The sequence below is a fragment of the Varanus komodoensis genome, unplaced genomic scaffold (assembly GCF_004798865.1).
Source record: "Varanus komodoensis strain SLA01 unplaced genomic scaffold, ASM479886v1 scaffold12, whole genome shotgun sequence".
Taxonomy (NCBI): Eukaryota; Metazoa; Chordata; class Lepidosauria; order Squamata; family Varanidae; genus Varanus; species Varanus komodoensis.
Window position 1 is genome coordinate 965,345 of NW_025335349.1, and position 72,089 is coordinate 1,037,433.

Here is a 72,089-nt window from a genome sequence, read left to right on the forward strand (position 1 = left end):
CGTCATCCCTGCAGGCGCCCGTCATCCCGGCACGCTGAGGGGTGGGGGGGAGAGACGGGCATGATCGCAGGCGCACTGGGAGAGGAAGAGACGGGTGCAAACAGCGCACTGGGGGAGGGAGAAATGGGTGTGATTTCAGCTATCTCCCCCCCTCCCCCAGCACAATTGCAGCCATCTCCCCACTCGGGTGGGGTGGGGAGATGGCCGCAATCGTGCTGGTTGTGGGGGGAGATGGCCATGATCGCAGTTCCGTTCGTACAGGGAAGGCGTGCCTGATCAGAGGTGTGCTCCTGCAGGAAATCTTGGCCATCTCCCCTGCGGCTCTGCTTTGCTGCTCCCGTCTTTCCTGCAGCAGCGCACCTCTGATCACGCACGCCTTCCCTGCACAAAAGCAACTGGGATTGTGGCCATCTCCCCCCTTGGGGGCGAGGGATGGCTGCGATCTTGGTTGCCTCCCAAAGGGGTGTTCGTGACTCAAGTCAAAATTTTTCAGAAATTTTTGTTTGTGACCTGATTTGTTTGTGAACCAAGGCGTTCGTGAGCTGAGGTACCACTGTATATGTTTATATAATTGTCATGTAATTATTCTCAGATGTCAGTATTAACCCATTTAAAGTACAGTTTAACACTTTTCTCTTTCGAAATCAATGGGTTCATTGGGATTCAGTTGATTAGATATAGGATTGAAGCCTTGATCTTGCATAGAATAGAATCAAGTGATGCGGTTCTGGTGATAGAACTGATTTGGTTAATGAAAGTAGGAAGGTGTGCTCCTTCAAATTTTTTTTGGAGCAGATTTTGGGACAGCACTAATATCTATAGAGAGGGAAGATAGTCCTGTCATGGTACTAGACTTCTAGCATAATTCTGGATTTAAGTTATACCATTAACATGCATGCATGGGAAGGTCAGATACAAAATAAAGTAGGCATTCTTTTTTTAAAAAAAGTCTTATTAATGGTGGGCAACTATCAGTTTGCACAGAATTATTAGGTTCAAATATGCTAATAGAAGAAATTCAGTAAAAGAAGCAAGTTGAGCTTTTCTCTTGGATCTATTTTATGTCATTCCTGTGGAGCAATAGCTCTTTATAGATCAAACAGAAGTGCTATACATTTGTTGTAAATTAGCAAGATTTTGTGGAAGGTTTTGTGGAATGTTGGAATACACAGTACTTTATTTTTTTATGGATTTTTTCCATTTCCATGAATTCATAAATACTGAAAATACAGTATTAGTCAAGCTCAGTAGTTTCCAAATTGTAATTTTTTTCCAGGTAACTATGCTTAGTAAATATGTGAGGGACTGCACACAAGCCATTGAAATACCTCCATGTTTCAGAGAAACCATCAACTTACAATGACAGCAAAATTGAAGGTGGCAGCTCAACAACCCTAGTAGAAGTGAGTTGAACTCTGTTGAAATGGATGTGCAATTCTTAACACATCATACACATTTCCCTGGATTGCAAAAATTAATGTGTCAACAGTTTACAAGACTTTTTAAAAGAATGTAAGGAAAGTATATGCTGTTGTCTTTAAATTTGCATTGGAAAATTTTCCAATTTCAACCTAGGACTAGTAGTATAGGCATATTTAAGTTCATGTGTGAGAGTTAAAAAGTCTCAGCCTCTGCAAGAGTCACATTATTTTCAATTCATATAGGAGGATATTATTTGCTGAGAATCTCTGAAGATCTGGAATGAGGCGCCGTCAAATGACAATATAACTCTATCTCTTCATCTGACTCTAGTCTTGTGGTTTCTTCTTTATTATTGTTTTCAAACAGTTCCTGGCTGCGGTCAGACATTTGCTATAGGTGAACAAATTGAAACTGAACCTAGCTAAATTAAGGTTATAATGACTGACACCACAGCATGTTAGGCTGTTATGATGGCCAGAAATGTGGCTATTTTTGTTGCACTGAACAACTGGATGTGAGGATGGAGAACTTTTCTCTAGAGTTGACAACAGGCAGAATAGATCTCAGAGAAAAACTAGACTCTTGAATAAAATATTTACAGAGGAAATGGTTGAAAAGCCATGAATTCACAGTAGAATTCTGTTTGGGTCCTATAAAAATGAAATAGGAAAACATTGAAATAACTACTAATTAAAGAGACTTTCTGAGCCTTCCATAGCTAGAGGCTCTCCATGCAATTAAAAACACTGGAAAATCAGGGTGTTCAACCACATGAAGTACCTTCACCAGTGCAGGAGCCTTGCCTTTAAAAAGCCACCCTTCATCAAATATAGGATGCCTGAAATGCCCAAGGGGGGAGGCAGCGCTCACATTCTCCCCCTCCACACATGTCTGTTGTAGAATCTGTCAAGCATTCACCATCCAGTCATATTTTTTTTTCACCATCATTACGTGAATTATAGCTACTGAGGAAACTGTTTGTAAATGGAGAGATGTGCCGGTCTATTTTATATCACTGTTCCTGTCTGCTGTAGACAAGGACATATCGACCATTTCATTTAATTACGGTACTTTAGTAGAATTTTCAGAGGCAGTGAAATTGTTTCAGAATGATGTGCTAAGCTAGTGAATAAATGCTTGTACCAGGAAAACTTGATTTAACTCTTACTTCATCTATAGAGTCAGTGGACTCCATCCAGCAAGGAAAAATGCACTAGCAATTTTTTTCCAGTGCACAGACCATCTCTACCACCTGTACAAAAGCATGTTGCAGGGGCACAGAATCGCGGATCCAGCAACTCGGTTTGTTCATGTGCAGTCCAGCAGAGAACCACACTATAAACGCCAAACTGACCACAACCTTCTCCTTTGTCAGGAAGAGAAAGAACAGTATCCTGCTGATGGAGAGGGAGAGATTGGCTGAATCTGTAGGGCAGGGTGCTTTTCTGAGAACAACTTGGCAAGTTCTTCATGGACTCTATTCCCCACCAATAAAAATACTACTCTTCGTTTAGGACTGTTGGAGGACTGTATAGTACTTCATAAACTTAAGTGCTATATATTTAGTAACTAATGTGGCTTTATATTTAACCCTAGTTGATTATTTATTACATTTCTATAGTTCCTGGTAGCTGAATTTTACAATAACTGTTCTGCCATTCTTTTCATGATTCGTTTCTTTTATAGTGTCTTATTTTATTTAAGCCTTCAATTAACCTCAAAAACCTTTCTTAAGCAACAAGCTGTGACTGAAAATGCTACAGACAAAAGTAGCTGCTTTTGAGAAGAAGTAGGGTGTATACCTATCATCACCTTGCTGATTCAGTGTGTGATCTGAACTGTGGGAGAGAAACAATTCTTAACAGTCAGTTTTTTAATTAGTCATGGAAGTGAAGTAGGTTGATTGTGAATGCAAGCAGAAAATTGATTAGATCAGCATGGGAAAAACTGATAAAGAGAATGACACAGTAAACGGAGAGGCATAATCCACATAGCTGAAGATGAGTAGTGTATCTTTCCTGTAACCTGTGAGTGTAAAGACATGAGAAAGAAAAAGAGTTGAAGTGAGAGGCGGGGATGATGTGTGAAAGCACAATTCTATGAATATCTAGTCAGAACTTACTCAAGTGAGATTTAATTCTTAGATAAGCGTATGTGTGCAATCTTAGGTGGATTTCCTACCTGCGTTAAAGTGATACTCTAATAACAAAACAGGCTTTAAAAAAAAAAAACCCTCTAACCCCTTCTCACCTGCCCACAAGCAATTATTTAGGTCAGGTATCAACTCTGACATTCGAATATATTAAAGAAAACCCAATCATAAACAATTTTAGTTGTCTCCGTCCTAATACAAAGTAGTGAAATGACCACTGTTACCCTGGTCAAGGTGTGTGTAGAGGGAGACCCTATATTGTTCACTGACCCCACTCCACTGCACCCCATACCAGTTGAACCTAAACCACCTATAGGCAGGGGAGGGAGGCAGCTATGCATCTATACAGTCAGAACGAAACTGACGCTGCTGCAGTCTTCTGTGCCTGTCCTTGGAGTCTCCGTGTCACAGGTGAGGAGCCCCTCTCAGCTACACTCTAAATTGCAGCCCGTGGACTTTTTCAATAAAACTCAGTAGGGATTAGTGGGAGGTGAGCTGGCACCTACATGTCTTCGCCCTTGTTTATATTGTTTGGTCATGCAGAGTGTAATAGGAATTTGTGAACTGTTTTCTTCCATGGAGAATGTTACGTGACTAGTGATGAAGATACAGATTTTGAAGCACAGTGTTTCTAACAAGCCGCACCCATTAAGAAAAAGGCCTCAGCTTTCTACTTTAGCGGAAAGTAATGGCAGTTCATATAGAGTGTCGTATTGTTGCCTTGGATGGGGAAAGGTCTGAATCACCGAGTCTGCAGGGGAGGTGGCGAAGAGCACTCCCGTGCATTTAGGTGCTCGGGTGCATCCAGGCACATTCCGGGCATGGAAGCCTGGTCCCTGAAAAGCTCCGTAGCGGAAGTCCTTCTGTCTCCCTGATTACTTCTGGCCAAACCGCTTGTATAAATCACTGTTATTTCTGGATGGGCAGGGGAGGAATATGGAACTATATAAATAAACCTAAGAGACACCACAGGGAAGAAGCTTCTGGTTATTATTCTCTGAAATCTCTCTGCTGGGAATTATTAACGACTACTCAGAAGCAGTTTCTTAAATACTTAGGAAAGCCCCAAAGCTGGCCAATCAGCATCCCAAGGTCAACAGTTTCTGTGCTGATCTTGGGTCTAAAGGTCACAGTTATCCCCCCTGATCAATTTTTAGGCACATAAGAAGTTACTGGTACCAAGTCAGGCAGCAGTCCATCTAGCCCAGTACTGTCGACACTGACTGGCAGCGGCTCTTTCTGGCAGGAGTTTTTCCTGCCAAACCCGGAATCGCCGGGGATTGAACTTGGCACTTCTGCGTGCCAAGAGTGTGCCATGGAGCTGAAGTCCTGGGCCACTGTAAGCAAAAGGTGGAGATTGTTAGCCAAGGGCACAAGCACAGCCTCAGCCCACACCACACCTCAACACAGACTGGCAGAGGTCTGGAAAGCTGATGGTGCCTAGAGGCCAATCAGGCTTCCTGGGGGAATCATAGCTTTTTTTCTTCTTTTTGCTCCTAACTCTTCTTCTACCTTTTCCTTTCAATAAATGATCTCGGTCCATATTTTCTTTTATTTATTTATTTGCTTTTTCTATATTAAAAAAGGAATAGTAACAGGAAAAAGAAAGAAAAAGATACCAAAGGACCTTACACAAAACTTGAATGTAGCACTAACTGCGGGAAATTGCAGAAAAAGTCAATAATTATTATTACTTGTATCCATTTTGTAACTACAATTTTGACTTAATATTTGGTTATTACAGTAAAGACGTTAACATGGATATCAAGTAAATAATAATTTCCCTTATAACAAATCCACCAGCAATTAATATTGATGGTTTTTCCTTTCCCCCCAGATAAAACAGTATCATAACAAAAAGTTAAATTCATAAAACAATTATACTAATTTGATTTGTATACATAATACTTAATAGTATTATATCAATTGCTAATCAATTAGCAACCTATCAATTGCTAATTAAAAGATATACTACAGGCTTTCCATTAACATATTCTATTCATATTTTCATAAAGCCTTGCAGGTTTTCCCTTGTACATTTTTGCCCTTGGGAAGGACATTGCGAAACCCACCGAGTAGATGGCATTACTCATTACCAGTGCTTCAGGTGCCTTGGCAGTCAGAAAATAAGCTTGTAACAACCATCAGAAATTCTATTACTCTCTTCGATTGTATGTTTGGGAAGCACAAGGGCTGAGCAGAGGATTCCTGTACTGACACAAGTCAAAGGCCAGGTTCAGCTCGCATACTTCACGTTTGCCTGTAGCAGTTCCTGGGCTTCTGCGCCTATTTCAGTTTGGCTTATTGGCATCGCAGTGCTTTCCACAGAGGATTTTCATCCAGTTGGAGTGTTCTGCTACTAGCTATCTAGCGCCGTCAAATGAATGCCGTCTCCTGTTACTTGCAGCCATTGCCAATTATTTGTATGGCCACAGGTTAATCTTCTGATAGACTTGTACAGAACTGGCGGATTTCCACAACGTGGCAAACTGCACCACTGAACAAGCCACACAGTGTGGCTTGGGGACATTGGAGCTCCGGGTCCATCTCACCCTCACTCCTCCAGCTGGTATCTCGAGGGACACTGTGAAAGCACCAAAATTATTCCTGTTTCCTTTGAAAAGTACCGTGCCTACTTCTGCATAGACTGGGATTCCCCTAAGTTTTGGCTGAGATGTTAGGAACTTGCACTCAATGGCAAAGTAGAGCAGACACTTGGAACTTGTTATTCCCCCAGAAAATCTGGAGGATCTTGCTTGCAATGAGGATAAATTGAGGGGGTGTCCCCCAAACACTCTTCTTTAGTCTCTCTAAGGCATACCTTGCAGCTGTGGGTTATCCATTTTTGGAAAAGTGAAGAGTGCTTCCTACTGCCCTACCATCAAATTGGGCTTTGCAATGCAATATAGTGCTTTCTGGGATGAGCATACTGTATCTTCTAATAAGAGCACATTCCAAAACAATTGCTTTCTGCAAAGTGCAGTCTGACTTTGCAAGAAGCTTTGCAAAGGGGAGAATATTACCTACAGCCTGAGCTGGCGCTGTAGAAGCTTGGAAAATGATAGATTTGGCCAGCAGGCACCCCCCCACACCAATTCCTTCTTAAGTGACCCTCCCCCCCTTAAATCCCAGATACTGCATTTGCACAAATATGAAATTTTGGGGATAATATGTTATGAATGTATATATATGACTACATAATTGGTGTAAGCATTGTTTTAAAAGGCTGACCAAGGGCTGACCATTCTAATTACTGCTGGGAGTGTTTGGAGGGGAATCCCCACTGGAATCTCAGGAGAGGGATCAACAGCTGTGGTGAGCCCAAAACATAAGATGATGCCTGTGCCAGGTGTCCCAAGTGCCCTTTTGGCACTTTGGGTTGGATGGCAATGGCAGGTACCAGCTAGCCACTTGGCTAGAGGAGCAAGTTATCCCAGTTCCATCGGAAGAGGCATCCAGTACAACTCATCCATCTTACTGGGTGGGTTTCAGCTATTGTGGCTCAAGGATGTGGACAAGGTGCTTTGTCAGGTTGGTCTCATGCTCTGTTTGCGTGACCCTTGCCCATCTTGGCTAAATGAGGGGGAGAGAGAGAACAAAGGAGGGGACCCATCCCTGTATCCAGGAGGTTGTGAATGCCTCCCTGAGAAAGGGAGTGGTGTCCACCCCTCTAAAGTCAGCGGTGGTTACACCACTTCTAAAAAGCCACACCTGGATCCAGAGGATGTAAAAACTATCAACCTATAGCCGAGGTTCCCTTCCTTCGCAAGGTGCTTGCAAGAGTTGTGGCTGGGCAGCTCCAAGCATTTTTGGAGGAAGTGGATTATATGGATCCATTTCATCAGGCTTCAAGCCTGGTTTTGGAGCAGAAACTGTCTTGGTCATCTTTGGGATGATCTTTGCCAGGAGAGAGACAATGGGAGTGAGACCACGGTATCCTTCTGGAGAGGTTGACCTGGTTGGGAGTTGGTGGCACTGCTCTGTGTTTTGCTCAGCTTCTACCTGGCTGACTGTCCCTAGTTGGAGGAGCTGGGGAACTGTTGCTCTGCACCACGGCCCTTGTGGCATGGAGTTCTTCAGGGCTCCATTCTGTCTCCCATGCTTTCTACATGAAACCACTGGAAGAGGTCACCGATATGTTGCTGATACGAGTACTTCCTCTTCCTTTTGCTGTCATCCAGTCCAGGTGAGGCAGTGCCTGTTCTAAACTGGTACCTTGGGTTGGTAATGGAGTGAAGAAGGCCAATAAGCTGAAACTAGTCTAGGCAAGGCAGAGGCGCTGCTGGTGGGCAGTCCATCTGTCCAACTGGGAATGTTCAACCCGTCTTGGACAGGGTTGCACTTTCTGTAAAGGACAAGGTCCGTAGCTTGGGGGTGCTCCTTGGCCCAAATTGTCGCTTGTCTCGCATGTGACCTTGGTAGCCAGGAGCACCTTCTATCTGCTTAGGCTGATTTTTGAGCTATGTTCCTACTTGGACGAAGGGAGCCTAGCCTCACTTATCCACACACTGGTAACCTCTCGCCTGGATCGCTGCGTTTCACTCTACTTGAGGCTGCCTAGGAAAACAGTCCAGGCACTCCAGCTAATTCATAACAGGGCAGAGTGGCTGTTAATGAGGACTGCTCCTAGGGGGGCACAGCATGCTGGCCTTCCGCCAGCTGCATTGGCCGCCTGTTGTGGCCTGGGTCCAGTTCAGGGTGCTCATGCTAGCATACAAAGCCTCAGTGGTTCGGGACCTGAAGAAAAGCCTTTCGCTGTATATCCTACCAGACCACTAAGATGGAGGGCCTCCAAACGAAGCAAGGGTCTTTTCTGCTATTGTACCTCACCTTTGGAATGCGCTTTCTAAAGGGGTGCAACTGGCACCCTAACTGCTCAGTTTTTGGCAACAGGTAAAGATGTTTTTATTTAGTAATTGTTTTTAGCAAAATTTCTGGTTTTATTATGCCATTTTTGCTGCTTGCTTTTATTGTTTTATCGTTCTATGTAATTGCTCTCCTGTGTTGTGTTTATATTAATTGGATTTCATGCTGCATTGCAGTGATTCTCAAAGTGTCCGGTACCCCACCCCTCAGGAGTTTTGGAAAGATTTGGGTAGTCCTCTGGTTACAAACAACCTGTAATTACAAATGCATGGACTGTCATACATCCTCTTTGAATATCTCTAGGGAACTATGTGGCACGTTTGGTGACACATCATCAGTGGCTGCATAGTTCCTAGAAATATTCCCACTTTTGTTAGAGATTCTCTAGAGATTGCCAAGGCTGTGACATATCTCTAGGGAACTACGTGACATGTTTAGAGATGTCAGTGGCAGCCCAGAGATAGAGTATTCATCTATAATCTATTCCCTAGAGATAGAGTATTCATGAATTTTCATTCTGCAGTGTTGGCTTGAGCATACTCAAGCCAGTGTGTTTTGGTGCCTGCGTAGGGCATGTAGTTTTCCTTTGGCTTGTCATTAGAATTTGCCCCTGTAACCAGGCCCTCAAACGCTACAAGGCCATTTGTGATGAGAAAAAGAAAATGGCTGTGCAAACAACCTTTGAGGGCTGCTTCATTCCAGTGATATTCCCCCACCTCCAGCAGCACAATCAAACTTGACTCTCCAGCACCAGGCCCATCTCCATCATCATCGGTTAATGTTAGGCTTAGTGTTACTCAGGAATGTTCTAAACTGTTTTCAGAAATATTTCTTTTATTTCTTTTTTTTACGATACTTTATACCTACATACATGCATACAGATGCTCTCTCTTTCTTCAGTTATTATTACTGTATTATCATTATTACAATACTGTATTGTGTTTAGGATGTTTTAGTGGCTATGGAAGTGTTTCTTAAGTGTTTTATATGCACAGAAAGGTTTTATATATGTGTGTGCACAAGTCTGTGTGTGTACTAAGACAAGCATTTGGCTTACTCATCTGATCTGACTTTCAAATTCGTCTTAAGGACATTCTCAGGAATAGAACTCATCCATAACCTGGGGACCACCTGTATAGATTACTAGTACAAAAGAAACAAAGAGAGGAAAAAGGCAAAAGCTGTAAAATAGGACTGCTGGGGAGCCTACCTGTGAGCAAGCTGCTGCCCCCCACAGTGCCACCTCCCCCCCCCATGCCCTGGTGAGGGAGAGGGAGAGGGAGGGGGAGAGAGAGGCTGGGCAAGCTGTGAACCACCCAACTTCTATCTGCTATAGCTTCCCTGTATGTACACTGCTTATTTAGCAGAGAGGTTCCAAAGGGTAGGTCTTCTTATATGTTAAACAGATAGCAATAAAGAGGACTCTTGTTTTGCTTTGTCTTTATGCGATTCCTGACTAGTACTGAAAATAACTGGATTGTTGCACAAATTCTGACCATAGTACTTTCCTCTTTGTTTTAGGTACGTTCCAGAGCACCTGGATGGAAGTTTAAGAGATCTTGCCACTAATAACTATGCAAATGGAAACCTCATCTCTGCTGTCATCTTTGCATGATGAATGCAGATCAGACAACTACCTTGAGCCACACTACAAAGAATGTTACAGGCTCGCCATTGATGCACTAATTGAAGGTGGTGCAGAGGCTTACCAAGAATTCCTTGCCAAGGAGAGATGTCCAGAATTTCTAGCGGATGCTGAGATTAGTTACATCTTGAACACGATTCAGAAAATCCCCCAAAACACAGCGTATGGTTCTGACAGCCCTGTGGATGATGCCTCCTCCTCAGGAACATATTGGCCCATGGAGTCAGATGTGGAGGCGCCTAATCTGGACTTGGGTTGGCCTTACATAATGCATGGAATTTCTGGCAGTACAAATATTGAGCTGCTCTTCCATCCTCCACGAATACAACCTTATACAATAAAGGAAACTATTAGGAAAATGGTGAAAGAAGCACGGAAGGTAAATATTTGCTATACATTTTAGAAAAGGCATCCAATTTATTGCTCATGGTTAAGTGACACTGATTTCATTGGGAGACCAGATCAATATCTATCATGTAACCAAGACTGATCACATTCATGAATTTTCCAGGTTTCTTGAAACATCTTCACACAGCTTGTGAATGCTTGTGGCGGAGTCATGGGAATGTAGCCATCTTGAATGTATGTGACAGTAAAAGTAACCAGGTTACAGTAAAAGTAACTAGGAAATATAGAGGAAAACAAGCAGAAACTCAGACCATATGTTACATGAATACTTGCCCCTCCCTGGCCGTTTTTCTTTTTCTGCTCTTGGTTTGGTTTGGCTTTTTGGTAAAAGCAGCTGTGGGTGAGATAGTCTAATTGAGATGATAAGTCCATGTTTTAAGTCCTCACACTTCTGCTCTGTGGATAATACTCCAGGGTCTTTAAATATAGGGTCCATAGTATAGGGAGGAAATGGTTAGAATAGAGTTTGCCGCACACCATAGCCCCAACCCCGATCAGGGAGGTGCCTGGCTGCTTTTAGAAAAAAAAAAAATTAAGCAGGAATCGCCAATGCAAAGTAGTTACTTGCTTAATTCTCATTAAGGATTCTTTTACCAGCATCAGCACCTAACATGTTTATGAAGTGTGCAAAATCGGTTCTCTTTCTCTTGGTATATCTTGAGTTTGATACTGGCTTCCCCTTTTCTTCCACAGTATTTGAAAACTTAGGGACATAACCCTTGTCTAATTTTTTTATATATATATACATAATATTCCTTCACTTGCCAGGAAATTGTCATTGAAAGAAACAAGTACACAAGCATTTTGTTCAGATGGAGATTAGAGCCTTCTAACTAGGCCTCTGGACTGAGTCATTTTATTTAGGTCATTTCTGCCATAATTTAAGAAAACAGTTTGGTCAATGCATCATTGCTAGCAAATACGTGGCTAGCATAAGACAGTCCAAAAGCTTGTTTGGGCACTCTGACGCACTTCTGTAACAGCAGTCCTGTGTGGTAAAATAGTCTTAAGTAGTGGCGTTAAAATAATTGATCATGTTGATTATGTATGGATAGACTGGCTAACATGGAAATTTCCATCTTGAAAAAAGAATAACAGTTGGAGTCTTATAAAAACGCCCCATTCAGCCATCAGTTGCTCACATCTATATATCTGATTTCATATCAGTGTTGTTGTACACTATACAAATATAGCTTCTTTTTTCCTAAACTTCTCCAAAGGTCTTGTTAGAAGCTCTTCAAATCAGTAAAATTTCTTTCTGTAACTGAGTCAGTAGAGTATGTACATTCTCCTAAAGGAAGGATGAGGAAAACACTGTACATTAACAAGCCCCCTCCACTGATTGAGGTCCGTGTACTACATTCTTGCTTTCTTCAGGAATTTAGGGAATCTGTAGCTTGGGGCCACGATGTTAACTGTGAATGTGCATGTTATTTGGCCTTTAAATAGCAACCTGGGGGAAGTTTGAGCTGCCCCTGGTCTGTAGGGAGAAGGGAGAGGCACTTCCACTCTTTTTTGAGGGACTGGAATGGACTGGAATGTTTATGCTTTTGCTGTGAATTGCAAATTTGATAAAAAGTCAGTGTTCCATAAATGAATCTATACCATTTGAGAAAGCAGGGAAGCTCAATGGTTTCAGTCAGTTACTTTTCCCATTATAAAGGTTGGGCAAAGAGATGACATCCATGGTGAAAGTGTGTGTGAGGGTGATGAGAATTATGCAAGTTCCTCAGCATAAATTATAATAACAAAGGCATTGGCAATGGAGTAAGTGTATAAGTTTGGGGCTACCTCCCTTGAAAAACTTGAGTAAGGTATATATTTTTATACTTTCATGTTTCAGCCTTAAGTAATACTAAAAAAGCTGAGAAATTTATCTGGAAGGAAACTGAGTGCCAATAACAATTTTATAATTGGAAAATCTGCAAACAATTATATTGGCAGGGTCCTGAAAGTGTCCGTATTGATGGTTTCCAAGTGGTAATCCTTTATTCAAACAATGGTGTTCTATTTTGCCTGCTATAACATTCATACCTGATGAAGGAATATTATGATTTATGCCACTGCTGACATTTAATTACCATTGTGGTGGAAAGTCGTGAAAATAGCAACTACTGAAATAATCTCGCAAGAGTTGCTCCGAGATGTAGAATTTTAGTACCATGATGAATCATTTCAAATGTCTTGGTTGTATCAGAAAAGGTACAGCGCTGAAAGAGAGTTTGGAGCAAGTACAGGATTGTAACAGTTCCTGACTTATTCTGTTGAAAGATATTTGACTTCAGAAGAGAGAAATGTATTGAAACATACATTCAACAAGGCAACATCAAAGGAGGTGACAGTTGACCGGTAGGCCACCAAACACTGCCCAACAATTTTTTTCACGGCAAGAAAAGTTTAGAACTACAAGACTTTGACTTCAATGTATCAACACTGTAAGCATCTTCTAAAGACACAATGAATAGGATTATGGTTTTCTTTACATCTTTGCAATTTCACAGCAATTATTTGATGTAGATTGTATTTTCCAAACATGAACAAGCTTGCAGAAATGCTTCCTGCAGATGGACTACATGTCATGACGCAATCACATAGATATTGGGCTGAGTTGACTTCCCATCAAGTTATAAAACAAACAAAAAAAATTAATGAGACGTTTGGAAAGAGTAGGAGATTGAAGAATGGGGTGTGGTATGACAAATGCAGTGTTCTTTATAGGTGGTGTTTTAGCCAACATTCCTGACATTAATATTTCAGTGAAAGGGTATCATAAAGTCAGAAAAAGTGAATGACACAAAGCATTACTACAAAAAACTGTTAATTACTACCAGGATGGATCTCCATTTTTAGGTAATTGTTAATTAAGGAATATATGATATGGTGGCTTCTACTGTCTCTGTTACTCAAACGAAAAAGTGAAACAAAATATTAGGAACTATGATTGCAAAGTCTTTAAGAATTTTCATTGAAGATAAATTTTCAGGCTGTGCCAATGGCAGGTACATGTCAACACAACTTGGTTTGTGTATTCTATTATGAAGGTTCAGAACTAGACTAGGAAGCGCAGATTCTGAATGCTTCCAACATGAACAGAATAATTTCATGAGATTGTGACATTCCAAGTTCCAAACAACTAGAATTCTCTTAGTGGCTTTGTCCATGAAATGCAGTATTGATAAGTTTAGTGAAACGATGAAGGCAGTCTTCTGCATGGAATTCCATGGAGAAAAGAGGATGAGTGTGGAGTATGAATGGGATACTTTTGATCATTATGTAACTCATGTCAAAAATATAGAAAAGTTTTTGCTTGGTTAAAGATATTAGAGACATACAATGCAATCAAAAGATGGGATGCAAAACGTGTATTTTTCAGCAAAAAACAGTTGAAGGACAGAGAACTATTTCTTGTAAGGAAAACAAAAGATTTCTGAACACACTGGCTGCATTACTTTCTGAAGGAGAATGTATGGTCATATGAGTTCCCAATATTAGTGATGTCAAAGGAGCTGTGACTGAATTTATCAAAGCGCTCTAATGCTTTGATAAAGCAATAGATAACATGGATCTGAGAGGGCAGTATCCAAAGACTGTTCTGTTATCACATCAAGAATCCAAGTCATGTGACAACAGAAAAATTCAGTAATAGATCTGTTCACAACAATCAGACAGTAAGTGCTCAACAGCATTGCATTATGAAGCTACTGTTATGGGCAGGAAATGAGCAGGTCAGATTTAGGATGGAATATTCAATAATGTATCTATAGTGTGAACCAGCTTTCTAGGCTCCAGATGGTGGGGAAAGGCTTAATTTAGGAATTACCAAAATCCTGGAAATGCCACCCTGGTGAAAAGCAGGCTGCCGAGGCCTTTGGAGACATGTTGTCCCTCCTCTGTGAAGGAGGTGAGAATTCTCCACATTGGTCTCGAAGGCACAAGAGGTAACAGGCAATGACCGGTTGGATGGGCACCTGAGTTAATGGCTGGACCCTGAGGACTGGAATTGAACCATCGCCTCACAATCAGCTGATCTGGGCTGGTGGAGGAATAAAGACCAAAGAGTTGAGCAGCTTTTGTTCCTCTCTGGGGAGAGGTTGTGACCTGCTGCTGTTCTCTGTAGTGAAGGCTGCTGTGGCATCCCTCATCGTGCTGTTAGAAGGTTCCTGTGTCTCGGCTAGGCTAGACGTTGTTTGTTGTTTTCTTGTCTGAGTGGGCCAACAAGGCCCTGGGTGTGGGGTTCTTGCTTGATGGAGACTTTTCTTGTTGCTGCTGTCCAATTCCCTTTCCCCCGACTTTCCCCTGCTTCCTTGTTTTTATCCTTTTAGATCATATGATCCTGTTTCCCTATTTTTAGATCCTGCTTTCCTATTTCTAACCTTTTAATAAAGTTGTTTTTTCCCAGGCTTGGGTTTTTCAGGTGCTGAATCCAGTGGCTGGTCTTGGGTTCTGGGATCAGGAAATGACTGCACAGGATTTGGCCCAGTTGGCTGGCTTTCCGTTACAGCTAAATGTTGGCTGTACATGCAGGGCCGTCTTAACAGCATTACGGGCCCTGGGCAAAGCAGTGTACTGGGGCCGCTACGACAACTACAACTACTCTTAATTTTGGAAGTTTTCCAATTTTCCAAGGGTTAACATACACAGATTAGTATGGGGCCCACAGGCAAGTGCCCATCAGGCCCATGCATTAAGACGGCCCTGTATACATGCCTGAAAAGAGAACTGTAAAAACTGCAGCTGCAGGAAAATGGATTTTTATGCAGTTCTTCCTATAGAACTTCCATGGCATTAAGGACTGTATATCTCTCAATGTAGAAGTTTTGGTCAGATTTCTCAGCAAGTCTAGTGCTGAGAACTGGAAACTTAGATGCTCAAGCTGTTTTCATTCAGTCCTTGATTTTCAATGAACACAAAATCACTATTTTTGATTTTTTAAAAATCTATCATTTGTGCCCTGAGCAAATCAATTTTGCTTTAATTCCTCAGCTTTTTATCTCAGTAAAAATATGAAAAAGGCAATCTGAATAACTTACTTTGCAAGCTGTCCGTAGTTAGTCTATATATTGACTGTACTGCAAAGATTTCCTTTAAGTTAAGCAGAATATTTACATCAATGTTTTGGAGTATAATATTGCCAAGGAAGATAACCTCAAGAATGGCCGAGCATGCCAAGCTATTGAAAGCCTGTCCAAACTTGAGTTTACTCATCTCTGAATCAACATCTTCATTAATGCCCTTCAGACATTTTAGCGGTAGTAAGCACCAGCTGCATTCAGTGAAAAAATTTAGGACAGGAAGCAAGGGGTACTTGACAGTTAGCACATTGCAGTGCTCTGGAATGTGACCTGGAATGTGCCAATGTGCATCTGCTCTACTTATCCATGTAATTTGGAACCCTGCAAAGGCTCTCGCAGATGTGTGATGGAGTGCGCAGAGGCAGGACCTCATGCCAGATAGATGGAAAGGCCTGTTCTCTGCTATGAGCCTTCAGAGAGCCCATGGTCAAGCTGAGACTAGAACAGAGGTTGTGCCACTTGGGATGCAGTGCTCTCTAAATACCTGGGCCATGCTGGGCCCTGCACAGTGCTATAGGGAAAGCGTTTTAAGCTAGGGAGGGGAAGGAAAAATAGGTAGGTCCAACTTCTCAGCATGGATTTCAGCCAACCTCCAAGGAAGACATTGTTATAAGCAGGCATATAATAAGACATTCTTATTACTCAGCATGCCTTGCTTTCTTCCTCAAGGAGGAGCAGTCACAACATTAAATTATTTTATTCTTAAGAAATATTAAATTGATTATATTTTCCAAGTGGATCTTCTTTGCTACAAGTTCATGTCCTACATATTGTCTTGTTCTCATTATGTTATGTGAAAAATATATCTGACTTCCATAGATGGGTGCTACTGCTCAAGGTTAGGGTATTATTGTGTGGTTTAATGAGATTAATATTTCTTTGTACAAGAAAAAGACTACTTTTCTCATTTTTAATTTTTATTATAAGAAAACACAATAAAAATCTTTTTTTCCAACAGGGAAAAGGTTCTGCTGCATTGCCAACTCACAATTAATCTCTTTCATTATAAGAAGAAGGCAGTGACAGAGTGGGCAAAATAAATGCTCTATACTTTATTATAGTACATAGCATATTGCTGAGGATAAAATAATAAATTACATGGGACAGAAGTGTCCGATAAGAGAGAGAGAGAAAGTTGCCAGGCTATAAGAGAGTTGCAACAGGACAAAATAAAAATAAAAATCCTCAGTGTCCACTGCTTCATCTTGAGATGCAGTAGGAATAGAGCTGATTTGCAGTCGTTTTTGTTTCTGCTGCTCTGAATATTAAAGAAATATGAATAGTTCCTAGTAGAAGTATAATCTCCCTTTTGACCCTGTTATTATCAAGGTATTACGTGCTGCTTGATATGTTTCACTATCATTTGTTAGAGAGGCAGAACTTGTTTCAACTTGCTTTTGGTTTTATTATATACATGAAAGTTGGACTGTGTTTACTATATGTTATGCATTTTGGGTTTTGGGTTTTCAGTTATTAAAGAAAGATGGGTATAATTTCTTAATTAAGTGTGTCCTTTTATTTACTAATAAATGGTACAGCAACCTATTATTTATAAATATCTTTGTTGTTCCTCCTTTGGCAATCTCTAAGCACATTGTGGGCCTGAGATGGGAGTCAATGTTTTATACTGTGAGCTACCACTGCTATATTTGCCATATGGCCAGATAGTGGTTTCTGTAGGGCAAAGGAGTCTTTCCCAATATTCGTGGCAGTAGCCTTGATTCAGCAGGGCCAGACTGGTAATGGTAATAAAGTAGAAAGGAAGGCACTCACAGAGGCAGGAAAAAGCATTTGCTTCATCTTGCTAATGCTGAAGTAAATTGCTGGCGCTTTGTCCAGAGTTATGTAAATGTTTGGAACTGATGAGATTGACTGTATTTGAGTCAAGCAAATTCTAGTTGAGACAAATTCATTTCTAGGAGAAAACTTGCACTTTAAAAAGTTATGTAGTTATGTGCACATAATTTCACAAACTAAAACATTTTTCAAAGTTGAAACAACTCCAGAACTGACTCAGTTGCAAAGAAGGGCATGTATGTTTGTGGAATGGCTGTGGAATAGATTATTCTTGCCTTCTTGGATTATTCTATCCATTGCAGCAGCACTGCTTATCTTTCTGGGATTTATGTTGGTTTTCTCTAGGATTCAACTTGGAGCTCTGTGTACATGTATAAAACCAAACAGTGCGACCAAAAAAATGCTCCTGTATATAGAAGGCAATGATATCTTTGCAATGATGATTTCCTGTGTCTGAAAATCTATTGCACTTGCTCTGTACTGTGCAGAAATACCATCCATATTTACTTTGCCGTAATGCAGCAGAATTTGCTTTTCACTAGAACTACAGAGGATTAGGGTGTTTGCTACTTTTGGATGCAGTTCAGCACTTCTTACTATTGCAGTGAATATATAACAGTGGATCCAGGCTATATTATAAGGACCAACATAAACATTAATGCTAGTTATTTTTAGTCAAACTGAATAACAGAGATGGTGGTTATTAATTTGATCAGAATGATGGCATGGGCAGGGGTAGGGATGTTTAGGTTTTAACTCCTGGCTGTTTTTCCAAGCAGAATCAGCACTTCCAGACTCTGCATCAGCTATGGGAGGATAGAAGGATTTACAGACCGAAATCCATAAAAACAGCCAGAACATGTTTGGGGAAACAGCTTGAGGATGCCAGGAGAAAAGCATACACTCCTTCTGTGCAACTGCTCTGATAGCATTTTGTAACGCCTTTCATTTGAGCAAAAACTTCAGGGAGACGATTCACGTGCCTCTCACACTATATATAGTTCTGCACTAATATGCTCGCCCGCTTCTACTTGAAGCATGGATGCAGAATTACTTTTTAGAAAGTGCCTAACCACTACTGAGGAGTATTATCCAACAAAATCTTAAGAATCAATGTGGGAATATTTCCAGCTCTTTGGGTTCACCATGACCCCAGAGTTCTTCCTTGCATAGAATTTTTAAAATGATGTTCTGTTGAAATAAGCATAATCTCCCCCTTCAATCTTTAAAATGCAAAAGAACTTGCCTTAGCTTGATCCTATCAATTATATTTATTCTACCTACAGTTCAATTTTACAGAACTGTACTCAAATGTAAGCCACACTGAGTTCAGTGGCTCTTATTCCTAGGAAGTTGGGTACGGCATTGCAGCCTTAGTATTGCAAGAACAATGCCACAAGGAAGAACTTCATTATGTTCATCCATCAACTGCTTATAGATTTGTTAATTTATTTATTTGAAACTTGTGTAGACTGTCACATTATCGAAGTCTCAGGATGGTTTAACAATAAAATGTAAGAAGAGAAAAAATTAAAACACAGCATCCTAAAATTTAGCAATAATAAAAACCCCACCTAAAACAGGTCTTAAAATATTAGCAAAATAAAAAGGTTTTGGCCTGGTGCCAGATTCTGGGTCTTAGAACAACATCATGGCCTAGGCATTCTCCCCTTCTCCCAGTTTTCTCATGTGGTAATAGGCTAAGGCAGTGGTGGTGAACCTATGGCATACGTGCCCCAGCTGGCACACACAGCCCTCTCTGTCAGCACGCAAGTCAAGTCGCCTCAGCATCGCCCCAGCAGCCGAGCTTCGGATAACAGCGCACACAGGAGCCTGCACATGCTCGGAAAGGAGTAGCGGTGCCAGGTGATGATGTCACAAGCCACACCTCATTAGCCGCGACTCATCCAAGCTTTCGATGACCGGTCAGTGCGCTGCCAAGGATATATATATATTTGCTTGGAGTGGCTGTGAGGTGTTTTTTCTAAACTAAAACCTCAGTATTCAGGTTTTATTGCAGCGTTGGCACTTTGCGATAAATAAGTGGGTTTTGGGTGCAGTTTGGGCACTCGGTCTCTAAAAGGTTTGCCACCACTGGGCTAAGGTCTGACCTTGCATGTAAGAATCCTCCTTGCCATGTGTGCGATGAACAGCCGATGCCGCTGCGCTTCAGCTAGCCTGGCTGCTGGAGAGAAGACTGCTGAGGGAAGGCTTTAACCCCTTCCACTACCACCACCACCCCTATTGATCAATTGCACTGGCCCCCTCTGAGCTTTTAGGTAACCTGCGGTGTTGTTATATCTAGTGAATTAAGTGGTCAAGTTAGTGCCGTCTAGCAATAAGAGGTTGTATCTGCCTTCAAGCACCACATTACCTACAAATATTTATATTCTTATTTCACATACATAAGAATATGTGATATATAAATATATCCAAAGCCAAAAGAATATGACACTAGAGTGTAGAATATAGATCCACGGTGGTGTTAGTGGTTAAGAATGTGGGACTGGAACTCAGGAGTTCCGGTTTTAGTCCCTGCTTGGCCCTGGAGCTCCCTGGGTGACTTTGGGCCAGTCCCAGGCTCTCAACTCAACCTACTTGTTTTGGGGATGAGACTGAGAGGAGGAGGAGAATTATGTTAGCTGCCTTGAGTTCCTTGGAAGGCAAAAAGGCAGGACAAATATAACTATTTCTTATAACTTCTTGGAATGTAACTGTCAGTGGCTGTGGCACTTATACAAAACCTTCCTGTTCAGAGGCAGTATGCTTCTAAATACTGCTTATGTGTGTGTAATTATTTGAGTTATTCACACCCTATTTTTCAGGATACAAATAGTCCAAGGCAACTTTTAAGAAGCATAAAGATATGCTTCTTAAATAAAATTATGTCCCGTACTGTTTTGATGATAGAAAGCCTTGTGAGAGAAGAGAGGGACAGTTCAACTACAATAGGCCCTGAGCTGACTGATTGCTCCAAAGACATTTTATTCTTCAGATAGGATTACTTCAACAATAGTCCTGAGCTGCAAGTATTTTTTTTCTCTGTCTAGCCAGATGGGCTAGCACCGTTCTTGGCAAACATCCCTGTGTTTCTACTCAGAAATTAGTTCCAGTGGAGTCAAAGAGACCAGGAAGGTGTGTATAGGATTGCTGCCTAAACGTAGGTATCCATCTTAAATGAATCACCGAAAACATTGTCTCTTATACCAAATGGGATTTTCCATGATGCAACTATACCATGCTGAGGCTGCCAATTTTTCAGCTGCTTGTCCTCAGCTGTTCCTTTTAGAGTTAATATTATTTGAAACAATTTTGTTGTTGATAGATGCCATTAGGTCATCCCCCAACTTTTGAGTGACCCTATGATTGAGTGCCCTCCAAATGGACCTGTTCTGGACAGCTCTCAACTCTCGAGGACTCATGGATGTGGCTATTTGGTCTTCCCCTTCTTCTGCCTTCAAGTTTCCGCAGCATGATTGCTTTCTCCAGGGAGACTTGCTTTCGTGTGATGTGTCCGAAGTGCCCAATTCTGTTTTCTGATCTGTTTGCAATCCCACTCATTGGGAATACAAATAGCCAGTCCTGAAGAATACATTTAGTTGGTTTGAGATGATAAATAAAAAATATGTCTAAAAGCTTCTGCACTCATGGCAAAACGTCTCTGTCTTAAAAGGAATAGTCTCTCTGTTTGATATGATTTTACAGAAATGCAAGCCCATGCAAAACCAGAGCTGCTTGTATTTCCTTTAATCTCATTCAATTTAATTAACCCCATCTAAGTGTAAGCAAAACGATCCATTAAAAAGCCTTTTTATTTATTTTCAATGAAACAGAAAAGAGAGGGACTGTCCACTTTTACATTTGAGACCTTGGACCAGAGAACTGTGTAACACTACTTGCGGAAAATACTGTTCAGTGAAGCAATAAGAAATTCAGTATTTGTATTAAAAGGAAGTGGTTTGTACCCTGAGTGGTTTACTTAGTGGAGAAGACATATGTGGAAGACTCAATTGAACAACATTCCTTCACCTCTCAAACATGTCTCTCTGCTAGCTGCCTGGTAGACCATTTATCTTTAGTCCATAACTGTGATAACTAATTTGCTCAAGGTTATATCTGCCTCATCCCTGTTTAATTAGAGATGCACACGTGTGAGAAATGCACATGTGTGAGAAATAAATGTTGCTTTTGTGCACACAGTAGGAATCTTCTTGTCAGTCTGAATATGCCTTCTCCCTAAAGCATGTGCATGCGCACACACACTAGTGTGGTGGGCAAGAAGCTGGCACATCCTGGCACTCTTATTATACAGGTGTTTCCAGACAAGAATTCATCCCCTTCCCCATCACTCTGCCTCATTCATAGAATTTCCACTGTCTCCCATTCATTACCTTCCAAAATTTTTGCAACTTTCTTCAGCAATTTTCAGTACAAGAAGAAATGGAATTGTTGCTCAATGCACTTCAAATGAAACTTTCTGTCTTGAGACACAACGGTTGCGTGCAAGTGGTTACATTATTGTCAGAGGCATTATTTTATTTCAGCTGCCCACACAATGGTTTATATGTACCTAAAATTACACTCATTTTCTGCATGCTGATAAGCAAGCAACTGTTTCTGCATTAATCAACCAACCAACATAGGTCATTATCTGATAACATGTTTTGTGTTTCTCCCTTACATTTGGGATAATATCACAGCTGTTTTCTAGCAATGTTATACTGAATAATTTGGATTTTTTAACAAACATTTCATTTGGTGAATGTCCTTAAAGCTTGTTGTGAATCCTATGTGTTGTGCATATGACTTTTTTTCTTGTGCTTCATTGAAAATTCTTCTATCTTCTGGCAGAATAGCAGCCTCTTACGTACTTTGCTGTAAATAGGTATTAGCTAGCTAATGCTAGGCTAGGCTCTTGGTTCAGACAACCAGAGAGTCAATGTTGAAATGTGGGTGTTGTGTTTCTGGACCAGTCGATGTGATTGCCTCAGAAATTTGCTAGTCCTCTAAGTAGAAATGATTACCCAGCTAGTTGCTTTATCAGGAAAGTTCACTTTGACTTTTCAGAGACTGAATAAAGAAACCAGGAAGTATCATAAACACTGAACTTTTACTTGAATGAGAAAAGGAATTAAGACCAAACATGATGCAATTCAGAAAGATTCTGTTTTAAGTTTTGGCTTTTTCCTAGCTTTAGCTCTTTACTCCTGTACTGATCTAATGAGAAACCGAAGCAAACCATAACTGATTGTGGAAGTACTAATCTCATGCATTCATATTAAGTTCTGAAAAAAGTTCCTCCACATATAACTAGCTTTTCATATGGTTCTTTCCCCACAACTGGGACCACAGAAAAAGCAGGGGTACACAGAGAAGCCTTCCGTGAATCCCATTCCAATTTACACAGATGGGACTGTAAATGAAGCACGATGCCTTCTTACTATCTTTTCTCTTAAGCTTGCTGTGAGTTATTCATTAACAGTAAGCAAACCATGAAGTAGTAAGACACAGATCTAGCAGATCCTCTTAAAAACAAAGCAGGAGAAAATGCCATTATTGTGACACACTTTTCCAAGATAGGATGTCTCACAATATCAGATGCATTCCAGTTCCTCCATTATGTGGTAAGTCCAGGCTCAAGATTAACTCATAGAGTATCTTTTGCAGTGTTACTGACAATAGGTACTATAAGCAATGTGACTATAGTACTGTCATGTTTACACCTTTACAGAAAAGAAGGTTGAGTTTATTTCAGATGAATAATGTATGCATTTGCCACACATGCTGGATAGATTTAGTAACCCACATATTTTAAAAGTACATTGCTTGCTTGCTACCCATTTCGTTTAGGTTCAAGCCTGCCTGTATTAAACTTGAATACTTTGTTATTTAATTTTGTTTTAATTGTATTTTGATGAGTACTCTGTACTAAATTCTAAAATTACAGACCATCATTCAAAATGTTTAACACAAATTATATGAAAATAGTTCACATAGGCTCTTTGGGATTTAATCCAAAGAATGTATGCACCTGAAGCATCAATGACAAACATACTCAGAGAAGTTAACCATCTGTCATTATGGCACATAACAGTGATTCCATTTACATTAGGATGGTCATAAATAAAAATATATGAGTACTTCTTTAAAAGTTTTGCAATTTCTTTTAATATACATGTATAAAGTGAGGATGCTACAAGGTATCAAGAGAGCTCAATTCAAGATATAATAATGGTTTGAACATTTCTGGTGTTTATAGCAATTGTATTGACTACACAAGAAGCAAAATGGTTCTGAGCTTTGGGCAATAAGTGTTTTTGCTGTCTAATGCTGCATTCCTTTAATTTTTGGACAAGTGTGAGCTGCTGTAAAAATAGAGACATCTTTAGTGTATGTAGTACTTGACCAGTCAATTAAATCTTCTTATACGTATAGTGAATTTGCTAACCAACAGAAATAGTTTGGTTGTTACTGTTGGTCAGTGGTCACAGCGTATTTATTTTGAATACATTGATCATCAGCTCCATATTGCTGAGATGATTCCAAAAGCAAATATCACTGTTGAGCCAGTTTAAATATATAAGGATTTGGACATTGTTTTTTAATTATTTGCAGGTATGTCTTCTTAAACTGTTGCAACGATTTCTTTTTAAGGGCAATAAACCCAAAGAAGATTCTAAAAGCAATGTATACTTTTCGTATTTTCCAAACAGTTGCCCCAGTCGGATCTTGTATAAGAGCATAATTGTATGTTCATGAACTGGGTGTAACTGTAAGTTAACATTCATAGGATTTCACTGCAAGCCTTGTAGTTTGAGACAAAATGAGGACATCTATTCTTGTACTGCAGTAATTTGCTAAATGCCCACTCAGTAATCATTGTTCATAATAAGCAGTAAAATGTTTTTAGGGCTGTTAAATCCTCATTTGCACTTACCTGCATGAGTGTTATCATTACAATCCATCTGGCTTCCAGTTGTGCAAATGGGCATGATCCTGAATACTGTGGCATCCATGAATATTTCCTTTCGCTTCATTACAGTGGACATGAATTGCAGCCCCAGCCAGTCCAAACAACAGCTTTGTGGCATGTGAAGGTCTAATGCTCCCATCAGATACAGATATTTCATGCCGACAGAAATTTCTGCTCAGCACGGGTTAAAAGTTAGTGGGTTATTGAATTTCAAGTGTTCTAGGCAGCAGCTCCATCACTCCAATTATGGGCACCACCTGTTCTGGCTACAATTCCAACAAATGCAATTTGACATCTGTTTTCCTAATCCAGCTTCTGTCACCTTAGTGAATTATGTTCAGAATTCTCCTCCTTTGTTTTAAGCAGGGAAGCGTCTATGCATTCATTTGCCTCTCTCTTCTGGCATATTTCTCCCTTCCTTCCTTCCTTCCTTCCTTCCTTCCTTCCTTCCTTCCTTCCTATTTTTTTTCAGGGGGAGGAGGGAAACTCTTTGCCAATACTTTTAAGGTTTGGTAGCAGATTCTATTGAAAAGATGTTTGAAAAGTGCTTTGAACATTTCCTTAAAGCTGACCAGGTGTGAGATGAAGAAATGTTTAAAATGTGACAATGCAAGAACAGCAGTCAAGGCCACCTCAAGAAGGTTTTGCCTTTCGTTCCCATTTCAGAGATAATGGGTAATTAACCGGCTTGCATGATGCATCCCTCAAATCAGGATCTGTGAACATAAACCAAGATAATATGAAAATTATAGAAATGCGTTGTTTTCTCTTATTAACGACGTTGCCAGCAGGCTAACTTGACACTTTCCCCTGTGCCAGAAGACAAGGCATTCAGTGCCCTCCTCAATTTCTACTTTCCACCTTCTTCATGTGGTATAAAACTGGGCTGGATGCACCTGAAAAGATGGGGCTGGAACTAACGTTGGATCACTTCCTCATCATCATGGGTTGCTGCATGCACATGACATGGTGCAGGAAGACCAATTTTATGGCTGCATGGCTAAAACCACGAGCTGCTGAGCTGAACAGTCATGACAAAGCTTCATAGGAACAAAGTCACTTAGGTTGCAGAAATGCCCGCGTTCTGCCCTACGGCGGTTGCTACGATTGCATTGGTTCATCGCCAGTACTGCAGTACAGACCCAGCCAAGAAGTGAGATCACTTGCCTATTTGCATTAAAGCCACTGTGGGGAAGATCACATCAGCACCATGGCAGGCGGGGAGAAGGAGTTCAGTGCTTTCATCCAACTGTGGTCCTGATGAAAACAGCTCCCTTGTTACTGCAGTTTGCCTTGGTAGGAAAATTCCCCTCTCACGCCACTGAAAGGAATTTATGCCCGAGGAGGAAAGGGCTGAATTCCTCCTGCAGGCTGATAGTTTTCAATGATAATTGGCTGCTATTTGCATTTAAGAAAGCGTGTATATTACATCCAAAGACATAATGAAAGTCATGGTTGATATAGCTGGGTACTATTCTCACTTTGAGAAGAGGGGCCGCTGAGTTTCAAGCTGGCGATAAGTTTCTTGGGACAGTTTTGTTTAGTAAGTAGTTTCTTTTGAAAGATTTTGCTTGCCCACATACTTTTCCTCTAAAACAGGGGTCCTCAAACTCTTTTAACGGGGGGCCGGCGATGGGTGTGGGCCACCAAGGCAGTGCGGCCAGGAGGCGCGGGCTGGTGCGGTGCGGGTGGGGGCCGCGGGCACACAGTGAGGCGCCGGCTTGCTCGCAAGGAGACCATTTTCTCTGAGCGAGTCCAAAACGATCTCCTTGCAAGCGAGCCGCTGCTTCGCCATGTGCGCCCACATGCATGCGCTCCCGTGGCAAGTCCGAAACCTCTGTGGCGGGCCAGATAAATGGGCATGGTGGGCTGCATCTGGCCCGCGGGCCATAGTTTGGGGATTCATGCTCTAAAACATCCACACATGTTCTTTCTATTTGGATTTAATCACAGAAAAACATTACGGTGCTGCAGTATTAAGCACAGTGTCGATTCCAGGTTTTGCACAAGAACCCACAGTGAGCCTGTCTTTTCACTGCCACCATTGCCAGCCACGCTAGCCCATCAGTGCTAATGCTCGCTTGCTTAACCGGCAGAGAACCAGTGAGCAAGGAGGGAATCCACATGAAGCAGCAGGAGGCACCCACAGCAAAGAGTGGAGAGTGAGATGCTCCCTCTGCGTGTTCCTCCCCAGGAACGCCCACTGCCTCTGCTCTCCAGCCTCCAGCAAGAGCTCTGCAGAGCTCCAGGTGCTTGCTGCATCAGGACAGGAGCAGCAGGGCCCTCTGGAGAGCTGCCTACCCTCTGTGGCTCTCATTGCTCACCTCCCTTGCCTTTGTTGACGTGGCTGCCACATCAGCTCTGTGCGGCTGGAAGCAGCTGCAGAGCTCTTGCAAGAGGCCCGCAGCCGCCGCTTCTGGGTTTATGGCTCCTTATAGAGACAATAGAATTGTGGCAAAGGGAAAGGAGATACAATCCGGTAGCAGAGGGTGCAAGAGCTTGCACCGGGAGTAATGGCATCTATCGTTCCTCTTTTGGATCTCCTCCACTGTCTGGATCAAAACAAGGAAGCACTCCTGGGTGCTGTTGTCAGTGGACTCCTGCTGGGTTATGGGCCCATGCTGGTGTCCAACAACTCATTACTAGAGAATGTTGCTTCTGATTTTGCCCACCTCCTCACTGTGGGTTCCTGGGTGTACACTGGGGGAATGCATAGCTTTCTCACACAGCACTGGCCTATACGACATCTTTAATTGATACTTGCTTCTATTGTCACGAGTAAAATGGCCCAAGGGGGTGGCTTTTGTGTTACTTCTTGTGTGTTACACAGTGGAGCGTTGTGAAGGTGACATCAGAAAGTCTTTTCTGCTCTGCATTCCAGTGAAACAGAGAAGAAATGTGACAGAATTTCAGGTGTTTAGATGCCCCCACTGAAAGACTCCCATAGAGAAAGGGCCAGGGAATCGGGATCTATCTGGCACCTCAGATGCAGAAGTAGAATTATGGGAGCTGTAGGCAACAGCAACTTGGCATCTGCGTGCATGTGAGTGTGCACAAGTCTGGGACATTGAATGAAATGACACGCTTAGTGTGCGATGGAATGGCTATCACCTACTTCCCTTTTGAATGGATATCTGCTGCTAATGTGCGCAATTTTAGAAAGCTCATCCTGTAAAAAGAGTCAAAAGACTGCCGTCGAAAGGCTAAACTCAATTAAAGTGAGAAATTAGATTTTGGTGTTTTCAAACGTCTCTTCACTCATTACCTTTTATTATCATATTGCTTTTCAAAAGGTGAAAGGCTTATCCTTCCACTTTTTCAAGAACTTTCACAACTAAGCAGAATGGTTTTAATTAACTTTTGCTGGGAAATGCCATTTATAAAATCTAAATTGTTCGAGCTTCTGGGAAGTTAGTCAATAGCTGTTGAAAATGATTTCATCAATCTAGTCGTTCATCCATTCCATTAGATTCTTCTTTTCTGCAAAGTTTGGTCCTTCACTTCACAAATATCATACCATTTGAAAATCACTGCATTTTATACATACTACATCAGCAAATCTGTACAGCAATGTTGTTTTAATTCTACTCAAAATGGTTTTTCAGTTAAGGGCATGTATATCTCACCCTTCCATTCTATTTAAAGTGCTAAAGAATTAAGTGGCTTTTCCAGCATGCTGGTCACCCCAGCCCACCCCTGGGGTCCTGAAAGCATGAGTGTACACATTTGCCCCGCTTCCCTGCAGGATGGACCGTGGATGACAGATCTTGCTGGGGAAAGCAACATTAGATGGGATTGCACCCCCACCCCCACAAAGATAAGGGACCCAGCTTGGATGCCCTCTTGGATCAAACTCTGCTCTTCCATAGTCATAGGGTAGCCAAGACTACCTTTGCCAAGCTTTGGCTGGTGTACCAGTTGCATCTCTTCATGGGGAAGGCAGATCTGATCACGGTGCCTGAATTCCATTGCATCTAGATTGCATTAACACACGGTCCAGGGAGATGGTCCTACTGATGGTTTCGGAACAACAACCAGTGCAAACACAGTGGCCACGCTTTCTTCCGCTAGGCTTTTTATAGACCATGCAATACTGATTTTTGCTAGCTTCCTTTTTATTTTTGAAATGTTTTTAAAAGCTCAATTCAGGTGTTAAACAGTTTGGAGCCAGAACATCTGAAATACCTCTTCATTCCCTACAAGGTGCCTACAGCTTGCATTCATCATCTGGGGCCTGCTCATTTCCTACTTATAGAGAGGTGAATCTGGTAAGAGCACTACCAATTGTAGAACTCTTTTCCCAGGGAAGTCAGGTTGGTCGCCTTCTTGCTTACCATTTGACAACGGTTAAAACTAGAATGAATGTTACTGATTGATGCAGCTCCTTGATGTTAGAGCATATCTCAGATGTGTTTTTGCTGTTTTTAGTTTTCTAAATCTATACTTTATTATTTGTATGGTTTTACTGTACATCGCCTCAAGCACTCATTGAGTGAAGTGCAGGTTTAAAAGAACACATTCAAGATGCTATTCTGTGCAGACTTATGTAGGGACTAGCTTGCTTCTCTAAGATACAGCCTTTCAAGGTGGATACTTCAGACTCTGAATCTGAACTGGAAGAAGAGACAGGATCTGAAAGATGAATTTCCAAGGTGAGGAAGCTGCAAGGTAAGTCAGACTGCTGAAGGGATGTCTCTGGTTCAGGGATAGACACTGTTGCACAGGGAAAGGTTGTCGCTTAACCCAGTGGTTCAACATGGGAGCAAATGTCAGCTCCAGTGTTCCCACTCTCTGGCCCACTAGTAGCACAATTGTCCCTACGGGTGGAACCTATGCCATTTGGTTGGGAAGAGAGGAACGTATTTCATTTTGGAATCAACTCTAGAATGAGCAGAACTAACTATGCTATTAGAGAGATCATTAACTTGAAGGATGCTTCTTGTTCATGATCTTTATATTACTAACTGTGTATCACCAAGCCAGCCCTGGCCGACTCGCTGAACTTAATAAAAAACGGTAGTTAGAAGCTTCTCACATTGACCTGCTAGGAAGGGAAAAGGAAAGAAGTTGGTGGGGAAGAGAGGCCAGCTCATAATAGTTTCAACATAAAAAAGCCTATGAATTCCAACAAGCTGAGCGTGGTAGTCCTTTTTCCTATCTAAACTTGCATGGACTTGTACTCTGAATAAATAAAAGTAAAAGAGGTGGAATTTATTCAGGAAAAGCCAAGATGCAAGTTATTAATTGTATCTATATCTTTGGCAGAAAACATCATACTACCCAAATATCCAAAAGCGCAGCAATGTGATTTAAGCAGTTTTACAAAAAGTTTGTGAAATCCAGGCTCAGATAGAGTAAGCATTACAATAGCAGTATAGGAAGCATATAACCTGATGTAAGTCTCTAGTTTTTTTTAAGTGATTTTTACAAATAGTTCCATATTTATGATGTTCTCATCAACATGGATATCTCGAAATTCCAAATACCAGTACTGATTTAACAGATATTCATACACTTCTTCAATTAACTGCATTAGCAGGATGCATTTCATTTCTACCAAGACAAATATTATTTCCTTAGTGTTTGTGAAGCTTTAATTACAACAGCCCTGCAGTAACTCTTGCAGTCTGTTATAGTTTGTTTCAGATTAAATGGATTTTATGACAATTTCCAGTGTAAATGCGGAGCCTGGAATTGATGGTTACTGGGCCAAGACCAGTTCCCTGGGGGGCACTCTCTTCCCACTGAAGTTGCTATTCCAGGGCAAGACAGATTATATGGAAACATTAATATTTTTCCTCTTCCTTGTACTTTCTTTTTTCCTTTCTGGTAATAACTGCTATATAATTATGCTTCATAATAGGCATTTTTGCCCTTTTTGTAGTCTGGGAAGGGGGTGTGTGAATTCTCTACCCTGTTTTGTTTGTTATGGTTACTGTTGTGCTATAAGTAAGAGGATTCTTTTTAAATGCCGGAAGACTTGCTACCAGCCCACTTTGGAAGAGTTTAAGGGGCAGCTGCAGCCACCTCTCAGACTGGCCATGTGGTAAGGCTGATCAGGAGCCTCAAGGAGGCATGTATTGAAATGTTATCTTCCCCTTATGGGAGTGGCAGGGTAGAGATAAGACAGGGAACAGGTGGAAACCTTTGCAGCCTTCTTTATAAAGGAGGCCAGGTGTTCTTTTTACAGGAGACGTTCCTCTGTTCAAAGGTCTGCCAGACAATCTTGTATTTGGAAATGGCTGTATCATCCAAATCTGGTTTAAAATTAAACAATGATAAGAGGGTGGAGTAGGGAGAGGCCTTGAAGTAGCTCATCCGGTGGTGGGGCAGTGGATTAATCAGGCCCACAGTCCCCTGGTCAGTCTTTCCTGCTATCGAGGGAACTGGGAAGTTTCATATTTCTGTATAAATTATAGCAAATATTTGTAATTATTTATCTATATCAATAAGCATTTGTAAATATTACATAAATTGAAATCATTTTTGTTCTCTGTTTTGGCATTTCTGTTGGCGGAATTCTGTATCCTCTTTAGAGGGCTGAATGTATCAGAAGCTGTTGACACTTGGCAGAAACTAAGTTACTTGCTAAAGGTTTTAACTTTTCTCAATAAAGGTTATAGCAGCTGTCAAGATATCCAGATAATAAGATCTATATGAACATTTGTGGGGAGCTAAGCGGTCCACTGTGCTGTGTAGATGATGGTGAAATACAGGGAATGGCTGGTAGAAAAAGGAGTCGAGTGCTGTTCAAGCCATCCGAGGAACTAGCACAAAATGCCTCATCATTTGTGGGCCTTTGTGTAGGAGCATAAACAGATTGTTCACTGAAATTTAAACCTGTGACCAACACAAAAGCTTCATTTTTAGAAAAGATATTGTTGCACTGGATTTTAGTCTGATTTCTACCACAGATTACTGTGATTCCATAATATCATAGCATAGGCACTAACAAACCATACATTTTCCTAGTTTGCTGATGTTTCACTATTCTGCAAATTATTATTTATTATTTAGTGTATTATTTTTAAACTGTTTTAATTATTTATACTCTTTCAATTGGTTGTATCCAGTGTTAGTCCTACCTAGAGGAGATTCAATTAAATGAATAAAATTTAAAGTAGATTAACATTGGCTTCAATCCAGTTATTGCTAATCTCATTTAAATGCCTGTGTTTTCTTCATGGCTTTTCAGGGTATTTTTCTGAGGCACAGAAGAAAGGTAGCATTCAGTGAAAATCTAGTTGCATCTACCAACCAGATTTGAAGGGTGGGTTTGCTGGAGACTTTGGGGAAGGGTCAGACCAGAACTTGATGAGTGCGGGCATTTCCTGGGTCTGGCAGTCATTAAAGAAAGCCAGATCCAGCACCTTGACTCACTGAGCATGAGGATGAAGGCAATGCACATTGTCTCTGAGCTAAGTAGACTTATGCCAGGGTTGGTATGGGGCCGAACAAGGGGAGTCTGGTTCATCCTCACTGCAGGGTCTTCCTATGTCTGAATCGCCAATGGTGTGAATGAATAAGAATCCATTAGAGCCTGCACTAGGCGGGGGTTTTAAGGTTTTCCAGCCCATCTCCAGCATTTCTCAGAAGAAAGGGCTCTTTTGATAAGTTCTTGTTAAATTTTCAGTGAAATAGAACATGTTTCCTTTCATATGCTGTTACTATCTTACATCAGTATGTGTGCTGTCACTTCCCAGGTAATGAGCAGCCCAGCCGCGCAGCCGCTCCAGTACCATTGTGCAATACCAGTTTACCAATCATATATAGAAGTTGCTATAGGATTACGATTAATTTAGAGTTCCTCTAGTGTGCCAGTCAAGCACAAGAGTGTATTTGGTCTCTTCAGTGGGGAATAATAAGAAAATAATGAGTGGGCAATAAGAACTTCTCCGCTTACATTACACAATAGCAATGGTGGAAGCAATGGTCCTTCCCCAATCGGATTGGCGTAGTCCAAACTATGCCATTGTTCAAACACGTTTTCCAGTGTCACTCGTGTCAAGTTGTTGTGGTTTTTAATGTGTTAGGTCTTTGATCTCTAAAATAAATGAGTCCCTGAAACAGTTGATCATCTTATTGTTAGGTGTGTTATTTGTTAACTAAGCTATGATGAAGGTGGTTTTTGTGATTTTCTTTGGTTTGATTGCCATTGGGTTTTATTGTATTGTATGTTCTGTGTGAGCTGCCTTGTAAGGACTTACGTACTAAAAATCTGAGTGCACTTTTCATATACATATAAATTATCAATATTTCATTATAATTATCAACATTATGAACCAAGTTTAGATTTCAGATTCTATAATTATTACAATAGCTGTCATTGGTATATAATAGTATAACATCTTCCTTTTTTACTATGCAGGTTATTGCCATAGTTATGGATATATTTACAGATGTGGATATTTTCAAAGAAATTGTAGAAGCATCCACCAGGGGAATTTCAGTATATCTTCTGCTAGATGAATCTAACTTCAGCCACTTTCTTAAGATGACAGAGAAACAGGGCTTTCAAGTCCAAAGGCTCAGGGTAAGTAATTTATTCATTAGGTTGGGTAAATAATGAATGCTTATGTGTCCCATATCAATAAATATCAATTAATAAATGGGTATTATTATATAAAATGTTTTCATACATACATATATACAAGTTAACCTGAAAAAGAATTGCATCACATACATAGTTTCATGTTTAATTAGTATATTGTCAGGTATTGATTATAGTTTATTACATTTCTAATCCATCCAATAACTCACATTCTCTACACAAATTACAAACAGTTAAAAACTAAAATGCCATAGAACAGTTTAAAATAAAGCCTACAACAGAAATATTTAAAAGAATAAAGTACAATGTAACCAAAACATTCAGCAGCACTGATAAAATGGCTGTGGGAACTGATAAAACAGCACTTGACTGTGTATTAGTTGATGTACCAATAATTGGCTTAGTTTCAAATTTGATGATAAAGAAATCAGATACATAACCAGCTGATTAGCATTTTATACAGAAATAATGAAATGATTTTGTTAATTGTGAAACAGCAATGAAATAAGAATATTTAGCAATGAGCATAAGGAAAATTTTATCCCAAGTTTGACTATTGCTGCTACCAAATGTTTTCATTGTGACATTGACAAGACAAAACAACAAATCCACGCTTGCGTACTTGGAAGCCAGCCACCTTAAGTGGGCCAGTTAGCACATAATGACAGCCCAGGTTTTTAAAATTCCTTGGTATATGAAAGCAATCTAAATGGATTTATCTGGGGCTTACCTGTGAATAAGAAACATGAGGTTGCATTGCAGAACTTTATTTCAGTTTTATTTTCCTCTTTGTTGGAGACATGAATGCTTTGGGAGTTAAATCTCAGTTGGGAAAGGTTGGGGAAATTTGATGGGATAGTAACCTAATGCAGTTTGGCAGATATTTTACTTTTGTTATACTAGATGTTTGAAATATAACAGGCTATAAATCTAAATAAAATGATGTCGACTAGTGGACTGGTAAAAATACTTCTGGACTAGTAAGATTTGTAAGCTTGTTTCCAAAACTGCTTGCTGCAATAGATCTCTGAGGTGGAAAAACACTGATTTTTCTCCAGAATGTTGCCTCCAATTTAATTTTTATAGGAAGAAAATGCTGCCCCAGCGGAACTTTGCAGTTTTTATAGTTGTGCGAGTGCTAGCAGACCACTTTGTAAACCACAGATCTGCAAAGAATTACAAACACACTTGCAGAAGTGGAACTTTAGTTTAGATTATTTAGTTCAGAATTGGATTCCCTTTTGTACACTGACCTTTGCACTAGTGGACTGACATCGCTGGATAAAACCATATAGTCATGTGTAATTTGGGAGTCAGGGGAGAGTTTTTCAAATTGCTAATTGCAGAATATTTTCTGCAAATACAGCAGGGCCCTCGTGGTCACTGTCTCGGTTACCACGGTTTCAGCTAACCGAGGCTGCCTGCCAGGTCTCGACATTTGCAGGGGTTAGGGGTGCCGGATGTCCACGAATGTGGAAAAACTGCAAGTATCTCTAGGGAACTAGGACTGCTTGGGAACGCTGCGCTCTGTCTCGGCACTAGCTGCCTCACTTTCATGTTTCTTCTCTTAGTAGGTTTGAAGACTCTAGAGATATTCATGGTTTCCCCCCAGAAATATTCATGTTTTTCCAATTTTGTGGGAGTCCTGCACCCCTGACCCCCCCCCCCCCACAGATGTACTGTTTGCTACTATCTGTCGGGGGCGGGGGGGAGCTTGGAACCTACACCCACGGATATGAGGGTCCTGCTGTACTTTTGGCAGCTATACAACTTTGTGTGTGTGTGTGTGTGTGTGTTATTGTTGCCTAATGGTGGCTGCTACTTACAGAGATAATGAGGCATTCTCCCTTCCTCCAGAAATATCATAGAGATATAAACTATGTCTTAACGATGTAAGGCGGTTTGAGGGTGTCACTGATAATGAGCTAGTGTGAACAGATAGCCAGTGGAATCTGTGTGCTTTCTTAGCTGCAGTCTCCCCAGTTCATTTTCAACATTTTCACCTTGTTAAAGCCCTGTTCAGTAGGCCTTATGCTCAAGGAAATGTGCACAAGGCTGGATATTATGAAATACAAGCCTAAAAATGTCTATTCAGAATAACAACCCACTGGGATCAGAGATGCGTGCCCACAAGCAAACATGCTTCGAATGAAACTTAGTAGCTCGCGTTTCCCTATATTCTCCATATCATGCCATCCTACGCATATCTTTCTTCAGGTAGGTCACAGTGATCCTTTGATACACTTTTCAAAAAGAACTATCTATAAAACTATCCTTAAGGGAACAGTCTAGTTTGTGCCAGTTACCTAAAGTTTATGACTAGCATTTGGGAAAGCAATTTAATGACTCAACAATTTAAATTATCTTAAAAGTCTGCTCAGTTTTTTAATCTGAGAAGATTATCAGGTGAAACATATAGAGGGTAATTTATTTTCTTTTTTGGGAGCACCCCCTCAGCATGGAAATAGCCCTGAACACAGTGGGGAGCTGACTGAACAAGCCTGCCAGTGGCTGGTTCTTATCTTCCTGGCCTTCATGGCCTAGACCAGGGATCAACAACCCGCAGCTCCGGAGCCGCATGTGACTCTTTCATCCCTCTGCTGCGGCTCCCTGTTGCTCAAAATATGCATCACAACCGCCAATGTGTGACACCCACTGGCACACGATTTATTGAGCTTTTCAACCCCCAGTAGGCCAACCATGGATAAATCCAAGAAAGGAAAAGTTTCAGAAGAAAACAGAATGTTTAATGGTATGTGGGCAGATTCATTTGCTTTCACAGTTGACGAGTCTGCTTTACCAGTATGCTTAATATGTTTTTGTTGCTTGCAGAAATAAAAATTTGTTTTCTCTGTAGCAGTTCATTGATTTCATAAATGCAACAAACTATAGTTTTTTGGGGGCGGCATAGAAATTGTTATAAATAAATAAATAAATAAATAAATAAATAAACAAACAAACATAGCATAAAGGTAAAAAAGAATATACGCAGTGTTATCTTCATTTTAGATGTCAAAAGGGTTTTGTGGTTGCCGTTGTTTTCTTTTCTGTGGGAAACAGATCCAAATGGCTCTTTAAGGTGGCCGACCCCTGACCTAGGCTATTCATCAGAAAATGCCTGCCCTGCTCCGAGGCCCTGCTTGTGTTCTGCAGGTCAGACCCTGGCTCATATCCTTGGGATGCGAGTTAGAGAACAGACTTGCACGGCTTGTCGGATCTTCATACCCATGGTGGGTCGTTGTTCCTCCCAAACCAAGCAATTGTATCATAGCTTGTCGGGATCAGCTAAAGATCCACTCAGCACCCATGTGTTGCTCTTCACAACCTTGCCAGTGCTGCCTCCAGCCATCCTCACAGGGAGCACCCTTCAGGTGATGCTGTAACAGCACTTGGAAAAGATTGTCACATGCTTGCACTTTTCCCTATGCCTTAAACATGCCCAAATGGGACATCATAGTTTTCATCATCATCATCATCAGCAGCAGCAGCAGCAGCAGCAGCATCCAGTTATTCACAAATACACACTTATATGAGTCCTCCAGTCCTGCCAATTTTTTGCCTGTTTCAGCTGTTAAAGACAGCTGCCCTGGAACAGGTAACGTACAGTGAAATTGTCAAGACGAGACTTCCTATTGCACACAGTTTTGAAGGACTATTTGAAGAAATGCCAGTAAGAAAAAGGAGGGACCCAGTAATGCAATTCACCAGTACTGAAACTGGTGTTTGGGTGCGGGGAGGGGAGGATCATAAGTGAATCGAAACTGGGGTGGGGGTGATCCCTCCCCTTTCGTAACGTGACTCTTTTGTTGAACTGGCATTTAGTGCTCTCTACCTTTTCAAGGCTTGCTCAACATTAATTCTCCCCCTCTTGCTGCTCCTTTTAGGAGCAGTTACTGATACAGTTTCTGTGCTTGACCAGATGTAGAAAGGTAGCATGTAACTTGTTTAAATCAATCATAGCGCATACATAGCATGGGTGAACATGTACCTATGGAAATACCAATGGAAGGATGACCCAATTCCTGGAAACATTCAGCAGATTGGACCAGCTGACCTAGGAACTGTGCTAGCACACCGGAAACCAGCATTTCCCAAAGTAATTGTGGAAGCTAGCAGAGCTTTGCTGACTGGCCCATTCTGGATGCTACCGTTGCCGCTCATTTCTGTTGCCTTCAGGAACGGCTAGCTTCATGTTGTATTAACTGCTGGTCCTGCTGCTGCAGACACCGCACTGGATGCTGACCTATGCTTGCCTTCGCTCGGCCAGATTTATGAAGCTACTGCAGATCTTGCTGTGAGGCTGCTTCCTGGCAGGTGGGAAAGCTCCACAGCCACGCAGGGGGAAATCTCGGGTGCATTCTGCCTGCTTTCCTCATATGGCCAACACAAAAATCCTTGCAGTGGTGAATAGCATGCAGTCAGCATGTTTTGTGTGCTTTGGCGGCCCCTTTATTATTCAAAAGGGAAGATTTTTATCTTGTTCAGATGCAGAAATCCAAAGGCTGCATTTTCAAGGTGCCACAGAGATGTTTCCTGATTGTGTTTCGTGCTGACACATGAAGACTGGAGACAACTAAACTAGATTTCCATGGGTACAGGTTTAATTGGATACTTTGGTATCATTGAATTGAGATGACACAATTGTCCTTATTCAGGATGTTCCTGTTCCTTCAATAGGTTATGCATACCTTACTCTGTTGGTTTTACCCTTACAAGTCACTTGAGTTGTACTTGTAGCAAATGCTATGCAAGTATAATGGATCAGAGCATATTAAGGTAGTTTCTAGATTAACAAATATTAGGGTGGAACCAGTGAAGCAACATTACTTGCTACATGGAACTTAGGAGTCATATGAACCATGAGTTTATTTTTAAAGATTTATGTGCCTCCTTTCAGCAATGCTCCCAGAGCAGTTTACAAAGAAAAACCAAAGGAAGTACATGAAATACTGATAACATACAAGCAAATAGTGATGAGAAGAATAAGAACAATAAACATTATTGTCTATCTCAATCAACATTGTTGAGAGTCATTGTGGTTAATAGGGCAGGAGATAAATCTAATTAAATATTAGCAAACCTAGAAGAATAGATGTGTCTCAGCCTGGTCCTGAAAAGATATAAATGTGGGCATGAGACTTTTGGAAAGGGAATTCTACAGCTGGGGTACTGCCACTGAGAAGGCCTCTCTTTCCGGTTACCACCCATTTCTCATTCCAAGAGGGCAGCTCCTGAAGGAGGGCATCCTGGAGGGAGCTTCCAAAGATGGCACAGGCTGGCTGGCCTGGCTGCACACATGCCTTTGGGTTTATGGGTCACAAGCCATGTAGGGTTCTAATGGAGAGAGCCAGCTTTTTGAACTGTGACAAGAAGAATGCACCCGTGAGTTATGCGCCCAACAACGAGCCCTATTCAGTAGCCTATATCCTGAGGGACAAACTACATACTAAGTTAGATGCACAGCATACATAGAGTTAATGCAAAGGAGAGGCACAGTTGCTTTAATGCAGCATCTAGTTTGATCCCAGATAACATCAGTTGCTGAACAGTCTTCAGAGAACCAAGTGTGCAACATAGTACAGTAGGCAATCCTAGATATTATTGGATCTTGGGTAATTATGGCAATGCTCTCTCTCATATATGCATATTAAGATGTTAAACAAAAGTGTACAAAGGGCACAACAAAGCAAACAGCCACCCCCACCCAAAACCAAGCAGATGGTTGTTAGTAAAGACAATTCTTATAAGCCAGGGCTTCCAGGCTCCATAAAAGCAAGCATACTTGTACATATACTTATTCTTCTGAGTCCCTAATCCTACACCTTTGCAAATCCTACAGATCACGTGGCTCGCTCTTCTTACCAAGCTAATTCCTACACACTCCATCACTGCTTCAGCTCTCTCCCCAAACTAGAGTCATTGATCCCTCTTTGGAAAACAGCCTTGACACTTCATAATCTCAATATCAGCAGAGTGTTTTTTAAAAATCAATTTCCTTAATAGATGAAGGTAACAATCCCAAGCAAACTTAGAATGGAATACACTTTGTTGTACATGATGGGATTTACTCCTGTATAAACATACATAAGGATTTCAGTGTATAGATTAAGACAATGAAGGTAGACAAGCTCAACAACAACTAATTATATGACAACCTTTTATCTTTTTCATGTCTCTTTCTCCTTACCTTTTCTCCTCCATCCCATGGTTCCCCATATTTCCTTCCAACATGGTCAACTCACAAAAGGGAAGGAAATAGACTCAGGAGATCCCCAACATTTACTAAAGTAGGAAAAAATTAAGGGGAGGAAATAGGAAAAAAACCACAGCTCACTGCCAAACACAAGATAGTTTAGTCCTTTTGTTGGTCTTCTAAGTCTAATAACTGTTAGGAAAGTTATGCTTCATACTTTCAATGTCATTTACTTCCACCTTCTCTATTAATTATTGACACGTACACATGCATAGCTCCTGCCTACAGCAACCTTATTTTTATCTTACGGGAAAACAGGTTTGTGCTGTTTTTCATTTAGTTTTTATGTAGGAATAGAATACATTGGAAAATATATGTAAAGTGGAAAATGCTTTTGCTTTTTCTTTCATTAACATGATAAATAGGGTATAATAAAGAAGCCTGATTTTTGCAGTTATATAAACTAAATTAACATTCATCTTGAACCTGTTATAAACAAAAGAACAAAAATAATTTCATCTGGAAAGTATTAAATGTTAAAATATGCAGTTCCTGTTTGCAGTAATTTCTAGGGCTGTACAATAATTAAGAAGAAAGGTAAATCATTTTATCCCCTTATATTGAAAGTATAATTGTCAGAGTGAAGAGGGAGGAATGGCAGGAATAGTATAATCAATGCTTTATTGGTTCTGTTGTTGGAGCATGTGTGAAAAAGTCATTTTATGTTACAGAAACTGCTCCTACTGGAATGAAATGTATTACACACATGCCATTCATACGCAGTCATTTAATCAATGTAGCAGCTGAACTGCGATTCTTTAAAACCATCATCAGAAGAAACGGTTGTGGAAGAACAGATGAATCCAGCAGTGAAATGGATTGCCACATAATTGAATCTCTCCCCACTACCCTGTAGTACTTTTCATTCATTTCATTCCCACCATCCCAGAAATTTTGGAGGGAAACCGTTTAGCAAGGGAGGCTGGCAACGCCTGTGTCGGTGGGGCTTTTGTTCTTTGAGTTATACAAATCATCCATAATGCGGAATTCCATCCCTAAAATAGGTTCACCACCATGGAGTACCATGGATGACTTCTAATAAGCTCAAAATAAAAGCTGCAGTGGATGAGGAACCCCACTGACGCAAGAGTCGTCTGCCTCCACTGCCATTTAGGTATTGTAACACACACACTGATGATGGACATCACTCTGCGTATCGCACCATTTATCTTCCCGTGACGTCAGTGTACAATCCAATGTCATTCTGTAGCATGCGGTGCTTAGACCAAGGCAAACTGGACTCACTTTCTCACTCAGCTGTTATCTTGGAATATTTGCTGTTCAGCTTCTCTCTCATACACACACACATACACAGAGCACTTTCATTGTCTGAGTAGGATTACTCTAGATAATGGAAACTTCTTTCTCTTTGCAAACACTGTTGATTAAGACACTCTAGTCTCTGCTTAGCAGGGACTGCAAGATTTTTTGGATTCTCTTTTCTAAATCTGGAGGCACCACAGCCACTAAAGAGGAGGACTTTCCCTCCTTGGATGACCCTGCAGAGGTCCAAAAGGGATCTTTCCAGGGAAGGGAAGAGAGGCTGGAATATGCAAAATCCGACAGTCTTCTCAGCCCCATCCTGCCCCCAGGAGCCCATCTAAAGGAAACATTTAAAATAGGAGAGAGAGGCAAAACCCACCATGTCTTTCCACCTGCCCAGCTGGATGCAGCCTGGCAGGAAATGGGCTCTTGGGAAGCTCAGAAATCAGAGGCTTCCTTCTAAAGGGCAGCAAACCTCATTTTTCTTGTGTGTATAATATGAATAAAGTGTCTAAGGTTGCATTTGTAAACTCACTCACCAGGAAATAATTCCGGTTGAACATCCTGGGATATATTTTTGTATAAAGAATGCTTACGGATTGCACAGTACATGGTATGTCTGGAATTGCCTGGGATGAAACCTTCTTGAATCACATAGGAATGAAGCTGTAAGTGGTTCAGTATGTTCTGACTTTTCATATTATTTCTCATTGTTTTCAGAACATGCGAGTGCGCACAGTAAAAGGACAGGAATATTTCTCTAAGTCAGGGGCAAAATTCCATGGAAAAATGGAACAAAAATTCCTTCTTGTGGACTGTAAGAAAGTGATGTACGGTACCTATAGGTAAGGACCTACTACGTAGCTGTTACAATTTAGGCCTCTTCACCAGAATTCTAAAATGTTAATTACAAACTCTTGCTGTTCTTGGGATAATTTGCTATTTATCTATTGTAAAATTGAAGGGGTCTCTATAGTTAAAGCTATAGAACTATAAAGTGATGTTGAGTTGGGAAAACTTGGATTCAGCTGTTCATGCAGACATGAAGCTTCTGGTGTGACCTTAAGCGACTCACCCTTAAAACAAATCTAACTGACAGGAGCATGAAAAGGATACATGCATGTATTCATTATATTTAAATACTACCTTTTTTCCCTTCAGAGATGAAGAGGGGAAAGGAAAACAAGAAAATCTAGGCTCCATTCTTCATGTTATACAGTTCTCATCATTGTTATTTTACTTATTTAGTTATTTGATTTATATGCTGCCCGATTAGCCATAGGCTTTCCGGGTGGCTTACATAACAATCGGAACCACAATAAAATAAACACAACAGTACAATAAAACAGTAATAACATTAAAATCAATAAAATTAATAATAATAATAATAAATAGTAATTAAACAATTAAGCAATAGTAAATGGTAATTAAGTTATACTAACAATAGTAATTTAAAATTAATAACATAATTAATTGAGAAGGGAGATACAAAACAATGAACAAGTAATGACAAACTGTGATAGAAACAGGCTGCTTTCAATTCAAATTCAGACTCTGGCAGGCCTTCATAATCTATTTTGGTGATCAGACCTTGCTTGAAAAGGCCGCACTGTGGCCAGAAGTTGTTGGTCTTACAGAGAGTGGGCCTTGACTGGAATTTGCTGGCTTGGCTAGTTGTTGCCACTGCAGGTAACTTCAGGTACAGCTCAGAAAGTCCCATACCCTGAGAGCTAATCATCCTGCCGCTCTTCCCTGTGAGGACAGTCGGTCACAGTAGCCTCTAAGAGGTGGAGAAGCCCAGCCAGCCAATAATGGCAGAGCAAGATCACTGGATACGAGAAAGATCACTGTCCCTCTTGCTGGTCCCTGCAAGAGCAAAAATCACTTTTACTGTTTTCTGTCTACTTTGGTACTTCCTTGTCATTAACATCTTTAGCTTTAGTCATCACTGAACAGATTTAATGCTTTTACAAACACAGTGTGCATTTCCGAGAAGAACAGACACATATTTATAAATAAAATGTTTACCTATTCATAGAAACATAGACACATATTCTTGATTGAAATGCTAATAATCATGTCTTCCTTTTTCAGCTTTATGTGGTCATTTGAAAAAGCCAACCTCAGCATGGTCCAGGTCATCACAGGACAACTTGTTGAATCATTTGATGAAGAGTTTAGGACACTCTATGCCCGTTCTTCTGTTCCAAGTTCATTTGCTCCAGAATTGGTTAGGATTAATAGTCGTTCAGCACTCTGGCAGAACAACATATACCAGCATTCACAGTCCTCCTTAGCTTCAGCTTCTAGCCAGCGTAACCTTTTTGGGAGACAAGACAAGATTCACAACTTTGATCCCAGCTTTCTGAAACCCCGAGGAGCTGGCAGATATGGAATAAATGACAATGACAAGTTTGGTCCTAGAAACCAGATCTTCCCCAAAATACCTTTTGCTCCAGGTTTTCATATGCAGAATAGAATCCAACAGTATCAGCCTAATGAAATAAACGAACATTGGAAAAGACACAGTTATGCAGGGGAAAAACCAGAAATGACTCCATATTTACTGTTCAACAGAGCAATAAATCGGGCAAATAATCCACCAAATACTTGGAAAGTACCATCTGAAAGTCTCAGTATTGTATCTTCATTGCATGGAAGCTATAAAAATCACAATGCCCCTCAACAGAGGTTAGCTCAACAGCTAGCACAGCCAAAGCTCAATATTGTGGATAGGAATTCCATTGTACGGAGATCTTTCAATGGAACAGACAGTCACATCCGCTATTTGCAGCAGAAGATGCCCACACTTGAGCGCACCACAAAATCTTTTCTGCGTAACTGGCGTATTGAGTCGTACTTAAACGATCAGTCGGATTTTCCAGCAGATGCAAATGGCTCAGGGATAGGTGACAGGTGTGAAGGCTATGATGCAGCAGAAAACATCAAAGCCCATGCTCTTTACACCCATTCCCGCCTGCGTTCTTCATTTGTTTTTAAGCCAACCTTGCCAGAACAGAAAGAAGTCAACAGCTGTACTAGCTCTTCAAATTCAACTATTATTGGTTCAGATGGAAGTGAAACACCTAAAGGAACCCCCAACCATCTTCCTAAACTAAAAGATGCCGTTGGTGACACCAAGGCCGAACCAAGCACTAAAATCCCACTAGAACCTGCTGTAGTAAAAAGCCATAACCTGCAAATCTCAGAAGATAAGAAGCCTAGTGTCACTCCACCGAGTACAAACAAACCAATTGAATTTATAAAGAATGAAAATATACTGAAAAGGAGAAGTTTCCCAATGTTTGAAAATCCAAAATATACATTGGATCATGGAAATAACAAAGACGGAGCAAGCTGTGTCTACGGCACGCTAAACAGGAATAGGGTTAGGCAACCAACGGTGCTAAAGCCACTGCTGGAAGACAGCTTGAAAAACTCTAAAAGCTTAAGTAATGTGATGAACCACCTGGAGCATGACAGTAAAAACCTCAAAGGTGAGCTGGAAAGTGCCCCCACCGCCAAGGCCACCTCTGTAGCGGTGCTCACGGAGTGCTGCAAAGAGGAACCTGGCAAAGATGCCTCACCGAAGAAAGAAAACAAGAATTCCCCCAATTTCTTGAAAAAGGGATCTCAGAAATTAAGGTCATTGCTGAATCTCACACCAGACAAGAAGGAAAGTTTGTCGAAAAACAAAGCCCCAGCTTTCTACAGGATGTGTAGCAGTTCTGACACTTTGGCATCAGAAAGTGAAGAAAATCAAAAGCCCAAAATGTCTGAGATGAAAATTGATTGTTCTCCAAGAAGAAAAAGAACTTCCTCATCTAATTCACAGGGGAGCCTGCATAAAAGTAAAGAGGATGTTACAGTGAACCCCAAGTCTCCCAAATCTCCCAAGTCCCCCAAACCTCCAAAGTCACCAAAGCCCCCAAAGTCACCGAAGTCCCCAAAGTCACCGAAGTCCCCAAAATTTCTAAAGCCTCCATCTGATGAGAACATTAAAAGGTCTCCTGCTACAAAGCCCAGGGAAAATATGTTGCTAGAAGTACCTCCAGGCGATGCTTCTGCTCCCAGATTCAACACTGAACAAATTCAGTACCAGGATGTCAGAGAGCTGCGTAAAAAAGCAAGCCACGAGAGGGTACCCCCACCTTCTCCCCCTGTGCTTCCTCCCCAGAGGGTCAATGCGGCAGCACCTCGTCCTTCCAATGCAAAGCCTAACGATGAGCTGATGAGGCCTCGCTTGAACGAAAGGCGTGTTTACAGCCGCTTTGAGCCTTTTTGCAAAATGGAAGGCTCTGCTCAGCCACTGGGAACACCACCTGGAAGCAACTCCCCAAAAAGCAGTGCCCAGCTTTCAGAGACAAATAGCAAGACCTCCAGAAATAATTATATGAGGAGCAATCAGGTGGCTAATTACAACCCTGGTGTATACCATCCATTGCATCCAAATGAAAACAAGTTTCGCGGCATTATGCAAAAATTTGGAAATTTTATATACAAAAACAAATGAAAGCTATGTATTGAATTTTTTAAAACCCCATCCATGCTGTAAATACTTAACAAACATAGACTGATAAGCAGCTTTTGTAAAGCTTAACTAATGTTACTACAGGTTTAGAAGACTGCTGTGCATGTATATAATTTTACATGGTGCAAAACTTTGGTCTGGCATAGGTTTTGGAATCCTATGTGTTTATATATATTTGCATTTTTATGGATTTTGAGGTGCATGAAAGATCACCTCAATGCAACATATTTTATAAATCTTTGTAATGTCACATGTGGAATGACAAGCCAAAAGATACATTTAAACCTCCAGCCAAGTCAGAACAACTTGTAAATCATCATGCATTTAAACCTTTCATACTATCACTTTCTTGCACAATAAAAGTGCTCATTTCTTACCCACTTTTTGTACATGTCTGCTCTTGAGGCTTTATTTCTATCAGGAACCATCAGATTTTCTGACCATTGGCTCTCTACTGGAAAGAAGTCTCTTTCTGAATCCACCATCTGCAGCAGCCACGACATGTCTATCGTGACATGCCGTGTTAGAGGAAAGGCAAGGGAGGGCAACAGGCAGCCTGGGAGACACGTTCCTTCCCCCAGGGGTTGTACTGCCGAATTTCAGTGGTGCGGCAGTGGCAAAAGGACTGAGCTCTCTCTTAAAACAAGGCACGCAATGGGAAATCACACCCTTTGGGGAGCATGGTTTGCCTTTAGAACAAAGTGAACCCGCCTTATTTTACATTGGAAACCTTTAAAAAGTGTCCGTTGCACTGTTGTCTCACCATGGAAATGTGATAGCAGTGATTTTGATGGTAGGGTAGTGTGCAGCCCCTGGTGGGATTCTGGGGACCAAAAATTTTCCCCCAGAATTTCTGAAGTAGAGCCCTTGCAGTAAAGTAATATCTACTACAAGAGCAGACTCTGATTGAAATCATTTTTGCCAATGTTTGAATTGCCTATAAAATCTTCTTTGTTTAGAAATGGTGAACAGCTAGATAATGGGTAGAATCCAGACTTAGTCATACTGCAAGATCCATTGCATCTATGATTCTGTCTGGATCTCATTGAATGTGCACAGGTGCGATCTAATGAATAAAGAATCCGAATGAAATCAGTGGGATTTTGGCATGCTTTCTTGGCTCAGCACAAATACCGCAGACCTGATTCTTCAGATGGTGATTTGGTAGCTCAGGATTATGTGACCAGCTCACAACTCTCACCCTCAGCCCGCTCACATGGGTGTCCTATTCCAGTTCCTGATTTTCTTTGACCTTTGTTTGTCGTTACACCCAATTTGGTAATCAATTGCTCTCACCGTCTCCCATGGGACAGGATGGCATAATTTTAGATCAGGGTATGAAGCAAGTCACAGTTGGGCCACTTTGGAAATTCTAACAAACTATAGCTAGGTAAAATCATAATATCGGGAGAGAAAACTGCATGCAAAGTGTACACAGTTTAGGGCTAAAGCATGTTTCTGAGTCTCCAAACCCTGGTTTGAAGTCTTAATTCATGATATCTGAATCAGGTCGTGGCATACGGAATTGTGCTCTGTGCTTTTTCAGCGTTTAGATATTTGATTATGGTCCAAAATAATTATGTTCAGCATGTATGGCATAGGATTATATTAATCTAAATGTAAGCATAGAAGAGAATTAACTTTCCTTTTTGCCCCAGTGGGAGGCTTAGAGGCATAGCATCTGACAACAATGAAAATCAATTGGAATTGAAAGCACTTAAGTCTAGCTAAATCACACGCTAATCTTTTAAACTAATTTTGAAAACTGCTTAACTTAGAACTGACTCTATTCAGATAAGACATTGAACTTTTGGGTCAAAACAAATAAATATAAAATTTGTCTTTTTAAATACCTATTTTCACTTTTTTGCAGAGTACTGGATAGTTTTTTGATGGTTAGAGGCAGATTTAATTGTTTACCTTTTTTAAAAGTCTATAAGCAAGGACTCATCTAGTCCAGCACTATGCCTGCCATACTGTATGACCAGATGCTCCTGAAAAGCTCACAAGCTGAGTAGATTGGAGATCAATAGTCATCAGCTATTGATGGGACTGCCATATTTTATCAGTGCAGACATGGGAGTGCTAGAACAAATGTGCTTTGCAAGTAGAAAGTCACATTTTAATTCTGGCATCTCCAGGTAGGGCTGGCAAAATGTCCACCTGAAGCTCTGGAGAGCAAATTCCAGTCAGTGTTGGCAACACCAGGCAAGACAAACCAATAACTTTACGATGTGTAAGAAAACTTCCTATGTTATCCATCCTCGCCATGCTGGGTTTTCCATAAATGTGCAAAGTCAATTAATTCATAACCACCCCATGTTCTCTTCTTCAACATATCGAAACAACAGAAATCAAAATAACTATGAAAAATAGAGATGGTGGGATGGGACTATTTCTCAAAGGCTACATTTGGTTCTCTAACAATATTAATCTCTATCCAGTTATTTGATATCAGGACAGGTAGAATCCTCCAAACCAATACGCACTGTATAACTAAGGGACCCGATTACTAGGATTTTGGAGGTTTTATAGAATTCTCCTTTTTTCTTGGTTAAATTTGGTGAAAGAATGTTTTACGTGAAATAAATGTGACAAAGTCAGTCATATATTTTTGAAGAGAAGCTATCCTTTTTTCATACTGTTAAGCAGGAAAGATGTGTCCTGTGGAGAAAACTGCCTTGATTTGTCACGCTTTGGGAAAGGTATATACTTTTTCCTGAGGAAAATAAAAAGAAACTATCTTGAAGGAGACTATCTACTTTAATCCATGCATACTTTTAAAAGACTAAGACTGTGTTAGAATTCCTTCGTTGGGATGACTGCTTTATTGAGAGAAGGATATTATTAGATTTTTTAAAACTCAGATGTAAAAGTGCTTGGGTTAGTTCTGAAGATACGCATAAGAAAAGGCAGTATGCAGAGAAGTGTTTTAAATTCTTAGTCTTTCTTTCCTGGATGAAGCTGTTGGAGTTAAAAAATCTGTTCTATGTCGGACTTAAGAGATACCAGGGATCCACTAAGACATCAGACTTCTTTCAATCTTTGTGCAGAAATAACCTCTGGTTTCTTAAAACTAGTAAAACAAATCAAGTGCCAGTAGCTGCTCTTCCTTTCCCCTAAACTTTATATTGTGTTTGCGGTAGGATAAGCATAGATAACGCCACATTATTAATCTGCAGTTTTCAATGTGTGTTCAAACCTTGAACAGCGAACTAAAACAGACAAAAGGGCATCAACTGGTCATTTGTTCTTTAAAAGATCCTATGTTCTGTTCTATGTTCGTTCTAGGCTCAGGAGAGTGGTGGGAATACCTGAAACCATCTTAGGTTCAGTTCATTCACTATTATCTGTGCCAACCAGCTGGGGCTCTCCAGGATTTCAGAGAGTAGCCTTTCCATCTACTCAGAGATGCAGGAATGGAAGCTGGGACCTGCTGCATGGTATGCCATGTGCTGCGCCCCGGGGCTAGGGTTACAGCTCCTATGCCCAGGCTTTGACAGGGTTCAGGCACAGAATGCACACTCAAAGGGTGAGTGTGGATTATCATTGCACAATAGGTGGTGGTGGTGGAACTAAATGTTATTGTGTTGTCCGAATCCACCTAAGATAAGAATACTGAATGTCAGTCCACAAAACTAACAACAGTGGGTGTATAAATGATGGATTGTTTGTGCCCAACAAGCCATATGATTCATAAGCCATTCATCACAGTTGAACAAGCCACAGTTGTTACATTGTCCGAACCTAATCACTGAGTAAATAGAACCAATCACCAGGCATGCACTGAAGCTAGTTGGACAAGTGGACTTACAGTACACGCTTTTATTTAAAACAATGCAATCCAACATGGGCAATCTATGCATTATTTACCCTTCTGCACCTTGTTTGTGGTACATGCAAATCCTGCTCCTGATTTGTGAGGATTTCTGAACTGAAATTGATCATATTTCTGTTTATTATACCAGTGGGATTCAAAACAACAATGTTAATATATATAAACTATCGCAGGTCTATTAAAAAGAACAGAGATCTTGTGTTTTCTTTAAACATTCCATAGACATCACTTAGGAAGGAATGATAAAATGCTCTTACTGACTGTGGAATGCATAATAAATAGCCTCAGGAGAAATTACATCCATTCAGGGTATTCTTCCATAAAATTGACTATTACATTATTGATGCATTAAAAATGAACAACAAAAAGAATGAAATTTAGGCTGCTGTTCTATGCACTATTTTCAAGAAATACTCCCCAGTTGAGCGCAATATGACTTTCTTCTGAGTAGACATTTATAGTATTGTACTTTTACTGGGTTTTTCCACATCTGAAGTGGGTGAAAGGAAGCTTTTATTAGACAATTACATTTTATTATGCACATTTTCATACTGATTTGTTACAGTCTTATGTTTAGTGAGCCATAAAACTATTACTATGTACTTTGTGAATTTACCGACAAACCCTTATTAGACTTTTGCCATCAAAAAGTATTCTGTGATATTTAACAGTATTTTTGTACCATTTTTAAAGGAAATCTTTGAAAAATACAGTCAATGATATCTTGTAACACTTTAGCGCAATAAATTTTAAAATTTTATCACTAAGATGGAGTTTGTTGATAGCTTGGTGACTCAAAGGTTCATGAACACTTCATGAACACTCCTTTGAATTTTACTCTGTCCACTGATGGTTTTTCAGCTCATTAGTTATGCATCAGAAGGAGTGAAAGGGAGACCTACATGATGAAAACGGTGATGACTGCAAAATCCTGACAGAGTTCAACGTGAGCTTTATAGACTTGTTTATTTAGCAATGGTAGAATCTGGGACAGCACATTTTCGGTTGTATGTTGGCAGGAAGCTTCGATCAACCTTCTTCAGACTGGCACTCTTCAGTTATGTTGGTTTGCTGGTTCCACAGAGGAGGCATCTGGAGAGCAACCTCTTGGAATCAGCTCCTTGATCCATCTTTGTCAATTGGGGCTCAGGTGGCATTGGTGGCTTGGAGTACCTTCTACCAGCTTCAGTTGGGGGCCCAGAGGCACCCCTACCTGGACAGAGATAGCCTGGCTTCAGTTGATTAAACTGTTAATGCTGTGTCCAGAGATGTGCCTTAGCAGCTCTTCCTCAGTTATCCAGACACAACTTGCCATGTCATCTGAACCCAGATGGAATGGCTTGTTTGAATGATAAGCGACCCTCAAAACACCCCACAATAGGCCGTGGGTTATTACGCTTCAAGAAAGCCAGGCACCCTGGATTCATGTGGCATCCATGTGAGTAGTTAGGGAAAAAGTGACTGGCTTAATGAACTGCTGGTGGCTTGTTTTGACCATCTAACACACTTCCTTAACTCTGCAAAATGTGCGAGCATCTTCAGCCTCGGACAGGCCACAGTATTTAGCAAATGAGCTGCAATTGGTTTGCTGGGTTACAGGAGTAGCAACATTTGAGAAACAGGTTCTTTCAAAGTTCAGCATGAAAAGGATGGATTTACCAGAATGACTCCTCAGATTACCAATTTTGATTGCCATGCTTAATGGGACATTCGCAAGACAAATTGTAATGCAAATAAATGGGAGAAATTACTTGAGGTGGTTGGAACAGGTTTTCATTTCCTCCTCTTAGAATTGGCAATCAATTATTAAAGCTGCATGAATAAGTATAGATATTTCACAAAGGGTGTGTGTCTACGAGCTTAACTTAATTGCATCAGGAATCCATTTTATTACTCAGTTGCAATAGATGTCCCTAAAGTAGTTTATCAAAATAAAATGTTAAATTAGCTGCTATTACCTGATTCAATGTCTTCTCTACCTATCCTGCAGAGTCAGGAATGGCTATGTATGTGCTGATATCTTCACAACAAGAAGCTCATGAGACGAGGGTATGTGGCACAAAGCCAGGTGGCAACTTCATGACTTCACGAGGCAAACAGTTGGGTCCTCCATGCTAATGATTTGAACAACAATGTGTGTCCGAATGGATCCACATTTGGATCCATATTTTGTTATACTTCAAGTGGATCCATTAAGTCTCTTTGCGCAATCGGCAGGCTGTTAAGCCAGAGTGGCTTGTTAACTACTCTTTCCAAAGCAGTCATATGCTGAGATTTGTATAATTGCAAATTGGTTGCAATTATACAACCAATTTATTTGTCATGTCATATGAGCCCAGCCATGGTGGCTTTCTGCTGTGGGTAACAAGCCATCCTGAACCCATGGGTTATTGTAGGATTCTGGAGGGCTTGTAATCACCCTCAACAAGACACCCTAGTCAGGTTAGTATTACATAATAAATTGGGCAGCCAAGAGTGGTACTGCAAAGCCTCTGGCATGTTCCCAGCATGTGCAATGCAGTTTACCAGTCACTGTCCTATAAGATCATAGGATCATGGAATAGTAGAATCGGAAGGGGCCAAGAAGGCCATGAAGGTCCAACCCCCTGCTGTTGCAGGACACCAAGTTACACCATCCCACTCGGATGGCTGTCCAGATGCCTCATGAATGTCTCCAGAGGCCACCATCACCTCTCCAGGCAGCTGGTTCCACTGTCGTATTGCTCTGACAGTGAGGAAGCTTTTCCTGATATCCAGCCTGAATCTGGGTTGTCACAATGTGAATTGATTATTCCGTGTCCTGCACTCTGCCATCAGCAAGAAGAGATCTTGACCTTCCTCTTTCTGACAGCCTTTGAGGTACTTATAGAGGGATATCATGCCCACCCACATCCCCAGTCTTCTTTTCTCAAGGCTGAACATGCCCAATCTCGCCTCATAGGGCAGCATTTCAAAAGGGGAGAAACTAAAGAAAAGGAGCCAGTCATTACAATGTTTTTGTTTGTTTCCCAAGCTGGTACAAATTGGAGTCCAAATTTGGAGTTCATTTGCTTTATTTCAGGTTAATAAGGCTTCATTTATTAAGTGCAAAGCTTCATTTGCACTTTATAAGCCTTTTTTGCTTTTGTTTTGATTATTGTTTCTGTTTCAGGAAGAGTGTTGTTTCTGTTCTTGCTTGTTGTTGTTTGCTTGCTGAGACATAACATTGAAAGAGCTTCTAACCCACTCCAGAACCTTGTCATATTGTTTCTGGGAACATCATTTTTCCCTGGGAGGATTACAGCTAAAGAACAGGAGGAATAGGATTATGAGGCAGTGATGACAGCAATGCCCCTGCTATTAAAAAATTGCTAGCATTGTGTTCCTGTGAAGCCTGACTCAGCCACACCACTGGGCATCTCTGCATCGATCGTGAGTTACAAGCATATGTTTATATAGCTTGCAAAAAGTGGCGTCAGAGTAGAAAGGCTTCAGGGTGCCTAGGAAAAACCGTCCTGGCTCTACTGTACACATATCACATGCAGAAGGTGACAAGCTGTCTAAAAGGATCGGCTAGTTGGTGATAGGATGGTGTGGCTGAGGCCCCAGAGAGCCTTAACCTGTCACAGTGGGCTGGTTCACACAACATCATAAGCCACCACGGATTAATTCACCCACTAGGGCTCCAGACTGCAAGGGAAACAGGGCACCTTGACTTCTTGTATGGTATGAACCTGGTGAGGGGAGGTTGTTGCATGACTAACAAGCCGCACACAACCCATGGACTGCTTTTAGTGGGAATGCAATACAGGACTACTTATTGGACTGATGTTATAAAGCCAGATTAAGGAATCAAATCACCTTCTTCAATCAGATGTTGTCTTATTTTCAGAGACATATGTGATGTAATAGAACCCATAAGAATGTATGAAATAAAGCATTAAGGACTGACAATACTTGCCATGTATGCATAGAGGAATATAATGTAAAACACAAGCAATTTGATATATTACATTCATCTTGACTGTATGCTCAATAAGCTCAGCTTGAAAGATGCCCACCTACTAATAAGATTTCATTGGTTAGTTTGATCAAATTTAGCTTAATCATGTGAGATATATCTCTAATTATGAGTATTTCCAAATAGTTGATGAAATTGATGAAAGCCAATTACATAATATATTATAGGATATAGTATTTCCAATTGACCTAAGTTCAAGGTTATAGAATATGCTCCCCAGACAGGTTCATCTGGCACCAACACTTTGTTCTTTTCAGTGCCACACTAAAACCTTTTTAGTTTCCCAGTATTTTAAGGTTTAACTTGCTATTTTAATTGGGGTTTTACTGTATAGAAATGATGCTATACTTTACTTTGCTTTATTGTAAAACCATCCTGATACTATTTAGTAAAGAACGGTATAGAAAAATTTTAAATAAATAAATAATAAGTTCAAAGATTGAATAGTCAATTCAGTTAACTGAATAGTCAGGCAAATAACCTAAGGTATTAATCATCCACATCAAAGCTGGAGCATCAGCAGAAGTTTCAAAACAAAGAATAAAATGTTGTCAACTTAATACATTTACACTCCAATTAGTTATGCATAGATACATGAATATTAATGTTCTGTCAAATAGCTCAAGTCAGGGGTTCCAAACATAGATTAAATATCAGGGCAGAAAGTAGCTATTCTTGTCTGTACCTTTTCCTTAGTAAAAAGACATCAGACAAATCAGTGATTCTTGGGGTTTAATTTGGCTCCCTTACAGAAATTTTAAAGGAAAATCAAAATATCTCAGCACAGCTAAAACATTATTTCCAATAAATTTTGTCAAAGGCCTTCTCTGCAGTCAACAGAAACAGTGGCAGCTGTATTTGTTCTGTCCATGTTGGGTATTATCAGGTCAATCTAAGATTATCTGTCCACTTATTTTTAATGACTCTCACCTGGGTCTGGTTGGACTAATTGTAATAACTCTTTGCCATCTATTGGGCAAAATTACAGTTAACATTTTTATGTCAACATTAATTAGCAAAATAGGCCAATAATTAGCATAGTATGTGTGGTCCTTATCAAGCTTAGGCATCACTGTAATATGTGGTTCATTGAGTGCTGATGAAAGAAATCCTGATCAAAAAATAAAATTATACGTGTTATGACGCTTTGGAGCTAAAAAGGTGAAAATGTTTTGTACCACTCAGTTGGAAATCCATCTCGCTTCAGTGATTTCCCAGGTTTCCTATTAGCCATTGTTTTTATGATTTTTTCAATTCACAAAGGCACTAAAAGAGACTGCTGATTATCTGTATCTGTATCATCTATATCTATATCTAGATTTATAGATATAGATAGCTGATGTATGGAATGCGCTCCCCAGAGAGGTCCACCTGGCGCCGTTATTATTTGTTTTTCAGCGCCAGGCGAAGACCTTTTTATTCAAATGTCATTTTAACTGTTAATAGTATTTATTTATTTTATTCTTTGGCCAGGGCGACTTATTTTATTCTGTTAATGTATATTATTTTAATTGAAATTATTTATGTTGTGAGCCGCCCCGAGGCTTCGGCGAATGGGGCGGCATAGAAATTTTCTAAATAAATAAATAATGTGCCAAAATCTTACTAGGATGTTCACCATTTCTCAAAGATGCCTTTCTTAACTGCTTAAAACAAATTCTGCTTGCTGTGAAAGAATGTTGTTCAGCTCATGTTTGGCGTGCTGCACTCCCTGATAAAAGTTGTGCAGGTCAGAAAAATGGCAAACTGACATGTAAGATTTTTCTTTTAAGCCATGCACCACCCTTTAAAAAAATAGAAGAAGCATAGGCAATAACTTTTCTCTGTGTAAAGGTTTTGCCGGCCTCCCACTCCATGGAGCATGTGATTACCATAACCTCATTAATTTCAAAATTAACTCAACAAACTAATATAACTCAGCAGAAGTCTGGTTTTTTAAAAGCTCATAATTACTAAACACTGGCACACCAGAGAGCAAAGGTTTTAGCAAATTTGTAAACTGACACTGTAAACAAACTGGAACATGATCAGATGTTTCCAGTGTTTCAATCTTGCAGTTTCTAATGTGGTACAACAGGGATGCAGAAAGAAAAATAGTCTAACTAAAAGTCATTATTGTGGACAAAGGAAATAAAGGTATAATCTCTCTCATCCTGATGCGTAATGGTCCAAAAGTCAACCAAGCCCAATCCAGCTTCATAGACCTGAATTATGGATCTCATCATTGTCTCTGAGGAGCTGCAGTATTCCTGTCCAGTACAGGATCGAATAGCTCATTATACTCCTGCACCCAGCCCCACAATCAAATCATCATATTCAATATTAACCTGTTTACTAGAACATTCATGGAACATAATTGGAGATTCATTATTAGGCTCTTACACATTGCCCAAAGCAATTACTTTCTCATTATATTTTCTTACCAAACTCAAAAGTCAAACATCATGATCAATAATACTATGCTGAACTGAAAACAAAAGTAATTTATGGTTTAAAATCACTACCCACTTGAGCCATGTTGAAATATCCATTACAAAGTCCTCCTCAACTGCATCTCACTAGGATGGATCTGCCACCATCAAGAGAGTTTTTGTGGAAAGAAAAGAAAAAGATCCACATCATTATTGTATTCCTTTAGCTTGGAGAGCACTTTCTTCTTTTCTTTTGAATTTTACAATCCTTTGAAATTCCAAAAAGTCACACTGAATATGAGAATATGTAGGCATATTGTCTTTCCTGCACATATAAAAAGCATGTCATTCTACAAAAAAATCTACTTCTAAACAACTGTAAACACAAATCATTAGTGAAATACATTTCAAACCACTCCCAAAGTTCCCACATCTTTGTTTTTAAAGAAACAAAAGACAACATATATACACACACACACACATTAATGAGAGAGAAACTTTTTGGTTTCCTATACTGCAGCAACACAATCCGTCATGCCTGTCCCCTGCTCAGCCATCAATTATATCCATAAGTGATCAAAGATTAAAGATGATTTAGACTCATTAAGTGCATGTTACATGCTCATTGTGGTAGATTAATATGAGCAAGACAGAACTTTTTTTATTATTATTTATATCCTGCCTTTTTCCTACAAAGGGCTCAAGGCAGCTTACATCATCCATCTTATCCCCACAACAACAGCCCTGTGAGGTAGGTTGGGCTGAGAGTCTGTGACTGGCCCAAAGTCACCCAGTTGGTCCCATGGCCGAGTGGTGACAAGAACCCAGATCGTCTGAGTCCCAGTCCCACGCTCTTCACCACTACACCACACTGGCTCTCACTACACCACACTGGCTCTCAAAACTTAAGCCATTTTGATTTGTTTTTCAGCAGAACTTATGTATGTGTACATATACTGATTCTATTTTTAATAACCAGAAATCAACCATTTTACCCAGAATAGACAGTAATCTAACCAGCCTATAATTTACCAGATACTTCCTATATCTCATTTTAAAAATTGGTGTTACATTGGCCATTCTCCAATGGTACATAGAATGAACTTACAAACATACTGAATATATTTGCAAGAATGTGAGCGATTTCATATTTGAGCTCTTTAAAAACTCTAGAATGGATGCCATCTGGGCCTGGCAACCTATTAACTTTCAGTTTGTCAACTTTCAGTTGAGAATGCAATTCTCTCTCACCAGTAATATTTGCTTTAATTCCTCCATTGAATATCCTTATTGAATACATAAGTTCAAGAATAAGTATCTGTTCTGTATCTATTTCATCTGTCTGAAGACTGATGAAAAGAATACATTCAGCTTCTCTGAAGTCTCTTTTAATACTCCTTTAATTCCATTATCATCAGTGGTCCAACTGTCTCTCTTGCTGGTTTCCTTCTTCTGGTGTATTTAAATAATTCTTTATTATTGGTCTTGATGTTGTTGATTATATGCTCCTCAAAATGCTTCTTTGCATCTCTTTTTGTCTGCTTGCATCCTCCTTGCACAAGTTTGTGCTCTCTCTTGTTTTCCGTGGGCAAGATTACCATTTCTTGAAAGAAGTCTCCTCTCCATCAGCTCCCTTGTTTTTATATATATATATATATATTATTAAAATTTTTAAACTAAGAAAAAAACATCAAACATCACACACATTAACATTGGATTCACTGGGTCAAACTCCTACTACATATTTTTTAACATTCTAATATCAAATTCCAGTTAGTTTATCATAGTTTGAAAAACATCTCTAAATTTATGCCAAGTCCCGTTTCTCCAACCATTTATAAAAAGAGTCCCAAGTTTGATAGAAATCAGTATCCTCTTTCTCCTTCAACGATAAAGTCAGTCTATCCATTTCTGCACAGTCCAAGATCTTTCTTAGAATCAATCCATCGGTGGGCAGCGCCTCACTTTTCCAATATTGGGCAAATGCAATCCTCGCCGCTGTAATTAGATGCAACATCAAATAGATTTCCTGTCTGTTAACGTCTTCCGGTATGATGCCTAACAAGAAAACTTCGGGTTTAAAAGCAAAGGGTTTTTGTAATATTTCCTCCATCCATGTATTTTAATCCAGTACTTTTTTTGCATTGTCACAAGTCCACCACATATGATAAAAAGTACCCACTTTATGTTTACATTTCCAACATCTATTTGACATATTTGGAAACATCTTAGTTAGTTGACTTGGTGACAAATACCATCTATAGAACATTTTATATAAGTTTTCTTTATACAAAGTTGCTAAAGTTACTCTAATGTTTCTTTCCCATAGTTTTTGCCACTTTTCTAGTTCAACATTAAATCCAAAGTTTTGTGCCCATATTATCATAGTTTCCTTAACCTGTTCTTCCATTTTCCTGTGAAGTCATATAGTCTTTTAATAATTTTCTCATCTGTTTTAAGCATCACTTGATCAAATTCTGTTAGGTCTCTATAGAACCCCCATGTTTTACAATCCTTAGCATATCTTGATTGCATCTGCACCTTATACCACCAGGAAATATTAAGTCCCTGTTCTTGTATTTCTTGCTCCAGTTTCAGGCCACCATCCTTATCCAGGATATCGCCATATCTTATGATCTTTTCAAAGTTCAATACATTTGGATATACAAAAGCTTCGACAGGTGAAAGCCATCTTGGTAACTTATTATACAGTTTTAGCTTTAGTTTTTCCCACACTGACATTAAAGATCTTCTAATAAAATGACTCAGGAAGGACCCATGTGACTTAGCTTTTTCATACCACATATAAACACGCCATCCCATCTGCAAGTCATGACCTTCAAGATACAAAATTCTCTTATTTCGCAACGTTACCCATTCTTTTAACCAAGTTAAAACGGACGCTTGATAATACAACATCCAATCAAGAAGACCAAAACCTCCATTTCTTTTAGCTTCCTGAAGCATTTTTAATTTAATCCTTGGTTTTTTTTCCTCCAGATAAACCTTGAGATATGAAAGTTTAAGTCATCAAAGAATTTTTTATCAATTTTTATGGGAATCATTTGAAACAAAAACAAAACTTTAGGTAATATATTCATTTTGACAAAAGCTATTCTTCCCATCAAAGATAATTGTAAATTGGCCCATTTTTCCAAAAAGCCTTTAATATCCTTCAATAATTTATCATAATTTTCTTCTTTCAAGGTAGTACTTTTAGCTGTAAGATAGATTCCCAAGTATTTAACCTTTTTAACAATCTGCAAGTCTACTTGTTCCTGGAGTCTTTCTTTTTGTTCTCGCGTAAGGTTTTTAACTAGCAATTTCATTTTTTCTCTATTTATTTTCATTTCCGTAACTTCACCATATTCTTCAATCTGTTGTAGAAGTTTGGGCATTGTTGAAAAAGGTTCCTCCGTTATAAAAACCAGATCATCCGCAAATGCTTGCAATTTATAACTTTCATCCCTAATTCTAGTTCCTTTGATGCCGTCGTCATCCCTAACACATCTATTCAGTACCTCTAAAGTCATAATGAACAAGAGGGGTGACAGAGGACATCCTTGTCTTGTGCCCTTTTGAATCCCTATAGGGTTTGAAAGTTCTCCATTAATTAAGATCCTGGCTGATTGCTTTTGATAAATACTTGATATCACATTCATAAATCTTTCACCAAACTCCATTTGAATCATCTGTTGTTTCATAAACTGCCAATTAACATTATCAAAGGCTTTTTGGGCATCTAAAAACAATAAGGCCATTGGTTTTTCGGTATGTATCTCATAATATTCTAAAATATCCAAGATAGTTCTCAGGTTATTCTTCATTTGTCTGTTTGGCAAAAAGCCATTCTGGTCTGGATGGATAAAGTCTATTAATAACTTCTTTAATCTTTCTGTGAGTATGGAAGCAAAAATTTTGTAATCCACATTTAATAGTGATATAGGCTGGTAATTTTGAATCTGTGCTACATCCATATCTTCTTTCGGTATTAATGCGATATTTGCCTCGGTCCAAGTAGTCGGTATCTTAGCATTTAACAATGCTTCATTACATATGTCTTTTAAGAATGTAGCAAAAATTGCTTCGAAAGATTTGTAAAACTCGGCTGGTAGTCCATCCGGACCAGGAGTTTTGCCATTCTTTTGTTGCTTGATTGCTTCTATTACTTCCATGATCATGACTTCTTGGTTTAATAATTTTTGATATTTCTCTGGTAGTTTTGATAACTTTCCCTTTTGAATATATTCTTTAACTTTCTCGATTGAAATCTCCTCCTTCTGATAAAGCTTTGTAAAAAAAGTGTTCCACTATTTTCTTGATTTGTGCACCCTGTGAATATAGCTGTCCTTCTCTGTCTTTCAATTTCACGATCAATCTCTTCTCTTTTTCTTTCTTAACTTTATGTGCTAACCATCTCCCTGGTTTATTAGCATTTTCGAAGAAATTCTGTTTGGTCAATTTCATTTGTTTAGTAAGCTCATTTGTATCCAAAAGGTTTAACTTATGCTTTAAAATATCCAGCTGAGACTTAAGACTTTGTTTTGATGGGTCCTCCTGCAGCATTTGTTCCAATTTCATCAATTCCTCTACTATCAGAGCTCGCTCTTGTTTTTTCTTTTTATTTATTTGTGCTGAGTATGTTATTATCACTCCTGTAACATAGACTTTGGCTGTATCCCAGACATTCTGTAAAGAAGTTTCTTCTGGTTTATTTATTTGAAAAAATACTTGCATTTCCTTATTCATCTTTTCTGTGATTTTTTTTTATCTTTTAACAATGCTTTATCTAGGCTCCATCTGGGCCTCTTACAGTTCCTTTTAGTGATAAGAATACTGGGTTGTGATCTGCCCAGACATTTGCCTCTATTTCAGCTTCTATCAGATCTGGTACTAAGTCTGGAGTTATCCAAACCATATCAATTCTAGATCACGACCTATGTCTATTTGAGTAAAAAGAGTATTTGGCAGAAGATAGTTTTTTGTGTCCATCAGCTCCCTTGTTAACAATGTTGGTGACCTCCTGGACTTCATGCTACCTTTTCTACCTTATGGTATGCAGAAATATCTGTGCCTCTATCATTGTAGTTTTGAGTAATCTCCAAGCATTCTGAAGGAATTTAACCCTCTTGACGCCTCACTGCAACTTCAGGTTCAGTTTTGCATGCATACTTTCCTGTTCCTAAGGCTCATTCAGATGTTAGAAAAGGACTTTGTGACATGTGAAGCTGACCATTCTAAGGGTGGCCTTTCTATGTGAAGGCTAAGAACAAAAGAATGGTTCTTCTGGGTCAGACCAAAGGGCCAAGAAGTCCAATACGCTGTTGCACATAGTAGCCAAACATGTTTTTAGGTGGCCCACAAAGACCTATGAAAGCAAGAGGACAACTTCTCCATGGCGGCTCCCTTCCCAGCATTTGGTATTTAGTAGCCATCTGCCTCTGAACCAGAATCAAAGGTACATAGGAAGCAACCTTCTACCAAGTCAGATCCCTGGGTCACCTGGCTATTGTTGGCGCTGACGCACAACAGCTCTCAGCAGGAATTGTATCAAGTGGGCCTGGATATGCTAGAGGTGTGAATGGGAGCTCTGCATGCAAAGTATGTGGCATGCCCTGAGTGACGTCCTTTTCCCTGTTAAGGTTATGAGCTGTTCACAGGCAGATGCAAACATCCGTCTTATTTAGTGGCCCATTGCACATCTCATTTTGGTTTGTTCCAGAAATGTCATGAGCAGTTGTCTATATAAAGAACCTGCCTGTTCTGAATCCACTGTCAGTTCCACTGTGCATGAATTAAAGCTTTCATGGGTATAGCCACAGTCCCACATTATCATCATCCAAGAGTCCGTTTTACATTCATCTACTGTGTACAGTTGACATTCTACAGTTCTTTATGTAAATATTTAGCTGAAATGAAAGTTGAGCTGAATTCCAAGAATATTGTGGGGAAAAAATGGTTATTCACCATGCAAACATTTAACACTGATTTGCACTGAGGTTTAGCTAGATAGATAGACAGATTTATAGATATTCCACATGAGTTCTCACATGACCTGGAGAAACTTACATAAGATATATAGAAGGCTCCTTCAGTTTCAGACATGTAATCTACTGTCACTCTCCTTCACTGTGTTACACAACTGAGAATTAATTAGGTCTGTTGAAGAGACAATTTCATGTGGATCAAATGCAATGACCGTGCTTCAGTATTAAAGAGAAATATTATTAGGCATTATTGCAAGTTTCCCTGGCCTCTAAAGAGAAGATAGATAGAATTGGCTTACTTGCAAACACATTATCCCCACCCTGTTCCAAGTCAAGAAGACTTTTGTAAAAAGCCACTCCCATGTAGGCTGAGACAGCGATGAACCAATGCTCCCGTTTACGGGCATGACTGCATAAGACTTGGGCAACTCCCTGCTGACTCATCTGAAAATGAAGCTCGCAAAATTCCAAGCACTTACTTAGGGCATCAGAATATCAACTGGCTCCGAGATCGGCTGCAATACACACCAGGCCACATTTCATCCTCCATATCTATTCTGCAGAACATAAGAAAGTTGCACAACTACGCCAGGGCAACCCATCTAGATTAGAAAATGCCAGGAGACAGATGCATGCATGTCAGTGCAAGACTCGGAGCACTTTGCAATGACGTTGTTTTCTTATGCCCTTAACATTTCAGGACTGAAGAAGGAAGCCTAAACATTTGGCTCAATCTCTGCTAACATTCAATTTCTAGGGCAGTGAAATGTAATTGCTAATTGTCTCACAGAGTATGGCTCTTTGATTTAGCTTTGCTCCTGTGGATCTGAGCATCCAGGGCATGCCAACTCTGCAAAACAAGCATCCTTCTTTACTTTTGACCATTTTTGTCAATAATAACTTTTTAAAATCCAGAAAAGTGTGTGGTTTATCAATGGCCCTTCTCCCTGACAGCTAAAAAGAACATGTTCAGAGGAGGTCATATGTCGAATGCCAGATGTGGGAGAAGCACCTGTGGATTTGCTGCCTGGCATGTGGTTGGCTACTGCTGGAATCAGCACGTTGGGATCCCAAGTACACCTGACTGTCAACATTGCTTTTTGCACATTAAAAGTGCAGGTTTCTTTTCTCTCTGGAGCAATGGTATAAAATATGTGGCCTGCAGGCCACTTGTGATCTGCTGGGAGCTTAAATGTCCCCCCTCATGCGTGCACGCACGCACGCACGCACGCACGCACGCACGCGCGCGCCCGAACCCTGCTTCCTGCACTGCTTCCACCAAATTTCCAGCAATTCTCATTGATGTACAACATGCGGTTTAGCAGTGCCTTGTATGGCGGGCCAACTCCTTGACCGTTTGTTGCTTATTGTTCCAGGATCTTCTGCTCCGGCAAAACCATGAAAGCTCCAGTCAGGTGAGAAAAGCAAAGTGAACAGAATAGCTTTTCCCCTCCCCGTCTCTCCCTGGTCATGCCCAGCTCAACCTCTGCTGCAGGGAGAAAGTAACTGTAGCCATGGCTGTGGGGAATCTGCACACTCCCCCCGGGTCTTTTCCAGACTCTTGTCTCTAGAGCAGGGAAGCTGCCCAAGCCGCTTCTTGTGCTGCACTTTGGGGTGTGTGTGTGTGTGTGTGTGTGTGTGTGTGTGTACTTAAGGGATCGCTGCTTGGCAATATAAAGTGCACATGCAGAAAGTTGATCAGAACTGGGACTGCACTGTGCATAGGGGAGGAAAGGTTAAAGCTCCCCCCAGCCCTATTGGGTCCCAACTTCCACCAGGACCCTCGCCTACCCAAGAAAAGAAGCAAAAGCACTGCTGTGAGCTTCATCCTTAAACAGTGTGTCCTTTTGACCCAAGTGCTGACTGTGATTTCTATTCACACAACTTGTGCAGAAACACCTTCACTTCCCCATGAAAGAGGCAGCCCTTCTTCAGTGCTTCAGGGCTTATCTTACTGTGGGGAGGCAGCAAGGGGCTTCCTGCGTGCTCCTCCTTCGTCCATCATCATCATCATCATCATCATCATCATCATCATCATCATCCCTGTGGTGCTGTCCTATAGCTGTGCTATGGCCACCTTGTGCCTTTTCATGAAGCTTTTGTTCCAGTTCAAAATTTAATACCTGGCTTTCCTCACTCTAAAAGCATCATCAAAATGGCTGGAAAGCACAGGTGCTGGAAGAGGAGGATGTCATGACCCCCCCACCTTCTGTGCATGAGGGTCACAAGCATGCAATTAATGCCTCATGGAGCGAAGGCTAAAATGATATGATTCTATGAAGTAATCAAATTCTCCCTTCGCTACATTGGCCATTTAGCAGATTAAAAATCCATATGGGAACATTTTAGTTTTCCCATAGTCCCTGGGAAGCCCTCATTAATTCCAAAGGAATCATAGTTCTGTTTCAGGATGGATGGACCTTTCTCAGTCTTGTTCATGCCACCGTACAGAAATTACTCACTGTTTGATTTAAATAGAGTGAATCTGTTTTCTGACCCCTCTCCTATAAATAAAAGCAAAGATAACACAGTCACATTCATTGTATTAGGTGAATTGTGATGAATATCTGAGGTTATCCTGTGTCTCTGTGTTTAGAATAATTCAAATAGGCCCTACTAGTAGTGCGAGGCACTTGATGCTTCACATCTTTCTCAGAGGTGAAACTTCTAGCTGGCCTCAGGGAAGGCTTGGTCCTGTTTGTGGGTATAATGTTAAAAATAATAAAGCTGAATTGCCTTTAAGTGTTTATAAGTTCATGCCACATCATTAACTTTCAAGAAATGTTAGCAAAGAACAATGTGATCTTACTATATTGATCAAATAGTTCGCAGGTCTGCTAGATGATGGCACTGACTAAGTTGAACTTTCTTCACCATGACTAGAGGTCAGAGACTAATTTCTGCCTCATTTACAACACAGGATCCAAGAGGAGTGGTTCACAGGGAGAGAGCAGAGGGTCCGTCTACGTGGCTGTTGGCAAAGCTGTGACTCTGCTTTCTATCCGGTTTTTCTCGCTATCTTTTGCAGGCATCATGATACCTGATAACAGTCCTCTAATAAATTGTGTGGGATTGTTTTATGAGAAGGTGGCCATAAACAAGTGGTTCATTGCTCTCTGTCCGTCTCCAAGAGCCGTCAACAATCATTATTCCATAGTAATAGCACTTCAATTATCTTTCTGACTGAGTCCTTTGTGAGATGTTGGGAATGTTTTATTAGACTCTTCAGTGGAGTGTTATTTTTTATGAACATGTATATTGATTTTTCTGAAGCTCTGCCAGTATTTGAAAATGTAGGACCAAATTTCCAGCCAGTGCAATAGATGTAGCTTGCTATATAAAGTGTGGCAGAGTGTGTTAATTATGTTGGCATACTTTGGAACATTATTTATCTCAAAAGTAAATTCTGTTGGTCTTTTCAGTATTAAATCAGTCCTATCTATGGTCCAGGAAAATGTAAAATAAAACTAAAGTTGGGCTTTTAAATTGGTTTCATCAGTTTTCATCAAAGTTTTCTATTGATTATTCAGTATAAGTCAATTACAATCAATAAGAGCACATTTTAATTTATGGGACACTGAGTTAAGGATGCGCCTATTTAGCTATTAGGAGACTATTTTTCTTCTGCTATAATAGACAATGAACAAAGTATCTATAAAAGGTAGACTTTCCCTCTAATTGTGTAAGTGGAAGCTTTAGCTGTGAAATTATAACGTATTTTATACTTCAGTATTGCAAATTGTTGTAAACCACCCACTGAGCTTCAGCTATTCGGCAGTATAGAAATAAAATAAATAAAATGCACATATGGTGTTTTTTTCAGATGATATGCTAAATCAAAAGATAAATTTTATAATTAAAAGACAATAGGTTAATCAACTAATAGCATAATTCTATACATCTTCACTCGGAAGTAAGTCCCAATTAGTACACTGGGGCTAATTCCCAGGTAAATGGGTTCCATACCAGACAATAGGCAATAGGTCCAATGTCAGCTTGTTCAAGTGTCTTCTCTGGAAATTAAAAACAAATTTTTAAGTGTAAGAAACACCATTTTCCTGTTGCAATTATCTCAGCAGGATGGTTTGTCCCAAGTTCAGTTATGGATGAGTTAATATGCTAAATCTTAGCACATCTAGAAAAATCCTGAAAAGAAAGTTGTTTTAAGATAAACAGCCTGAACCTGTTCACAAGTATTTGTTCAAGTATCCAAAGTAAGAATTTAGCATCCCTAAATTAAATGGAAACACCAACTCATTAGAAGACAAAGAATAGCTGGTTTTCATTTCTAGACTTCCAGGCCCAGCGATGACCTGCTTTGCATGGCGCATGCTGGCGACCGCTTGTCCAATCCTCTGCCCGGTCACAGCTTGTCATGTGATCCAAACCAAGAGTGGCATCAGTTGCTGGAAGGCAGAACAAACCTCAAATAACCCAACAACAGCTCCTGGCCTGTTGTGTCCCCCTCCAACATGCCTGGCTGCCCAGCTCTGGACGACATCACCAGCTACACCCGGGCAGTTGATTGGGAGCAGTGTGTCTGGCAGCTGTGTGCAAACTCTCTCTTCATGTGATAATAGATAGGTATGAATTCATCTCCGTCATCTTCAGCCATTCAGCTGGCTGAAAGAATCTAGACTGGATATATTATATGCAGGGAAAACTTTTTAAGTTCTTTGCTCGTGACATTTTTACCAGAAGCCCTGCAACTTGCTTATTGCCCATTCAGAAAAGCTATCTCTTCTCCCCTCCCCTCCCCTCCCCACACACAGATACTCACACGTTCACGCAAACAGCTAGCTTAAAAATATTATATACACTTAAGTGCTCAGAAAGTCATTGTGGACCTTGAGACTCAAACCAATCAAGGGAGTGGTCATCAGGACTTTATAGTTCCGAAGTGCTTTGCAAGGCTGCCCAGAATTGCAACTGAACCTGGTACCAGAATGTTTGCTTAAGGGTTTAATCCAGCCGCTGCATCCCAATGACATCTTTCCGTGGCCAAGATTGTGTGATTCTTCATGAACCAGTTTTATTATCCCTGCATCAAGAAATGTTGATGAAGAAACAGAATGGCCTTTTGTCAGGCCATTGCAGCTGGTGAGACTAGGCAGCTTTCGAGAGTGTTAGTGCACCCCTACTGATCCCTAGTTTTGCCAAAGAATCTCCAGCACATGCTGATGTTTTGCAAACTGCTGTTCTTCCTAAGCTCCTTTCACTGCCCTTCAGCATACATAGCTATAGAATGCATGCAGTATGGGCAAGCATCAGTCCATAGGCAGGCTTGTCTGGGCACGGGTGCGGGGCTGAGCTTGCTGCTCACCTTAGAGTCAATAGCTATGGGAAATGCAGGGGCAGAGGGCCGTTGTCTTAGGGCACGAGTAGGGAATGTGTGTCCTTCCATATGCTGGTGGACTAAAATACCTCCAGCCTTAGCCATCATAACGAAAGGTGAGGGACAATGGGAGTTGTAGTCCAACAGCATCTGGAGACCCCCCACATGCCCCTTCGATCTTTGGGCCAAGCTAGACATAATGCAGGAAAATCCACGAGCAGAATATTCCTCTCCTCTCTCTCTCTCTCTCTCTCTCTCTCCCCACTTAGTCTTTAGCTAAAAGCAGCCAGAGAACAGTCAGATCAAGAACATGACACTGGGAGAAGGGGGATATTGAAAATTTTCCACCTGCATCCAAATTGTCACTTATTATTTTCCGCATTGGAAAAAAAACATACCATGCACAATTTTAGTTAGAGCCTGGTTGCTCTTTCATTGCTTCACATAAATCTATATAAAAAGCAGAGCCATTCAAATCTGCATCACAGATGTTAGGCTCTGTTACCAAAGAAAACACAATGAATCATTCTGTCCTCAAAAAACTCTGTACTTGGTATCAACTCTCATATGCTCAGTGGTGAGGGAAATACTCTTCATATGTTTGGGGATGTTTTAGCTTACTGGTATAATTTCATTGTACTGGCATAAGCTGATTTTAACTATGCATTTTAATACCTTTTACCTTCTTTTATTGTTCACCACTCTGGAATCTTTGTAAATATGACGAAGTGTGTAAACCCCATAAATTAAATTACATAAAATAGATAGTATCTGCTGCTGCTGTAAAGGCAGTGTTTGGCTCAGATGATAGATAGATATGTTTACAGAAATATTGAGAGTGCAAGACCAACTTCAAAAGGTCCCAGCTGAGAACCTGCCATTCAGGGGTTGTGACACTGGCTGTCTCGCCTTCATTTGGGCTTTGTGTGATGCACCCGTTGCTTGGGAGAATCAGACCCCCACAGGGAAGGAATCGCTGCCACAGCTAATGGAAACATTCCACCAGCCCTGTCTCTACACACACTTTGATTAGCTTCTTATTGCTGGTGTTATCTTGAAAAGGAGGATCCGGAAAAGCCATCTTGGAGGCAGAATGAGAGGGAAGATTGCATGCTTTTTAAAGAAGTTGAAGAGTAGAAAATTGCAGCTAATTGAAAAGCCCCCAGCAGAGGACTACTATCAACCAAATTATCAGCTACATTTTCAAACCAGGTGAGAAAATAGTCGTACTTTAGTTGGTGACTGAAAAGCTTATGTTGTTAGCCAGAAACTGAGGGGGAAATTGGAATGCAATGCTTTGAGACAAACATTATTCAGGTGAACAGCAACATATGAATAAGTGAGCAGTGTGAATGCCTGAGGAAAACATACCAATGAAAAAACATCTTGCTCCTTTCTCTTGAGCTGTAAAAAGGAGTATTTCCTGCAGAACAAAGCAAAAGTTGAAGACAAATAAATAGAATATTAAGGAAATGAGTCAGTAGACAAGCTGCTACATTTGACTTTACCAACAGGATTTTTTTTCATAAACAGCGAAAAAGCATGATTATTTTTAATGTGCATCATATTAATTAATTTATTTATTTAGAAAATTTCTAGGCCGCCCCATTCGCCGAAGCCTCGGGGCGGCTTACAAATAAATGCTATTTTAAATGCTAAAGTCCGAGCAATTTAGTGAAATATTTTCATTCCACTTCATAATGATAGTGTACAGTGCAGAAAGCATTTCTAAGAAAACCAATTTTAAAAAAGAATCTGTATATTTTCAAAACTTGAGAAAAGAAAACTGACCTATGCTGCTGAAACTTTGTGTAAAGAACACAAGATATACCAGTTCATGAGTTCAACATATGATTTTTGGGAATTAACATTATTGCTAAGATAAATTATTGCTAGCCACAATGCCAGAAGTTACCAACACTGAAAGGAAATGCATGCAAAAATAGGAAGCTCCCAGCAGCCCAGTCCTATGGTGCTATGTCTGATTTAATCATAGTAGCACTTCATTTTCTTGATTTACTTCCAGCCGGGACAAGGACAACCAATATTTCGGCTCTCCTTGAGGCTATAAAAGGCTTGGCTGCGAGGTTGCCTTTTGCAAGCATCCAGTGGCCCACTAGAAGCAGGTTGTCACAGAGGCACCATTTTGCTTGCAGGTCGCAGACGTCCGGTGCTTATCCTCAAGGTTTCAATCATAAAGCAGCGCAGCCCTGGAAGCCTTAGAAGCCTAATGGGCAATGGCAGCTCAAATCTTCCCCTGTCACAAAAGGCACAACAGCATCAGTAATGAACTGGGTTTGCAGTGGGCAGCAATTTACAACCTGCTTTTCAGTCTCATTGCTCTCGGAGACAGCCATTCAAACTTTCTTAATTTGTCCAGTTGAATCAGCAACATTCCTTTGGTATCCACTCATATATCACCAGAAAGGAGGACAAATTTGCATGAGCTAATTTTACACACACACACACAATTAGAAGTAATTGCTCTGATTTAAGAGTATTATTATAAATAAACATTAGACTGCCGTTACACTTTTCTGTTTGCTTGTTGTAAATTGTAACTATCCAGGTGCAACTGTTGATGGGCAACGTCTCCAAAAAGTATGTGCTTTTGCTTTGCTAATGCGTAGGCGACAGGGACATTTGGCATATGAGAGCCGGGAGTAGCACATGAGGCTGACTAAGGGACAGTGCTCTGAAGCCTTGATTCTAGCCACAAACTCATTGCTCTTTCCTTTTCTCTTCCTCAGCCTTCCCTGCCACCTTGTCATCTGGAAGATAATAATGACGACTTAATTTGCAGAGCTGTTGTATGGATCACAATTAGATAAGTTATGTGAAGCACTCTGAATTCTGGGCAGCTCTAGGCAAATGTTAAGTGCGTTTTGCAGAGGAGAATCCGCAGCCATAGGAAGGCACTGAGATACTTGTGTCAACCGACCTTGCTCCATTTGCAGGACCCTGTGAGCCCCAGAGGACATTGGTGTGCCATCGGATGCCCTCTTCCCGAAAAGCTGAGATCTGCTGTGGATCAAGTGCGGGGAGGGCTTCTTCCACCCTTTGCAGTCTCCGAGCAGTTGTGGAAAGCTCTGCAGCACCTCCTCTCCCGCATCTTATGAAGAAGATGGAGAAAGAGGGAAAAGAACAGCGCCAGCGGCGGGTGTGTGGGGAGGATGGATGCCCCAGGTGAGAAGATGATCCAAAATCCCTACAGACTCCCAGCAGCATGACCTTTCCAGAACAGTTCAAAGACAAGGTCAGAAAAGTTTTTTGAGGGGCAGAGATACAGAACCGTTTTTGTCACCCCTCCTGTCTTGCCAGTGAAAGCCCAGTAGGTCATAGGATTATAAGAAGCCTCTGATCTCAGCGGCTTCCATCCAAACAGAAGTGAGCCAAGTCAGGGGGGCATCCGCTGGGGAAGGCCATTTTGTACAGGGGAGTCAGTAAGCACAGAAAGGGCCGAGCAGTTCTCCTCCCCATAGATTGTTGTCCTAGCCCTGTATTGACATGGCGTCACCAAATGCATCTTTGGGAGAATTTCAGTAGCTCCTCCCAAAAGTGTGCAGATATATACCACTTACGCATAACCAAAAAACAAGAAATGCATAACTAAAAAACCAAAATAAAACAGGATGTTGGTTTGCATAATATTTGCAAAAACTATTGCATATGTATAGATGGGAATTTGGAAACGATTACTATCAGTTTGATGGAAATATAATGCATCTCATCATGGTGGAGAAGATGACATTCTGGTCACCTGAACGCCTTGCTAAGTTTACTGTTCAAATGCTGCTTGTGGGCGAGCATGATCAAGGACCCTCCATGCCCCAAATAGTGAGTTGTCCTCTAGACAGTGTCTCCCTGTCAATCCTAGGTTAAAATATGACTCAATCAAAAAAATACATGATCTGTAGAAGAACAAGAGCAACTTCAAACCCAAAAAGCTTTAAAAAAGACAAAGCAGCAGCAGCAGAAATAATCTACTTTGGAGTAAGGAGAAATTTGAAAGGAACGTCTCAAACAAATGGATTGATTTTCTACATCGTAATGCTCCATCCCAGAGTTTTACATTCCTGCATTTAGCATTGCCTCCATACAGAAGTATCCAGAACACTCCAAGACATTTCTAACCTACTGAATGAAGAAAGCAGATCTCAATTCCAGTCACTTTTTCCATACTAAGAATTTTGCTCACAGCCCTTCTGTGAGTTGGAGTAAAGTGCTCAGTGTGCGAAATAAGAAAAGGTGATTGAGGCTAACACCATGTGCAGATCTGCTGCCTGAAAGATACAGCCCTGGACAGAACCAGCAAAGCTACTACCACTCAAGCCAGCTAATCAAAACACATCTCTAATGGCACCAACTCCAAGCCCCGTTCAAACAATTACTATGAAATGGCTGCTGTCTATTCACTCAGATACACCATGCCCAAAGCAAGGATGCAGAACTGTCATCCTGAAGGAAGAATTCCTTTCTAGAGTAGCTTTCTGGGGCCATGTCCCAGTGGAGAGTACAGAAGAAGGTGAATGGATGGGGGAAAAATACCAATTTGTTTCAACATAAAGTTTTTCCTGCCATTAACTATGACTTAGGAGGGTCATCTCAACCTTTTAGAATGGGTGGAATGCCACATGAAAGCTGGGAAATTACCAAAAGATGAGGGATGGCAGGAGAGACTACTTTGCCCCATTGGGTTCAGTGAGGCCCAGGACTCAATACTGCAATTCCGTTCATACAGAAAAGGCACGTCCTGCAGTTCCCAGCATGGCCCAGCCAGCCATTCGGGGAAGCTGCAGGGCTCTTTTGGCCAACGTGCATAAGCTTGTGCCTCAGCTACTCTCAACTTTAGCTGGACTGGGACCATTTTGCTTAAGAGATTCATCAAGAAGCATGACTGTAATAAATCCCGACTGTAAAAATTTCGTTTCCTAGCACAGAGGAAAAGAGCTCTCTCTGTAGTGCCGGAATGGCTCGTTAGATTAAATAAGAGATCAAGAATAGTTCCTACTGGCAAACAAGAACTCCTAATTGGGCTGAAGCATCCCTTTATGGAAATGATTGGAATTGATGTCTCATATTACAGTGCTTGAGTGAATTATTCTCTTTTATATTGTGAGTTTTGCTGGCAAATTAGTTCATTAAGCATGCTGCCCTATGCATGTATAGACAGTTCTACTGACTGCAGGGTGCTGGGAATCGTAGGCCTTTTTCCTGTCTGTAGGACCCAAGGCACATCCATAGGATTGTGCCTTGAGGTAATATGTATAGCATCTAAATAATGGAAAGGAATTGACAGTCCCCGGAGTTCAGTATAATGAGTAATTGAGCTGCCTTCACAGTAATTTCATGCTGCCAGAGAAGCTGCAAGTGCATTGCATGGAATCACTCGTGCCCCAAACATCACAGGCAATGCAATCCTACGCATGTTTGCTCTGAAGTAAAGGCACAGCATCCCCTGACCATTACTCCCAGGTAAGAGGATTGCAGCCTTGCCTATAAGTCCCACCAGAGTCAGTTGAACCTGCTTCCGAGTACACATAGATACATAGGAACATTAAACCGTTCACCACAATGGACAGGCA

At 40.5% G+C, this 72,089-nt stretch overlaps 1 protein-coding gene across 1 annotated transcript; it reads left to right on the top strand.

Annotated features, from left to right (window-relative positions):
• The first annotated feature begins 10,020 nt into the window (after positions 1–10,020).
• On the top strand, positions 10,021–44,915 carry FAM83B (family with sequence similarity 83 member B). Its single transcript, XM_044422055.1, has 6 exons — positions 10,021–10,464; positions 32,704–32,868; positions 41,123–41,247; positions 42,497–44,289; positions 44,377–44,564; positions 44,619–44,915. Exons 1-6 carry the CDS (start codon positions 10,021–10,023, stop codon positions 44,913–44,915), a joined length of 3,012 nt encoding a protein of 1,003 aa, XP_044277990.1.
• Positions 44,916–72,089: the final 27,174 nt, after the last annotated feature.

What these genes read in the sequence shown, in the direction of transcription:
- FAM83B (XM_044422055.1), top strand. Translation starts at nt 10,021, where the DNA reads ATGGAAACCTCATCTCTGCTGTCATCTTTGCATGATGAATGCAGATCA. An exon ending in TGGTGAAAGAAGCACGGAAG is followed by an intron (nt 10,465 to 32,703) that starts GTAAATATTTGC and finishes TTTACTATGCAG; the next exon opens with GTTATTGCCATAGTTATGGA. An exon ending in TTCAAGTCCAAAGGCTCAGG is followed by an intron (nt 32,869 to 41,122) that starts GTAAGTAATTTA and finishes CATTGTTTTCAG; the next exon opens with AACATGCGAGTGCGCACAGT.